A 72,089-nucleotide genomic window follows, 5' to 3' on the forward strand; every position below is an offset into this window, starting at 1 on the left:
AGTGCACAGGGGCCGGAGAAGCTTGCAAAGTCGCGGTTCCCAGCAATGCAGCCCAGCGAGGTGAGGCAAGGACTTACCTCCACCAAACTTGGGCTGAAGAGTCACTGGACTGTGGGGGTCACTTGGACGGTGTCGCTGGATTCGAGGGACCTCGCTCGTCGTGCTGAGAGGAGACCCAAGGGACCGGAGATGCAGCTTTTTGGTGCCTGCGGTTGCAGGGGGAAGATTCCGTCGACCCACGGGAGATTTCTTCGGAGCTTCTGGTGCAGAGAGGAGGCAGACTACCCCCACAGCATGCACAAGCAGGACAACAGTCGAGAAGGCGGCAGGATCAGCGTTACAGAGTTGCAGTAGTCGTCTTTGCTACTATGTTGCAGGTTTGCAGGCTTTCAGCGCGGTCAGCGGTCGATTCCTTATCAGAAGGTGAAGAGGGAGATGCAGAGGAACTCGGCTGAGCTCATGCATTCGTTATCTAAAGTTTCCCCAGAGACAGAGACCCTAAATAGCCAGAAAAGAGGGTTTGGCTACCTAGGAGAGAGGAAAGGCTACTAACACCTGAAGGAGCCTATCACAAGGAGTCTCTGACGTCACCTGGTGGCACTGGCCACTCAGAGCAGTCCAGTGTGCCAGCAGCACCTCTGTTTCCAAGATGGCAGAGGTCTGGAGCACACTGGAGGAGCTCTGGACACCTCCCAGGGGAGGTGCAGGTCAGGGGAGTGGTCACTCCCCTTTCCTTTGTCCAGTTTCGCGCCAGAGCAGGGGCTAAGGGGTCCCTGAACCGGTGTAGACTGGCTTATGCAGAATTGGGCACACCTGTGCCCAACAAAGCATTTCCAGAGACTGGGGGAGGCTACTCCTCCCCTGCCTTCACACCATTTTCCAAAGGGAGAGGGTGTCACACCCTCTCTCAGAGGAAGTTCTTTGTTCTGCCATCCTGGGCCAGGCCTGGCTGGACCCCAGGAGGGCAGCTGCCTGTCTGAGGGGTTGGCAGCAGCAGCAGCTGCAGAGAAACCCCAGGAAGGGCAGTCTGGCAGTACCAGGGTCTGTGCTACAGACCACTGGGATCATGGAATTGTACCAACAATGCCAGGATGGCATAGAGGGGGCAATTCCATGATCATAGACATGTTACATGGCCATATTCGGAGTTACCATGGTGAAGCTACATATAGGTAGTGACCTATATGTAGTGCACGCGTGTAATGGTGTCCCCGCACTCACAAAGTTCAGTGAATTGGCTCTGAACAATGTGGGGGCACCTTGGCTAGTGCCAGGGTGCCCTCACACTAAGTAACTTTGCACCTAACCTTTACCAGGTAAAGGTTAGACATATAGGTGACTTATAAGTTACTTAAGTGCAGTGTAAAATGGCTGTGAAATAACGTGGACGTTATTTCACTCAGGCTGCAGTGGCAGGCCTGTGTAAGAATTGTCAGAGCTCCCTATGGGTGGCAAAAGAAATGCTGCAGCCCATAGGGATCTCCTGGAACCCCAATACCCTGGGTACCTCAGTACCATATACTAGGGAATTATAAGGGTGTTCCAGTAAGCCAATGTAAATTGGTAAAAATGGTCACTAGCCTGTCAGTGACAATTTGGAAAGAAATGAGAGAGCATAACCACTGAGGTTCTGGTTAGCAGAGCCTCAGTGAGACAGTTAGGCACCACACAGGGAACATACACATGCACACCTATGAGCACTGGGGCCCTGTGTGACAGGGTCCCAGTGACACATACATATAGGCCACAAACCTATGAGCACTGGGGTCCTGACCAGCAGGATCCCAGTGACACATAACAACCATACTGAAAACATGGTGTTTTCACTATGAGCACTGAGGCCTGGCTATCAGGATCCCAGTGAGACAGTGAAAACAGTGACAAACACCCTGACATACACTCACAAACAGGCCAAAAGTGGGGGTAACAAGGCTAGAAAGAGGCTACCTTCTCACACAACCCCCCCCCAAACGAAGGACAATAAGGCTAACCTTGGCCAGTTGAGACTTTATTGTCTAAGTGGTGATAAGTAGAGAGTAGCTCTGCAATAGACTGGTTACTCCCTTTATCATCCACTATATGGTTACTTCCCTGTGGGGATGTAAACCACCCTGTTTGAAGTTTTTTAGCTAAGCAACAATGTGAAGATGTATTTTCAGAGTTTCTATCAGTAAGTTTTAGTTTAGAGCAGTGGGAATTGTCCACTGAACCTATTTGTAGTGATGGAAATGCCAGACAGGGATGCTGTCTCAGAAAAGCCATAGCTGGGCAAAAACTTTGTCCATCTGGCTGGAAGAGAGAACAGGGATGCTGTTTCTCTTGAGTTGGAGCAGGGCAGGGATGCTGTCCTATGAGCTCCACACTAGGGCAGGGATGCTGTCCTAAGTGTTGTGAGGTAGTGCAGGGTTTCTGCACTAAAGTTTCTCTGGAAGGGTTGGAGGGATGCTCCATGTTAACTAAAATGGTGCTGTTTTTCTCACCAATGTTAGTTATCCCACAGAGAGGTACTTCCACCTCAGGGAGTCCAGCTTTGCCAGCTGATGATTCCCTTAGAACAGGTGCCACCCCAGGAGAGGTTTCTCCCACCACAGGAATAGTATCCTGAATGGTAGGGTGGTTAGGGGATACTGTGATACCCTTTTTACCTGTTGATGGAGAGGGATCCTGAGTTTTCAGGCCTTCTCTCCTTTGCTTTTTCATTTCACTTGAAATGAGAGGGAACAATTCCTCAGGGATGCCCAGCATGGCTGCATGGGCATAAAACTCTACATCAGCCCAACCTGAGGCCTCTAGGTCATTACCTAAGAGACAGTCTACAGGTAAGCTAGGTGATACCACCACCTGCTTAGGGCCAGTAACTCCACCCCAACTAAACTGAATTATAGCTAAGGGAAGAAACTTAGTGGAGTTATGGACATCAATAATCTTATACTGTTGTCCAATGATGTGTTGTTCAGGAGGCACTAGGTTTTCAGTCACCAAAGTGAAACTGGCACCTGTGTCCCTGTAGGCCAAGGCCTCAACACCATTTATTGAAACTGTCTGCCTGTACTTATCCATTGTAAGGGGACAAGCAGCCAGTGTGGCAAGGCCAATGCCACTAGGTGTGACAGAAACTGTCTTGGGACTGATTACATCAGTTTCCACTATGGACCCATAAGTGAACCCAACTACACCCTTTGCTTGACTGTTGCCAGCAGTCCCACCACTAGTACCACTACTGCTAGGGGCACTAGAGCTTGATGTATTAGTGGTGGTAGGCTCAGGGGGTTTACCTGGACAGGACTTATCCCCTGGCCTATGGCCTCTGTTTTTACACACAAAGCACCAAGGCTTTTTAATGTGTGCAGGTTGGGAAGAAGAGGAAGAATTTGTTTTATCCCCACCCTCTGAAGAGTGTTTAAGATTTGAAGTGGGATCTTTGGTTTTACCCTTATCCCCATGCTTATCTTGAGATTTTTCACCATCTTTCTTCTTATTGCCATCTTTGTCACCCCCTGTATGAACTTTTCTGTTCACCCTTGTTCTGACCCATTTGTCTGCCTTCTTTCCCAATTCTTGGGGAGAGGTCAGATCAGAGTCTACCAGGTACTGGTGCAACAAATCAGACACACAATTATTAAGTATATGCTCTCTCAGGATTGTGTTATACAGGCTTTCATAATCAGTAACTTTACTGCCATGTAACCACCCCTCCAAGGCCTTCACTGAATGGTCAATGAAATCAACCCAGTCTTGTGAAGACTCCTTTTTGGTCTCTCTGAACTTTATCCTGTACTGTTCAGTGGTTAAGCCATAACCATCCAGGAGTGCATTCTTAAGAACTGTAAAATTATTGGCATCACTTTCTTTCACAGTAAGGAGTCTATCCCTACCCTTTCCACTAAATGATAGCCATAGGATAGCAGCCCACTGCTTTTGAGGGACATCCTGTACAGCACAGGCCCTCTCAAGTGCAGCAAACCACTTGTTAATGTCATCCCCCTCCTTATAAGGGGGAACTATCTTGTGCAGATTCCTGGAATCATGCTCTTTTGCAGGATGACTATGGGGAATACTGCTGCTGCCACCATGGGTATCTAAACCCAACTTCTGTCTTTCCCTCTCTATTTCTAAAGACTGTCTATCCAAATCCAGCTGTTGCTTCTTGAGCTTCAGTCTGGTTTGTTCCACTCTCAATCTATTGAGCTCCCTTTCTAACAATCTGTCATCAGGGTGGGTGGGAGGGACATTTCTAGATACAGAGGTATGATGGGAATGAACAGAAGGAGACCTGTCCCTTACAGAGGGCACCCTAACAGCTTGGCTACCAGCATAATGTGAGAGCACACCATCAGTATGGTGTGATTCAACCTCTGTACCAACTATGCTAGACTGTCTAGTAATGGGCAGGCTGAGAAGTTTCTTTCCTGAACCTTTTCCTGGGGGAGTCCCTGGATCAGATTGAGAACCATTAGCTACTTTTTCTACAGATTGGGCACTTATGGCCTTATCCTGTACTCTAAGCATATTAATTAACAGTTCTAAGGAAGGATTCTTCCCTACACTCAAACCTCTCTCTATGCAGAGACTCCTTGCTCCTTTCCAGCTAAGGTGATCATATGCAAGTTTGGACAGTTCAACTTTTTGGCCTGTGCCAGACATTTTTAGAGAGAGTTAAAGTGATAGACAAAGAGAAAAAAGTTTTCAGAACTTTTTGGAAAGACAGAAAAAACTTTTTAAACTTTTAAGAACTTTTTGTAAGTTTAGAAGTACTTTTCAGCACTTAGAAAAGAGTGAAAAGAGGAAATGCAAAACTTTTTGGCTATGTGTATATACACTGACCTTGTTTTGTATATTTTTCTCTTATGAAAAGTACAATGACAAGAGTGGTAAGTAGTCTCAAGCACTTATCCCACCGCTGCACAACCAATGTAGGAGGCTGGACTGGCTTGTAGTGAGTACCAAGGGGTACTTGCACCTTGCACCAGGCCCAGTTATCCCTTATTAGTGTATAGGGTGTCTAGCAGCTTAGGCTGATAGATAATGGTAGCTTAGCAAAGCAGCTTAGGCTGAACTAGGAGACGTGTGAAGCTACCACAGTACCACTTAGTGTCATATGCACAATATCATAAGAAAACACAATACACAGTTATACTAAAAATAAAGGTACTTTATTTTTATGACAATATGCCAAAGTATCTTAGAGTGTACCCTCAGTGAGAGGATAGGAAATATACACAAGATATATATACACAATAGCAAAAATATGCAGTATAGTCTTAGAAAACAGTGCAAACAATGTATAGTTACAATAGGATGCAATGGGGAAACATAGGGATAGGGGCAACACAAACCATATACTCCAGAAGTGGAATGCGAACCACGAATGGACCCCAAACCTATGTGACCTTGTAGAGGGTCGCTGGGACTATCAGAAAACAGTGAGAGTTAGAAAAATAACCCTCCCCAAGACCCTGAAAAGTGAGTGCAAAGTGCACTAAAGTTCCCCTAAGGACAAAATAGTCGTGTTAGAGGGAGAATGCAAGGAAAACACAAATCAGCAATGCAACAACGATGGATTCCTGTCTGAGGGTACCTGTGGAACAAGGGGACCAAGTCCAAAAGTCACAAGCAGCTCGTAGCTGGGCAGATGCCCAAGAAATGCCAGCGGTTGGTGCAAAGAAGCTCTTACTAGGCTGAAGAACTGTGAATACTACAGGAACGACAAGGGCTAGAGACTTCCCCTTTGGAGGATGGATCCCCCACGCCTCGGAGAATCGTGCAGAAGTGTTTTCCCGCCGAATGGACGCCAACAAGCCTTGCTACACGCAAATCGTGCGTTTGGCGTTTTTGGACGCTGCTGGGGCCCAGGAGGGACCAGAAGGTCGCAAATTGGACCTGCAGAGAGAGGGGACGTCGAGCAAGACAAAGAGCCCTCACTGAAGCAGGTAGCACCCGGAGAAGTGCCAGAAACAGGCACTACGAGGATGCGTGAAACGGTGCTCGCCGAAGTTGCACAAAGGAGTCCCACGTCGCCGGAGACCAACTTAGAAAGTCGTGCAATGCAGGTTAGAGTGCCGTGGACCCAGGCTTGGCTGTGCACACAGGATTTCCGCCGGAAGTGCACAGGGGCCGGAGAAGCTTGCAAAGTCGCGGTTCCCAGCAATGCAGCCCAGCGAGGTGAGGCAAGGACTTACCTCCACCAAACTTGGGCTGAAGAGTCACTGGACTGTGGGGGTCACTTGGACGGTGTCGCTGGATTCGAGGGACCTCGCTCGTCGTGCTGAGAGGAGACCCAAGGGACCGGAGATGCAGCTTTTTGGTGCCTGCGGTTGCAGGGGGAAGATTCCGTCGACCCACGGGAGATTTCTTCGGAGCTTCTGGTGCAGAGAGGAGGCAGACTACCCCCACAGCATGCACAAGCAGGACAACAGTCGAGAAGGCGGTAGGATCAGCGTTACAGAGTTGCAGTAGTCGTCTTTGCTACTATGTTGCAGGTTTGCAGGCTTCCAGCGCGGTCAGCGGTCGATTCCTTATCAGAAGGTGAAGAGGGAGATGCAGAGGAACTCGGCTGAGCTCATGCATTCGTTATCTAAAGTTTCCCCAGAGACAGAGACCCTAAATAGCCAGAAAAGAGGGTTTGGCTACCTAGGAGAGAGGAAAGGCTACTAACACCTGAAGGAGCCTATCACAAGGAGTCTCTGACGTCACCTGGTGGCACTGGCCACTCAGAGCAGTCCAGTGTGCCAGCAGCACCTCTGTTTCCAAGATGGCAGAGGTCTGGAGCACACTGGAGGAGCTCTGGACACCTCCCAGGGGAGGTGCAGGTCAGGGGAGTGGTCACTCCCCTTTCCTTTGTCCAGTTTCGCGCCAGAGCAGGGGCTAAGGGGTCCCTGAACCGGTGTAGACTGGCTTATGCAGAATTGGGCACACCTGTGCCCAACAAAGCATTTCCAGAGGCTGGGGGAGGCTACTCCTCCCCTGCCTTCACACCATTTTCCAAAGGGAGAGGGTGTCACACCCTCTCTCAGAGGAAGTTCTTTGTTCTGCCATCCTGGGCCAGGCCTGGCTGGACCCCAGGAGGGCAGCTGCCTGTCTGAGGGGTTGGCAGCAGCAGCAGCTGCAGAGAAACCCCAGGAAGGGCAGTCTGGCAGTACCAGGGTCTGTGCTACAGACCACTGGGATCATGGAATTGTACCAACAATGCCAGGATGGCATAGAGGGGGCAATTCCATGATCATAGACATGTTACATGGCCATATTCGGAGTTACCATGGTGAAGCTACATATAGGTAGTGACCTATATGTAGTGCACGCGTGTAATGGTGTCCCCGCACTCACAAAGTTCAGTGAATTGGCTCTGAACAATGTGGGGGCACCTTGGCTAGTGCCAGGGTGCCCTCACACTAAGTAACTTTGCACCTAACCTTTACCAGGTAAAGGTTAGACATATAGGTGACTTATAAGTTACTTAAGTGCAGTGTAAAATGGCTGTGAAATAACGTGGACGTTATTTCACTCAGGCTGCAGTGGCAGGCCTGTGTAAGAATTGTCAGAGCTCCCTATGGGTGGCAAAAGAAATGCTGCAGCCCATAGGGATCTCCTGGAACCCCAATACCCTGGGTACCTCAGTACCATATACTAGGGAATTATAAGGGTGTTCCAGTAAGCCAATGTAAATTGGTAAAAATGGTCACTAGCCTGTCAGTGACAATTTGGAAAGAAATGAGAGAGCATAACCACTGAGGTTCTGGTTAGCAGAGCCTCAGTGAGACAGTTAGGCACCACACAGGGAACATACACATGCACACCTATGAGCACTGGGGCCCTGTGTGACAGGGTCCCAGTGACACATACATATAGGCCACAAACCTATGAGCACTGGGGTCCTGACCAGCAGGATCCCAGTGACACATAACAACCATACTGAAAACATGGTGTTTTCACTATGAGCACTGAGGCCTGGCTATCAGGATCCCAGTGAGACAGTGAAAACAGTGACAAACACCCTGACATACACTCACAAACAGGCCAAAAGTGGGGGTAACAAGGCTAGAAAGAGGCTACCTTCTCACACCCACCCCTAATTATAATTTGTTTTCACTGTGGTATTACTTTATTGTCTGTATTTTACTGTATAGAATCTCATGTGAAATGCTCTGATTCTACAGGAACTTGTATGCCTTATCCAAATAATAAATAAATAAGTGGTTTAGACAGAAGACATCTTCCTCACGTCCGGCACGACAGAACCACATAATTGATTTTATCCCCAACTCCACACAACCCTGTAGTTGACAGAATGGTGGTGGTACCCGATGAAGAGGAGGTAACATTCTACCTCTGACAAGTTATGGATTGAGCCCCATATATTCATTATATCAATATCTATATCCATGTATATCTATATCAATATATGCATAAATGTTTATTGCCTAGTGGCGGTTGCCACCAGGTAGTAATAGTAAGGAATATGCTTCCATTAAAAAAAGTGTTTTTTGACTTGATTTTATCTTTGGCACCATTTGGCGAATCTTCATAAAATTTTCCAAAAAAAGCACCCCAGTAATTCTTGTCATGTCTGGTAAGTTTGGGTATGATCCATCAAGTGGGGGCCGAGAAAAATTGGGTGTAAAAAAGTTGAGTTTCACATGTTAATTCCCATTGGACCTTTAGCTACGACTAAGGCTCAAACCACTGGATGCAATTGCACTAAATTTGGCAAAAAGCTAGCTTTAGGTATGCAGATTGTGCTTTTACTTATTTGGTGCAAATCAGTTCAGTAGTTTTTGCGGTATTAAAGGGAAAACAAATTTGTATATGTATGGCAACTGCGACTTAGTAAAGATGAAGAGCCTGTGCATGCCCCCCCAACAGCCCTAAGAACCACCACCTCTCTGAGCCTTCAAACAATCATACCAGGGTGCCACCTTGCCCCCCCCCCACAGCCATGGGGACTAACACCTTCCCAGGGCTTTAAATTAATATAACGAGAGAACAACGAGGCCCCTCGCAGCCCCAGGGACCATCACCTCCCCGGGGCATTGCTCAAATTGTATGCATGGGTCCATGTAGCCCCTTCATCATCCCCAGGGTCCACCACCTCCCCTGGGTGTTCCTCTAACTATGAGCAGGTGGGACGTGTGGCTCCCCTCGCTGCCACAGGGACTACCACCTCCCCCAGGCATTCCTGTAGCTATGAGCGGGGAACTGCACAGCCCCCCTGCAGCTCCAGTGACCATCATCTCCAAAGGGCATCTTAAATTGTATGCAGGGGCTGCACACCCAGCCCCAGGTCCACCGCCTCCCTAGGGCACGTCTGTATCTATGCACTCCTAATTACCACAGATATTACAGAAGTCACAAGAATGTCTACAACGTCCTCAAAAGTATAAATGAAACATTAGCAGCCAAAAACCTGTGCATGGAGGGGGTAAAAGTTATTGTTACCTTAGGACAAATGTAATAGTTACTTGAATGAACTCTGACTATAACTGCTGAATTTCTATGGTTTTGTACGAGTAAAGTCAGAACCTAACTATAACATCCCTGTAACATTTGTTTTTCAGTGAATTGTTAAGTTTTTTTAATTTCTATTTCCTAACTATAACTTAGCTGTAACCTTTGTTTTTTCAGTGAATATATATATATATATATATATATATATATATATATATATATAAAATAACAACTGTGGCACCACTTCTCAGACCGTCACAAAATGTTAAAAACATAACTCAGTGGGATCAGCTGCTGTCTTGAAAGTTTTTGGGTCATCAATCAAGCAGGGGCCGAGAAAAACAGGGGATCCCAAAACACATTTTACCCATGCATTTTCCCATAGGGATTGTGAACATGACTACAGCCTGAACCGCTGGATGGAATTACACCAAATTTGGCAGAAAGCTAGGTCATGGTCCAGAAAGCATGCTTTTTGTGATTTGCTGTAAATCTGTTTGGGAAAATGTCCGGAACAATGAGTCCAGAACAACACTGTTGTTTGGAACACAAGCGTCACCACGCTTTCCAGAACTACTCCCTTTTTCTCTGCCTTAACCACGTTAGCACGTGCTGAACAACGCACATGTTGTGGTTAAGGCAGAGAAAAAGGGAGAGTGCATCGGGAGAGGATACAGTCAGGTAAGTGGGGTTGGGGCAAGGTTGGGGTAGTTTTTATGGGTGGGTGGGGGGAGGTAGAGTCATTTTTTTTAAGAGCAGGGGGTGGGGGTTCGGGGTAGTTATGTTTTTTAGGGCAGGTGGGGGCTTGAGTAGTTATGTTTTTAGGGTGGTGGTAGGGGGTCAGGGTAGTTATTATTTTAGGGTGGTTGTAGGGGGATCAGAGTAGTTATGTTTTTAGGGCGAGTGGTGGGAGGTCGAGGTAGTTATATTTTTTGGGCAGGTGGGGGGACAGGGTATTTAGGGCGGGTGGAGAGAGGTCAGGGTAGTAGTGTTTTTAGGACGGGTGGGGAGTAGTTGGGGTAGTAGTGTTTATAGGGCGGGTGGTGGGGTTTGGGGTAATTGTGTTTTTAGGGTGGGTGAGGGGAAATGGTAGATATGTTTTTAGGGCAGGTGAGGGGGTGGGATGGATATGTTTTTAGGGCAGGTGGGGGCAGGGTGGTTATGTGTTTAGGATGGGTGGGTGGGATAGTAATGTTTTTAGGGGTGGGTGTTGGGTTACCTATGTTTTTAAGGTGGGTGGGGGTCGGGGTACTTTTGTTTTTATGGTGGGTGGGGGGGGCAGGGTAGTTATGTTTTTAGGGTGGGTGGTCAGGGTACTTGTGTTTTTAGGGCACGTGGAGAGGGGTCGGTGTAGTAGTGTTTTTATGGTGGGTGGTGGGAGTCAAGGTACTTGCGTTTTTAGGGCAGTTGGGGGCAGAGTAGTAATGTTTTTAGGGTGGGTGGTAGGGGTCTGGTACTTGTGTTTTCAGGGCAGGTGGGGGCGGGTTAGATTTTGTTTAGGGAATGTGGGAGGGGTCGAATAGTTATGTTTTTAGAGGGGTATAGGGGTGGCATGTTAGAACCACGCAAGCCATTCCCACACGTGCCTTTACTAGGCATGCTTTTACAATGAAAAAATCGCTGCAATGCCATGTGTGGTAAAGGCATGCATAGAAACAGCGGTCATTGTTCCAACCGCATTATTCAGGCATGCGTGGTTTACGCATGCGTTGTTCCATCATACAACCATCTGTTCAGTATTGTTTAAGGTATTAGAGTTTAAAAATTCTAGATATCTAGGGACACAAATCCTCCATGGATCCAGCTGTCCTCGTGATGATATCAGATTGGTTGGCAGCCATATTGGGACTCAGCTTCAGCTGAGTCCCATAAAAAAGGAAAAAAAAAAAAGGGGTCAAGGTAGTGTCACCCTGAGCCCCTACACTTGGTCTGGATGTCCCGCATATACTCCACAAGGGCTACAAAGCATTTATTTTTATTTCTTAAAACATCTGGGGGAAAAAACTTATCCGGATCCATGGATTTTTCCAAGATTTTGTATTTAAAAAAAGGCGGTGTCCTACCCTTTTCTTTTCTTTTGTCCCTGTGTGGGCCAGGTCCCAGTGGCATTGGGGGATTGAAAAAGGAGGGGGGGTGCATGCCCCCCTCCTAGGGCATATATTAGCCCCAGGGCAAAATGTTTATTCGCAAATGGGGAGTGTAAGAGGCTAGCTCTCTATATAGTTTACACAAATACTGTGCAGAGAGTCCAAGCTACCCCACCTTGGTATCCAGAGGTATTAATTGGACTACCTAATGCTCTCTTTTTAGTGGTAGCTTGGTCGAGCAGTTAGGCTAATCTTGGAGAAGTGTTAAGCATTTGTTGTGCTCACACTATCAATAAACGTGGACACACACTCAAAAGAATAACTCAAAACTAATATACAAAAATACTTCAAATTTGTGTACCATTTTTAAGACCAAGATCATCAAAAGCAGTTAAGTACTTTTTAAGTAAGGATTTTTCAAAGTTTAGCAAAAATAGGCCCTCAATACAACCCTGGCGGTCGGTGTTAAAGCAGTGGTAATACCGTCAACAGGTGGTAAAAAAATGGGATCATGACCACGGCGGAAAGCGCCAACACAGACAGCCACTTTAAGACACAAACCAGCTTCCCTGTTGTCCTGTGCCTCTCTCCCCTGAACCATGTGCCCACTGCCACTGACCCCAGGTCCCTGATCATCCTGGGTTTGTGGGGTTGTCTTGAGTCCCTGAAGTGGTGGACACACTGCTGATTGATGTGTCCTAGGGACAGTGGCGTGGGCCCACTGGGTGGGTGCTGTTTCCTGAGGGGTGAGGCTCTGTGGTGGGTTGGGACTGTGCCTGGGTTACCGACTGTCCAGAGGTCCCTAATGAGACAGGTTGGTCATCCTGATCCAGGCGTGCAGAGCTGCTGTCGTCACTGTGGGCCTCTTCAGGGGGGGACTAGATGTAGCCGGCACCTCCTCTCTGGTGACGGATGAAAATGCAGTGTTATTGTGTCTGAGTGTGCCATCTTGTGCATGGTTGTGTTCTCCTGTATGGTTGTGATTTCCCTGTCAGTTTGGCCTTGTGTGAGTGGTGATTTTGTGGGCTGGGTGAGTTTCTCTACTGGGCATGCTGTGGTGATGGGTGTCCATGCAGGTCTGTGTTGGGGGTCCATGCTTTGGTGTTGCATGCAGGGCTTGGTATTGGGATAGGTAGGTTGTGATAGTGTGGTATATGTGAGGTGATGGAGTGATGGGGTGAGGGTAGGGGTAGGAGTTTGTGATGGCATGCAGGTAGTGGGGGATAAAGTAGTAAAGATGTGACTTACCAAAGTCCAGTCCTCCTGCTACTCCTGCAAGGCCCTCAGGATGCATTATTGCCAAGACTTGCTCATCCTATGTTGTTAGTTGTGGGGGAGGAGGTGAGGGTCCTTTGCCAATCCTCTGTACAGCTACCTGGTGTCTTGCAACCACGGAACACACCTTCCCCCGTAGGTCGTTCCACCTCTTCCTGATGGCATCCCTTGTTCTGGGGTGCTGTCCCACTGCATTGACCCTGTCCAAGATTCTCCGCCATAGCTCCATCTTCCTAGCAGTGGACGTCTGCTGCACCTGTGATCCGAATAGCTGTGGCTCTTCCTGGATGATTTCCTCCACCATGACCCCTTAGCTCCTCCTCAGGAAACCAAGGGTATCTTTGGGGTGCCATGGATGTGGTGTGCGTGATATGTGTGAGGATGTGTGGGGTGGTGTGTGGGGTGATGTGTTGGGGTGAATGCTGTGATGTGCGTGGATGGTGTATGGGTGATCTTTTTCTATGGCTCTGATTGAGTGGGTGCTCCTGGCTTGTGTCTCTCTGTGTAGGCAACCTTTTTGTTAATTGAGAGGGTTGTGGGTAATGTGGGTGTGTGTTTTATAGTGGTGTGAGTGTGTGGGTGTGGTGTGTGTATGTGTGTCAGGTGTGTGTATTTTGAATTATCCAATGTGGTGGTGTTTTGTGAATGTGTATGTATTTTGAGCGTGGCGGTATGTACCACCAATAGTTTACAGCGATTGAAAGACCGCCGTAGTGATTCGTGGGTCATGATACTGTGGGTATATTCCTGTTTGCATAACGGTGTGGGTTTGGCTATCGCCAGTTTATCACTGACCTTTGGTCTGGTGGACTTGTGTGGGTGTCTGTATAGTGGTCGATTTCTCAGTGTGGGTCATAATACCCGTAGCGGAATACTGCTGAGGTCACAGTATGTTTGCGGCCATCAGCACGGCGGTAGGCGGCATTTACCGCCACGGTTGTAATGAGGGCCATAATCTTTTTGTGTGTAATTATGCACCATAGGAACCAATGCGTGAATGCTTTAAAAATGCATTTTATAATATCAGGCAATGCTCGCACAAGTGTCACCTACTGTTTATAGGTCAAGGTCATTGAGATGTCCTGTGAGCCAGCTGGAGAAGTTCGGGTGGTTCCCGTTTCAAGCGAGAGCAGAAGCTGAAAGTCTTGGAGCTGGGGCAGAACAGAAATGGGGACCACTTGGAAACACACTGCATAGGAGGACTTAAAGGTAAGTCTGAAGGGTTCCCAGGGAGCGTAGAGGTCGCAAGGGGTTGGGGACCACTAGAGCCCAGCTGGTTTTCTGAAGCAGGGATCAGGAAGGCCAGGTGCAGTGCAAATAGGTCAGCCAAGGGCTGTGCATAAAGGAGCCTTTTAAGCCAGGTATAAGTCACTTGAAGGGTAGTTTACAGGTCAGCAGGGCCAACTCTGGGGGGGTGGTTCTTGCGTGTCGTAAAGTCCCTTGATTTGTGCTTGCTTCTAGTCCTCGGAGAGTCCAAAGTAGATTTTTCTTTTTGGTGTCCAATGTTGGGGGTCCAGTATCCTGGGCTATGGCACATCTCAGTCACTGGAGGCACAGTGCCACCAAACCTGGCACACTGGCAGGATTTGTCCTCCGAATCCGTAAAGTGGAATTTAGTCCAGCTGCTGTGTTCAGTTCATTGGTCAGCAGCCAGTCAATGAACTGGACTTCACTGACTCTTGCTTACAGGGTGCAGGGAATGATGCCTCCACTCTGGAAAAAAGTTCTTGGCAATTTTTAGAAGGTTGGAGGTTCTCTGGGGTTTCTTAGAGTCCATCTGATGTCCAGTCAACCCCTCAGTCGCAATTGTTGAGTTCTGGTTGCAGGAGGCATGGTTTTGCACCTTTTTCTTCTTGTAGCAGGACTTATGTTCTTGAGCCTTAGGTCTTTTTAGTCACCAGCCTTCTTGTGTCCATCAAATCTGATCTGCATGTCAAGGGAAGCGCACTGAATAGTGGGCATTTAAGGGAGTACCTGGTATTGGCCAATGGGCCACTTACCTTAGGATGGCTACACCCACTATGTGACCACTTCCTGTGGGAAGAGGTCATATCCCTAACCCTGATAGGCTATTTTCTTGTCATTCAAGATGGAGGAAAATTAAACAGAGTGGTCACCTCACCTGCTACACCTGGGGGCTGGTGCATGCTGAGGGGGTCACTCCTCCTACTGTGATTGTGTTTTCCCGCTGGTTTTCCCACTCAAAGTCAGTCAGAGGTCAGATTTAAAAGACGTGAAAGCCATTGCAGCTGACCACTGGGCCTGGGTGCCTGCCTGGGTGGAGGAGGTGTAACACCTCCACCCAGGAAAGGCTTTGTGTTCTGGCTCCTGAGAGCAGAGACTCTCACCCCAGGAGTCCAGATCTGTTTCTGGAGGGGGCAGGCTGGTAAACCACTTCAGCAAGCATGCCAGGCCTGGTGGATGTTGCAGGGGACACCTCTAAGTTGCCCTCAGAGTACATGTTATAATAAATCTAACACTGACATCAGTGTGGGTTTATTATTATTAGTTGTTTGATACCACACAACTCATAATTCAGAAAGTGTATCATGTAGCAGGGGAACTTGTAATGACGAGTGTCCAGCACATGTACTTGCTATGGCCTACCTATACACTTACTATGTGTTAAGGGGTTGTAAAGACACAGTAGGGGCATATCTACTCATTCAAACATATGCCCTCACATGCATTATAGTGTACCCTGTCCTAGGGCTGCAAGGTCTGACAGAGGGGTGACTTACCTATAGTGCATGTATTGTTAGTAAACATGGCACTCTTCGAACTTTTAAATACACCCTGCCATGCACTTTCAATGGCAGTCTGCATGTGATTGGTGTGGGGCCTCTCAGGGTGGCACAATTAGTGCTACAGCTCTGGGGGGGGCCTTGAGTACCCATGCCCTGGGTGCCAGGGGTACAGTTTACTAGGGAATTACAAGGGTAGCTGAAGTGTCAATACATGGTACAGTTTTGAGGAAAGAGATCTTGCCCTGGGAACCTGTAGAGCAGAGGCCCAGGGTACTTGTAATTTTAAAACACATAATTATCCATGCAGCAAGTGGGGGCTAACCTTGAGAAAAGAGGTCCTTTCTCACATGGAGGCTATACGCCTCCCTTGCAGCCCCGGGGACCGCCACCTCCCCAGGGCTAAATATGAAATTTATGTGGGGGGACCTGCGTGGCCTCCCCACAGCACTAAGGCACAGTCACTTCCCTGGTGCTAAAATAATATAATGAATGAGGTCCGTTGCAGACCCCCGGCCCTGGGGACCAACACCCCCAAGGGCTGGCTTCTGCTATTTCTCAGGGTGCCTACCCACTGGATTTAGCTATTTGCTCTGACTTGGCAGGAGTTTTGACAGTTCCTGCCAAGTCAGAGCTAACTATCTGTTTCCAGCAGGTGAGAGCTCTCAAAGTAGTCTCACCGAATGGAAGCAGAGGTTTCATCTCTTTTCCTGCCCACAGAGATGGGGGCAGGGAAAGAAATGAAACTATTGCTCTTGCACACAGTGAGCCAGATGTTTATCAGCTCCCTGTGTGCAAAGGCAATGTCTGCTTGCGCAGGAGGCAGGGAGCCAGCAAGGACCACAGGGGCCTTCAGGATCCCCTTTAGGTCCAGTTGTACACTGGGTGCCCGGCCCCAGGTGATGGGGTCCTAGGGCCAAAAGTGTCTTGGGGAGGGGGGGACATGCCCCCGCCTCCATTTATTTATGGCCAGGCCCCGGGGATGGAGTCCCCAGGCCAAATTGTCCCCAGGATGGGGCCACACAGCCTAACACAGCCCCCCTCCCCCAGAGTCCATGGGTCCCCCTTTAAATTGCTACAAGTATGAAAATGTGCAAAACACCTGAAGGCTTTGCCCACTTTGCTCCGCACTGTCCACCGTAGTAATATGCAAAGATCTTACTGCCTTTAACTAGGATGATGTACAGCTTACCAAGAGGCATCCATGCATTTCCAGATGATTTTGGTGGCACGTTTTGATGACGAGTAATATGAGGAGTTCTCCACAAAACAAAGAAGCATTTACGTCAAATAGATGAGAGGAAGGGCTCCAATTATGGAGAAAGATTCTTGAGGAACAAACACATTGCTAAATGTACACAGAGTCACCTGGAGATATTTCCTTGTGGTCCATTACGTGCTGTAGTGTAGAATACACGCTGGACATTTACCCAACGAGTTAGCATTTACTAACTAACCAATGTAAAGTACTTCAGTTGGGTAGACATTTTGTGCAAAACCAAAGGTTACAGTGGTTTTATAGTTAGGTCCTGAATTTACTTGTACAAAACTTTAGAAATTCAGAAGTTAAAACTATTTCAAGTAACTATATCTCACGCCCTAAGGTAACAACTTGTGCCCTCGCCATACACTGCTAATTACCATAGATATTACAGCACTCATGACAACTTTTATAACATTAATAAATGATCAATGAAACATTAGCAGTTAAATTATTCAAGAAAAAAATGTGCATGGTGGGGGCACGATTTATAGTTAAAAAATGTTCAAAACTGGTGCCCTCTGGTAACCAGAACTCACGCCTTTGCCATACGCAGTTTTTTCAGCAAAGAGTTTACTGCAAATATCACATTGAGATTATCAATAATGTTATCATGAGTGTGGTAATTTGTGGGGCATTTAGCAGCGCATGGTAATATATTTTCCTTAGGGCACGAGTTATAGTTAGTTGAGATTGCTCTAATTAAAGAGGCGCATTTCTATGGCTTTGTACATTTAAAATGTGAGCCTAACTATAATTTCCCTGCAACCTTTGGTTTTTTTAAGTGAATTTCTTTTTTTTTAATTCTATTTCCTCACTGTAACGTCCCTGTAACCTTTGCTTTTTTCATTGAATTCCTATGGTTTTTTTTAACGTAAAGTTATTTTTCATTACAAAACAATAATCCAACCACCAGTGCACACATTCTTTGGCCATGCATGGTGGTGATGGCCTCAGGGCCTGGCTCTGGCCAGATGCTGTGGCAAACCCCCCTAACCACCCAACCCCATGCTGCACATGCCCTTTGTCTGTGTGGGGCAGGAGTTGGCCACGGCCTGTCTTTCTGGGTGTGAGAATAGCTATGACAGGGTGTACCTGGTTGTGAGAGTGGCTGTGAAAGTGTCTGCCTGGGTGTGAGAGTGGGTGCATCAGTGTCTTATTGGGTCTGTGAGTGAATGTGTCAGTGTCTGTGAGTTGGTGTGTGAGGGTTTCAGTGGGTGTATAAGAGTCTGAGTTGGTCTCTGAGTGGGTTGATCAGTGTCTGTGTGCGTATGTGAGCTGGTGCATTATGGTTCCAGTGGTCTGTGAGTAGGTGTGTGAGAGTCTGAGTGGGTCTGTGAGTGGGAGAGGGAGGGCCTGAGTGCAGCTGTGAGTAGGTACATGAAGGTCTGAGTGGTTCTGTGATAGGGTGTGTGAGTGTCTGAGTGGGTCTGTGAGTGGGTACATAAAAGTTTGAGTGGGTGTGTGGTTGGGAGAAAGAGATTTTAGAGAAAGAGAAAGTGAAAAGTGAGTGAGAGGGAGAGAGATAGAAAGTATTTTAGGCTTTGATAAATTATATACATAAAATAAGATATTTCTGGATGAATTGAAAAAGAAAAATGCATTTGTCAGTTAAAAAGAGTGATCACCTTTCAGTATGAAATTTAAATATTTGAAATTGAAAAGAAATTAAAGCAGGTAAATGATCAGCGACACACCTAGGCTGGAACCTTCAAACTTAGGTATCTGGATCTAAGATCTTAACCACTAGGCCACAGGCGACTCAATTTTTATGAGAATCCGGACATTGATATTGAACCCAAATAATTTGAATGCAAAAGGACATAAATGTCCCATCACAAAGAGTGGTTAAAACTCAAAACACTAGCAAATAAACCAAGACAATACCATGTAACACCAGGGCTTGAACCTTCAAACTACTGTGAAGCTGTCCGAGAGCTCTACCAGTATGCCAGAAGAGACACTGTTCTAGAATGGATCAAAACTCACTTATAATCTAGGTATCAAACATCTTGCTAGTGTAGCTCTTTGAAGTCATTGCATGGAGAGACCATACAATGAAAATGTCTCTCTTTCTATCTCTCATCGCATTATGGGATGGAAGCGAGAGAGAGAGTGACAGGACTGAGGGGGATCCCGAAGGCACCCTGGGACATAGCAGGAGACGACAACGGGGGGTGGCGGTCCCCAGGGCCATCTGTGGCTCATCAAGGGGGGAGCAAGGCCCCTCTCCAAATGTGAATTTAGCCCCAGGGAGGTAGCGGTCAACAGGGCTACTGGGGTCCAAAACAGATCCCTTTTCTTTTTTTTTTATGCTTGCCCCGGGATGTGGTGGTCCCCGGGGCTGTGGGAGGGCTGTTTGAACCACCATCCTTAATAAAATCAAGCCTCGGGTCAGTGGCAGGCCCAAATTAAATGCTAAAATAAGCCCCAGGTATGTGGCGATTCCCCAGGGCACTGAAACGTCCAAGAGGGGGTTCCTGTGCATCCCTCTCCTTATTTTTTTACGTTGCGCCTGGGACCTGGCCCACCAGGAGGCTTTAAAAAAAACAACCCCTTTTTTACAAAAAACAATTTTGTGTATTCACAAATTTTGCACGTTTGTGGCAAAACATGTTTCTTTAAATGCTTTTTTTGCCCTGCCAGGTTTCCTCCGGGACTCCAGCACCAGAGCGAAGGGGTCAGGAGGGCTCTACCTGGACCCTTTTCTTTATTTTCTTTTATTTTCAAGCTGAGTCCCAAAATGGCTGCCAACACATCCTGGTTGAAGTATGGGCAGCAATTCAGAGCTGTTCATTTCTCTGCACAAGTTTGTCATTATTCACAAAGTCATCACTGATTTCCATAAATTTCTCAAAAACTGCTGAACAGATTCACACCAAATAAGCGAAAGCACAATCTGTGTACCGGAAGCTAGTTTTCTGCCAAATTTGGTGTAATTCTGGGCTGTTGTCGTGTCTAAAGGTCCAAAGGGAATAAACTTTTTTTACCTCCCCCCTTTTATCTCAGCCCCGTTTGTCACCCCGAACCTTTCTGTGCGCAAGAAGAATCATGGGTACCCTTTTTTTCAGAAAGTTTTGTGACCATTTGTTAAAAAGTGCCAAAGATATAGGCAAGTCAGAAAACGCTTTTTGTATGGAAACTTGGTCCTAACTATAACTACCTACTCGTCCAAAACAATAGAAATTCATGCAGTTACAGTTAGAGTTATTTCAATTAACTATAACGTACACCCTAAGCTAGCTATAAATTGCACCCTTGCTTAGCAATAATTTGCAAATGTTGCAGTGATAATATCAAAGATGCAATAGAAGATGTCATCAATGATAAAATATGTGTAGTAATTAGCTGTGGATGGTGAAGGTGCAAGCTATAGTTACCATAGGGTGCTGGTTATAGTTACTTGAAATAATTCTAACTATATCTGCTAAATTTCTATGGTTTTGTATGAGTAATTTCAGAACCTAACTATACCATCCCTGTAACCTTTGTTTTTTTCTTAAATGTGATTGCTTTTTTTTAACCTACAGTAACTTTAATTACTATATGTTAATCGAACCACATCCTCCGGCGGTACACAGCAGGGTTTGGCCACAGGGCATGTTACTCTTAGTGGATGTGTGAGTGGGTGCGTCAGTGTCTGAGTGGGTCTGAAAGTGGGTGTGTGACTATGTATGTGAGTCTGAGCGGGTGTATGAGGGTCTGAGTGGGTTGTTAATAGTAGCATGAGTCTCTGAGTGCATGTATGAGTGAATTAGTGTATAAATGAGTCTGAGAACGTTTTTTCAAAATGTTTTTGCATATCCTTGAATATTCTCAAATATCCTCGAATATTCAAGGTTATTTGAGGCTATTGGATAATATTTGCTAATATCACGCATGGTGAAGAAAAATAATTTTAAACCTATAATTTGACCCTAAAACACACTTTAATCACACCCCTGGCATTGGGTACCTCCAACCTGACCCCTTAAACCACTTATTTCTATTTTCAGCCCTGGGGACCATTTCCCATAACATAAAAATTTCTATTCAGGTTTTGACCAGCCAATTATAGGCTTCTAATTGGACTTTTCATCATTTCTGGTAAACTACTGAATGGATTTCCACCAAATAACCAAAAGCGTAATCTGCATACGGACAGCTAGCTTTTTGCCAAATTTGGCGTAATTTTAATTCCATCCAGTGGTTTTGGATGTAGTCGTGTCTAAAGGTTATAATGGAATCAACATGGGAAATGCAACTTTTTTGACCCAATCTTTTAGTCAGTCCCCAATTGATGGATCACCCCCGACTTTTCAGTGAGCAACAAGAATCACCAGCACACTTTTTTGGGGAAAATTTCGGGAAGATTTGTCAAACAGTGCTAAGGATATAGGCAAGTCAAAAAACACTTTTTCCATGGTAACATGGTCCTAAGTATAACTACCTAATTATCCATCATTTTGTGAGTAGTACTTGTTATGGTTACACAAATATGTATGTCAATGCTATGCATTCAAAATCATTTTTATTGAATAATTGCTACCACATTTCCTAAAGAATGTTTACCTCTGAAGACACGTAATATTCGTGGGAACCTTTTGTGCCCTTGTACCTCAGCACATAAACGATCTAATATCACATTGAAACACCTTGAAGAGATACCAAATTGTTAAGAGCACAGTAAATAATACTGATGACGTTGTGTTTAACCTTAAAGTTTGAAACGGTAGAGACTAGTCCAAGAATTATGGTAACTTCATAATTAGGTAAAATCGAGAGTTGTTCAAAGACATCCATTGCATTAAAATGCAACTGCATTTGTAATAGGGAAAACATAAATATGTAAATTAAACCTACGGATACGTAGTGAAGCTTCTTGCGTTTTTGTATTGCAAGGAATTCCATAGGACGCTTCAATTTGCAGTGCTTTAGGTATAAAATGGAAAGCAGCTGAAACTTAATTAAAGACAGCAATGCCAATACAGCTCATGAAGCCTATGTTACCAGATGATCACACTCATATTTTAATCTATGAAAGGTGTTTATTTAATAATGGCCTTGGTAAAACATGATAAGGGGAATTCAAATGGGTAATCACTGAATGTATTGATACTATTAGAATGGCTTCACAATTCAACCCATGTTCTTAGTGAGGCTGGTTTGTCTTCTGTTTTCGTGTAGAATTAGACACACTTAAGAAAGTCAAATATATATGGATATGCGCCATTTTTCACTGCCATCGCGTCAAAAAGTGACGCAAACTGAGCGAACAGTGCTAAGGAGCCCCAAAATTGATCCCAGAAGCCAGGAGAGACCCCAGACAACCAGAAACCAGCCAGGAGGACACAGGCAAGACCCATGGGAGAGACAAGAAGAAGAGGAAGTGCCGCTTCAGCGCAGAGAAGCATGAAATTCTGGTGAGAGAGGTGACGGAGCACCAGAATCAACTCTTCATCACCTCTAAATTGCCAATTTAACAACAGATTGTGGACAAGATTAACAGTGTGGCAGAGGTCAAGAGAACTGTCACTGAGTGCAAGAAACGCTGGCATGACTGCAAGCGCAGGACAAAGGAAAAAATGTAAAGTAACAGGAAGGCAGCACTGCAGACCGGAGGTGGGAGTCCAGCACCAAGAGGACTTGGCTGAGATGGAGGAGATGGTTGCAGCCGTCATCCCGGAGGAAATCGTTACTGGTATCGCAGGACAGGACAGTGCATACTACCAGGAAACAATACATATGCAGGGTAAGTTGCATGGGGACAAAAATGCTTAAATGTCAAGTGCGAGAAGGGGGAGGCACATATTACTACACAATGCATGTCAGCCCTGAAAATCAGGCAGTGGAAAGGGAATAGAGGCACAGCACAGGACTCCCTGCACTGCCCATGCCAGGTGCCAAGGCTGCTGGAAATGCTGAAGCAGACCAGGAGGGTAGGGTAGAACGTAAAACTGGTCTGGTGACACAGGACAGCTGGTGTCAGAATGTAAACTAGAGGACAATGCCCATTCTCAGGCCATTGGCTCAAGTGGCATTTGCCATTGACAACAGTTGCCACTACTACCTGTGCTGTGTGTGCTAGTCAATTAGGAAATGGCATTTAGGTGCCCATGGCACAAACACACTCCAAATGAGGGTTAAGTATGGCTTCGTGATCAATCCCCATTAATCCCTATCCAAGTGCAACTCCTGTCAACTGCTCATGTCCATAGACTCAATAACCATCAGGCACTGTCACATACATAATGATGTACACAGCAGTAATCTCATACCTATGCTGCCCATTCCTGGGTTTACCCCTGTGCCTGTGTCACAATAGCTGCAATGCCAGCATGCAACATCTCATGTGTCATAGTGCTAAGACAACTGCATTGAGGGGGAGGACATATGTGTGTAGGAAGGCAAACACACCCGCACAGTCACAAGAGGAAATGGAACTCTGCCAGGCCAATGAGAGCAATGCAATGTAGCACACATACACAAACATCAACATGAGAAACTCCCAATTGTGACACCTGTATTGTCCCATGGAAATGCCATATATGGTATGGTGCTAGGTCTCAGCACTGCATAGGTGTATGTGAAAAATGATAGACTCGGACAGGGCCATATTGTTATGTGTGGTGCTCTGGCATCAGCACACCAACAATCATTGCAAGGCCTCACCATGCTAATGGAAGTAGAGGGAGGGTTGATGAGGGCAAGAAGGTGGCAAGCCACAATTTGGACAGAACCCACACCTAGAAGATGTGACACAGACAATTGCCCAAACTGCCCACACTACATGTGACATGCAGGTGGGGCACAGGGCTGAGAGACAGCACACATTAATTAAATGAACAATGCATGGGAACCAAGATTACAATGTACCACAAATTGGAAGTCAGTGAGGTCACATGGCACAACACAGACACACTCATTGTAGAATATCTCATTGCAGGGGACGATGGTTCTCCTGTGGATCTGTCTGTCCTATACTACAGTGATGACCTGGATGACCAGCTGACAACCATCAGCCAGGAAACCCTCCAAGATATCCTGGGAACCCTACAGACACCACCTCCAGTCGCAAGGAGGAGCATACATGTAGCAGCCATCCCAGAGGACCCATCTACCACCCCAATAGTACGACCTGCCAGCTCAAACACAGCTGAGGACTCTGATGACACAGGGACAACCTTTGAGAGGACAGTAGTGGGAGTACAGCGGAGCTGGCAAAGGAGGTGCTGGTGGGGATGCAAACTATGGCAGCCAGCCTTGAGGGGATGCGCATGTGCGTGATGAAATCTGCAAAACAGTCAGCAGCCATACAAGTCACACAGGGGGTCATTCTAATCTTGGCGGGCCCCACGACACCCGTTCCCGCCAGCCAGGTTCTGGCGGTCAAAACCGCCAGAACCAGGCTGGCGGGAAGGGGGTCGGAATCCCCATGGCAGCGCTGCCTGCAGCGCCGCCATGGAGGATTCTTCAGGCCAGGGGAAAACCGGTGGGAAACCGCCGGTTTCCCTTTTCTGACCGCGGCTTTACCGCCGGGGTCAGAATTGGCCTGGATGCACCGCCAGCCTGTTGGCGATGCATCTGCGGTCCCCGGCCTGGCGGTCTATGACCGCCAGGGTCGGAATGACCCCCACAATCCCTACTGCAAGGAGTCCAACAGTGTGTGAGGGACCTAACCACTGCTATGAGGGAGTTGCCTCAACACCTGCCCTTCCAATCTTGCTGCTGCATGCATGACAACAAGCTGCACTCCATGCACCGGGAATTGGCCTCCCTCAGGCCAGACGTGGCTGTCTACCACAGGGATGTTGCTGCCATACTCAATAATCAGCAGCTCATCCTTGTTGCAGTTATGCCATATGTAGTCCCACAGATGGCAGCTGCTGGGAATTTGATCTCCACTTCTCCAACCACTGAAGTGTATGTTGCCCCCTCAAGCCCACCACCACCACCATCAAGGACAGAGAAGACGACACACACATCAGAGGATGAAGATGTGGAACAGATCATATTCACCCGTAAGAGTACCCGGTAGTGCCAGCCCATGTCACATGGGCACTGATTTTCCTTTGTACTGTGCTTTACAACATGCCAGTGTTGCTACAGTTAGTGACATGCACTCTTCACCGACACACTGTTAAAGTTTCCACTATGGACTGCAATTGTCTGTCACTACTCCATTGGCAATTCTTGTTCTTCTTCACTGAACAACACTTCATCTCAGCATGTCCAATGACATGTTCCTCAGCTTTTGCACTTGTGTTGCGTCACAATAGAATGCTTTACACTAATGGAGTCACAGACCTGGACTATGTAAATATTGCACCACAGCACTTTTAAATAAACAGCACCTACACAACCACTTTGTCTCTGTGTAATGTGACACATCTACTTTGCTGGAGATTTGTGATCCATGTAATATGTCTATGGTCACAAAGTGTCAATACCAGGGTTCAGAAGTAATTTGGGCAGATATCTAGGCACAAAGGCCCTGATTTAAACTTATTTTGCGCAGTGTCATTAGTGTCATTTTTGATGCAAAAGTGGTGCAAACTAACAAAATATCATTGTATTTTGTAAGAATGCGCTGCTTTTGCCTAAAAAATATGACACAAATGAAGTGGTAAATAAGTATAAATCAGGGCCAATGTATCTACAAGATGAAAGTCAATGCTGACCACATCTCCCACAAGCAAGTCATTGTGTATGTGACATTTGCTTTAAAACATACATGCCTCACCCACAACATACAGCAGGAATGTCTGTATAAGAGTGTTTGGCTAATAAAGTCAGCTGGGAGTACAAGTAAAACACATAGGCGTGAAATTTATATACTTGACAGTTTAGCAGTGTTGACATGAACTTCAGAACTACAGGCTGCAGGCAGACGTCCCACAGTACCCAACATCACAACACAGGATCAAAACTATTACAGCTTAATAGGCACACCTACCTGTCTAATACATGGGAACCATAGTCACCTTGAGTGGTGGGTACAATGGATGGCAGATGCATTGAGATTTAGATTTGTTGTAGTTGGCATTGTGACAGCTCAGTTAGAAGTGGGAATTAACGTGTTAAGAGAAGAATGTGGGTGCAGTACGGAATACACAGGCAAATAGACAATTGGCACTGTACACGCATGCAAAGACCCTGAGCCCCAAGCATATGACATATCAAGTAAGGGAGTACCTAAATCTTTAATAACTATGTACGAAACAGAACTTAAAATATGTAACACACCTATACTAACCTAATCTATCCTAACTATACATTACCCAAAACTGGCCCTAACTATCCTATGCTAAGCTTATTTACCACATCTAACAAAACACTCTAAACATTTGCCCCCCACCCCTCTTATATGACGAGACACATGTAGGAAAACATATACTAACCTAAACAAATATATATTTTTTTGTATGTTTTTTTAAATGTTTTTTTTTTAAATACACAAAAGCCCCAACATTAACCCCCACACACCCACAAACTAACATGTAATAATATGAACCTCCAACCTACTTAACCTATCTAAACTACTACCTTACTCTAACCTATCACTAAACTCCCTAAACCCACTACAAAACAGTATGAGGAGTGAGGTGAGAGGGGACTGAATTTGGGGTGAGGGTAGGCAAGAGTTCACAGGTTTGCTCTCCTCGGTGTCTCTTTTATTGCATTGAGTATCCAGATATTTGTGTCCCCATCCCTCTGTATTGTGTCATGCTTTTTCAACACTTCCTCATGTCCATCTGGGGCTCAGCAATTGCGGCCATGTCCATTGCAGAAGATGTGATGGTCTGTGTTGCCGTGGTTGATGGTCCACCAGGTGGGGTGGTTGGTGGTGCTGATGTTGAAGGTGCAGCAGGTGTGGTGGTTGGTGGTGAAGAGGTTGATGGTGCAGCAGGTGGGGCTGATATGACAGTGGCTGCTGTGGTACTGGCTGCAGTTGTGATGTTGGCTACAACCTTTGAGGCCAATGCCGGTCCCCCTTGACTGAAAGCCCACCATTTTCCTGTGAATCCCTCTCTCTGATAGCATCTTGCCATCCTTCGGTACCCAGACTCAACATCCAATAAGTGTCTGTATCTCACTGCCCGCTTCTGGAAAGACCTGATCTCCACTACATCTATGCTGGCAGCTGTAAAAATTAGAAAGGCAACCATCAGTGTCATCATTGTGTGATGCATGTACAGTTGATAATCTAACACTCTGCCTCAATTTGCACATGCAGACCCAAACACAGTCCAGTTGATACAATGTCCCTGATGAATGAAATGGCAACACTGCCTACCCATCATGTCTTTTACTCCACAGCAAAGCACAACAAGAGTTGGACCACATAAAGTTATCTGTGCATTGATGTAGTGCAATGTGTCACAATGCAAAGGCAGCAACTACTTCACATGGGCCAGGCCAACTAATCTTTATCATCTGAGTCAACTTCAAGGCACCCAAGACCAGTGATTTGTAGATGTAATTGGCAGGATGGTATGTAGTTGCTAATAATAAGGGGTCAGTGTTGTTTGGGACACATGCATGCTTGAATGACATGACTGTCATCTACCCTGTGACCATCTCATCTACCTACATATGTTGTTCTCCTACCCCTGTGCCTCAGGGGAAATGGGCATGCAATGTATCATCACAACTGTCAAGGACAACCACGAAGGCATGTCCACTTTGACATGGATTTAGTGAGTGGAACACATGTTAGGAGGGCTGCCACCTAGGAATAAGGTATTCATAGGTCATTCACATCTACATTCATGTGTCCAGTTGTGGACAACCATCAAAACCTGATCTGCCAACACAATTCCCAAAAGACCCATATTGACGCCAGCACACATCTGGCCTTAACATGCATGCACGCTTATTGAATACCACATAAGTGTCGCGCAAATGGAGTACAACTAATGGAGCTAGATGCTGGGGGACAGTTACTCATACAGTCCAACATGTACACTAGAATACAGGGATGCGCAATTTTGTGTGGAAAACTGATGCATCACTGTCTTGTGAGAATGAGGGTATGACTTAGGGACAATATACTGACACTGGAGCACTTCCAAGTCACATGTGGGCCTACATGTGGCTACTAATCACCTTGTTCACACGCTGCTGCCTATTGCACAGCACAAGACTCCCAAAATATGACTCTCTGCCTCTGAATGCCTAACACTTGCACAGAACACTATGTCAACATCCAGTCAAGGAATATATCAGATCACGTGCCAGCTCATCATATCTTGCAATGAGTGCAAAAGACAAGAGGCACTCACACAAGAGCTGAAATCACTACACAGGGTCTGCCATCACACTTACTGGATACGTCTGGGTCCTGCAGTCAAGCCACTTCCCCGATGATATAGAGGGCAGGTCCACCTGTAAGACATGGAAAGGAAATATATGCTCAATGTCAGATCACTGTACAAACGTGTGGACAACATATCACAGTGTGTAACATTTTACATGAGTGAGATGGTGATCCTGCATGTAGACACTCCACCAGACATACCACTGCAAACTCACACTGACACTCCAGTGAGTAATAGCCACACATCTGCACACGTGCACTGGGCCTAAACATCATGTGGTGCTAAATCCGACAACAAACATTTGTGGCTCATCCATTTCAGATGGTACTCCATGTCATGATTTGTAATTGGGTGACAATTTCAATGGCAAGTTTGTGGTGCACTGCAGTATGAGTGACTCAGGTATTGTGGCGTGTGCATCACGGGACACTGACTTACTGTGTGATGGACATGTTGCTCAATTTTCAGTCTGTAATTATCATGCATTCAGTGGTCCACAACAGATGTGGCACAGCTGTATGTAGGTAACAAATGCCACATTGGCAACATAATGGCAGGGATCATGTGTGTGTAATGATGACAATGTAGCGCTAAACATGGATTGGCCACTTTGCTGTCCTGATAAAGTGAAAAGTGGTATGCTGACAGTGTCTTACCTGATCATCATTGACAGAATGCACGGGCACTGGTGTTGTCATTGCACCTGAAATGTGTTACTAAGGGCCAGATGTACGAAGATAAGGTTTTGTGAGAAACACATTGCGAGACTTAGCAACTCACAATTTACAACTAGGATGATCTGAGGTACAACACTGTCAATAGCACTGTTTGCAAATCACAGTTGGGGTAACAAATGACCTACCTCATGAATGTTAATGAGGTAGGTCTCATTTTGCAAACCACTTGGGAATGGCGGCACTCACAGGGATGCTGGTGTGCTGGGCTCAGCAGACCATCATGTCTGTGATTGCTTTCAACTAGAGATGTATCTTTTTTTAACAAGTGCAGCCTTATTTCATCAGAGGTAAACAGAAAGCATTTCAAAAACAAATATTATGACTTTAATATGTTTTTTAAAGCAGCCAGTGGTCCGTGGGACCACTTCCTGCTCTGAATTTTTTTTTGGGCATGCATTCACAAAGGGGAAGGGATCCCATGGGGATCCCTTCATTTTTGCAAATGGGTTAGCACCAACTTGAAACTAGTGGTAAATGCTATTGTTTAGTGCCAGCATTCGCGGTCACCAAACAATCAATCAGCGAATTGTGACTCACTAATAGGAAGGGAACGCCCCTTCCTAAATGCCACTAGCAAACTCTGTTTTGTGATTCGGCAATGTGATTGCAGAATGACAAAATTGGGGATGTGCATTGGAATAAACAATTTTTTTTACTTAAACACGCAAAATCTGAAAAGTAGGCCGTTTGTGACAATTAAAAAGAGCTTGGTACATGTGGACCTGAGTGATAGTCGTACATGACTCAACAAACCTCGGGACTGCATTGTTAACATGTATAGACATGTGGACTACATCCCAGTACTGGGACTCTAACATTTTGTTCTTCTTGCATTCAACATAATCAAATCAAATCAAATCATTAATATTTATAAAGCGCGCTACTCACCCGTGCGGGTCTCAAGGTGCTAGGGGAAAAAAGGGGGTGGGGGGTTACTGCTGCTCGAAGAGCCAGGTTTTTAGGAGTCTCCGGAATGCGGAGTGGTCCTGGGTGGTCCTGAGGCTGGTGGGGAGGGAGTTCCAGGTCTTGGCTGCCAGGAAGGAGAAGGACCACCCACCCGCCGTGGAGCGGCGGATGCAAGGGACGGCAGCGAGCGCGAGGCCCGAGGAACGGAGGAGACGGGTGGGGGCGTAGAAGCTGAGGCGACGGTTGAGGTAATCTGGTCCCTTGTTGTGGAGGGCTTTGTGTGCGTGGGTGAGAATTCGGAAGGTGATCCTTTTGCTGACTGGGAGCCAATGCAGGTGTCTCAGGTGTGTGGAGATGTGGCTGTTGCGGGGTACATCTAGGATGAGGCGGGCCGAGGCGTTTTGAATACGTTGCAGGCGTTTTTGGAGCTTGGCGGTGGTCCCAGCATAGAGGGTGTTGCCGTAGTCCAGGCGGCTCGTGACGAGGGCGTGGGTCACGGTTTTTCTAGTGTCAGCGGGGATCCAGCGGAAGATCTTGCGGAGCATGCGGAGGGTGAGGAAGCAGGCGGAGAACACGGCATTGACTTGCTTGGTCATGGTGAGAAGAGGGTCCAAGATGAAGCCGAGGTTGCGGGCGTGGTTTGTGGGGGTCGGTGCGGTGCCGAGGGCCGTGGGCCATCAGGAGTCGTCCCAAGTGGATGGGGTGTTGCCGAGGATGAGGACTTCCGTTTTGTCAGAGTTCAGCTTTAGGCGGCTGAGCCTCATCCAATCTGCGATGTCCTTCATGCCCTCTTGTAGGTTGGTCTTGGCGCTGGCGGGGTCCTTGGTGAGGGAGAGTATAATTTGGGTGTCGTCGGCGTAGGAGGTGATGATGATGTCGTGCTTGCGTACGATGTCGGCGAGGGGGCTCATGTAGACACTGAAGAGTGTCGGGCTGAGTGATGAGCCTTGAGGTACGCCGCAGATGATCTCGGTGGGGTCTGAGCGAAACGAAGGGAGGTAGACTCTTTGGGATCGGTTTGAGAGGAAGGAGGCGATCCAGTCCAGGGCCTGGCCTTGGATCCCGGTGGAGCGGAAAGTGAAAGTGGGAGTGAAAGAACACCCACTGTACCATGCCTGTAAACAGGATTTCCTATTGCATCACTCTCTGTCCCCTTTACGTTTTCCGTCATGCGTTTATTTTTTGACACATACGATGTTTGTGTGTATATTTTCGACGCATAACCTACATATGAAGCAAAATCCCACGCATTACCTCTAAACTTAAATTTCAATGGATATCTGCATGCGTGTGGTGCGCAGGTGGAATTTACGCTAAGGTCCCATGTATGTTTAGTTAGCGTTTGCGTGATTTTTTGACACATTTGTGTCAACATTTTTTACTCAAACTGTGATTGCATGATTTTCAATTATTTAACATGCATGCACCCTGTATCAAGATGAAGATAGGATGGTATGGCCTGCAGTGTGTGGCATAGTGGTTGGCCACATGTGGTAGAGCATGCAACTGTGTGCTTTGTGTGTGAATTATCTGTAACAACAATATGTGTGTTTCTGAAGGACTTGACTCGTTTGATATGTGTAGTTGGTTGACTTTGGGGACATTACATTTCACACGACAAACAATACTCAGGGATGATTGAGGATGGCTGATGAGTGCTATGTCGGATATGTTATCCCTCATATGTCATTAATAGTTGGTTACGATTTCATGGTGACTTGTGTGTGAACTACCCATATGTCGGCCATGTGTACATGTATGGTACGTACAGTGTTTGAGACACTGTGCCTTAATTCCACCCACAAAAGGTTAGGTACATGTTAGTTTGACTCATAAGAATTACCTATATTACTTATGTTACTGAGGTGGACCTGCTGCCCTGGCTGCATGTGTTCACATATTTTCAGATGTGCATTCCACAGAAGTGTCCAGTTCAAGTGTGTGGGCATGTGTACCCTGTGTCGGGATTGGACTCCATGGTGTTAGGTTTTCGTGCGGGTCTAGTCAGGAGTCTGTTGGGGGCACCCCTTGAATTCAGAGAGTATCTCGCAAGGAAGTAGTGTACCAAAGCAGAAGAGCAGCTGAACACATACAAGGGGAAAGGCCAGCTATGGTAAGGCAGAGAAAACAGAAATGTGAAGGCAGAGCAACCTTAGTGTGAACAAATATGGAACGTCAGTAATGGACAAATACGCAGGGCTTATCACTAATATTGTACACAGGGTAGGGCTCAGAACTTCCCACGGCAACAGGGAACGTCAGTCCCTCTGTGCAGATTAATCTTACAGCTAGTCACCATTCAAGCCCCATAGAAAGGAGGCAGCAGAAGTGATTCTAGTCTGGACCCTTAGGTCACAAACAAGGATTGTACTTACATACACAAGACTAGCCCTTGTGGGTCCGGCTGGAGACACAGTGGCAATTCCTGGAAAACAGCCATAGCACACTGTCACTGTTGACTACATGCAACACTAGACAAAAGATGGGGACTGGATTTGCCTACTGGAAACCAGGTGCCAGACCAAATATAAAGGAAAACACTTCTAGAAATGTGAGGACTGATAAGACACTTACCAGACACGATAACCCAGGAGAAAACAGAAAGCGAGGGAACCAACTAGGAGGCAAAGCCAGGCACAGGGGACAGGCTCAGGTTGAGGCAAAGCATGGAACACGTCTGGGAAACAGAGAGAAAGGCTCTGGCATAAACAAACATGAACAAGGCTGAGAAGCACGGAGCAGACTCTGACTGGAACAAGCAGGAACAGGACTGGGTAAACAGAGAGCAGGTTCCGGTGTAATCAGGACTGTAACACAATCCAACAAGGGGTCTGGAACACAAAGGAATCGTACTCCAATGCATGACAAAGAGCTTCAGGGAATGGTAGCTTCTAAGCAGTTCTAGGCAGCAGCAAGGCCAGGGCAGGGTCACATGACTGGGTTGCACAAGAGAGGTCGCTAATGTGGGCAGCTTTAATCTCTCACAAGTCATGGAGGAGAGAATCCAGTATAAAGGGACAACCGGACTTTTCACATAGGAAGCAGTGGGCAGAAGATTACAGGTCTTACTGACTACCAGGCTTTGCATTATGGGACCTGAAGTCCATGCGAGCTAATGTAGTTCTATAGCATGCCATATGGAAAAGGTAAGCAAACAGGAGTCAGAAAGGGACTCTGGGTGAGTGTTAATGACGATTCTCAGGATACAGATAGTCCATTTACAGCGCCCCTTAGTTATGGGAGGGAAGAGATTTAACACATGGCAGTGGCAGGACTTATTTCCATGGATGGACTATGCAGGGCATGTGTTGTGAACATTGCTCGTCATACCTGGTACACTCATGCTATCCATTTTCAGGAATGATGCCCCCATTGTCACACAAGCTCCTTGCACAGATTGCAAATTTCACACTTACTAATATCAGGGGTCTGTTCATACATTCCTGTTTCCACTGATATTTCACATCCGCTGCCTCATGTATGGGGCGCTTATTTACCTTATGGTTGGAGATGTCATCGTTGTGTGTCATGTGCTACAGTAGACCATGTTGGCAACGTGGATGTGTGTCACATGCTGTGGTCCATTGATTTTCTCCTTCATATGTGAAATTAAAAAGATGAGTATCTTTTATATGTGTGTGATGTTTGCTCTACAATCATACACATCACATGTGATGTTGCATTAGAAGTAGTCAGATTTATCTTTGTAACATGCTCCCTGAGGTGATACTCACATCCCTAAAGAACATGTGATGGAGAAAGAAGAAACCAGAGCAGGATTGTGTGATCAAGTAAGGTGTTTAATTACATATCTTAACAAGGTATGTGGAGTGACTATTGGTTGAAAACATTTTGAGCAATTTGCTGTCTGTTGCGCATTCCTGCAGCTGTGTTTTGATGTTCCTCCTCATTTTCCCTGGCACCATCCTCCTCCTCCCCCTCCTCCTTAGGCAGTTCTTGCTCGGGGTCCTATAGGGGGATGTTCCTCCTCACACAAATGTTGTGCAGGATAGCACATGTCAGTATGATTTTGCAAACAATGTGGGCAGCACATAGGACACTGCCTCCTGTGATGTCCAGGCACCTGAATCTGGCCTTCAGGATGCCAAAGGTCCTTTCTACAGTGGTGTGTGTCCTCCGATGTGCCTCATTATAGGCACAGTCTGCTGCTGTGCTTGGGTTGGGAATGGGGTCATGCTCCATGGCTGGATCCCGTAACCCTGATCCGCTGCAAAAGATAATAGCAGTGAGTATTTTGTTAGTGCTTGAAAGAGGAATGTCATGTAGCATGGCAGTTGATATCTTGTTTCGTCTGTGACTCATATGTGTTTGTGGTATTGTGTGAGATCCTGGGCTTCTATGAGGTTTTTTCTGCAGTGGGTTGTTTGTCTTGACAACTTGTGTTTGGGCCATTGGCCAGGGATCTATGATTTTGTTTCCAAACTGCTGATCATTATGTATGTACCATGAGTTGTGTAGTGTCCAACATGTTTTAGTGTGCTTTCACTGGAGGGGACATGATACTTCCACACACACAATAGATTCCGATGTGGGTGTACCATGGTTGCACTACATGGCCTGGACCTCAAATCCAATTAGACATATGTAATTGCAGATGAAATGAAACAGTGAGGCCCTTTGATTTGGCTTGGTGACAATGTACAACACATCTCCATAAGTTGGTAGCACTGAGGTGTTCAGTATTGACAATGCACAACTGTCCCATGTGTGATTTGGTTGTGGGCAAACCTTTGTTGTTCCCTCAGCCAGAGGCTCATGTGCAACCATGCACCTACACTACCAATTTGATCCAAGTAACCTGGCTAACTGCCTTGTGGAGGTGGATGTATCTGTGCAGGAAAGGCCATCTCCGTGTATATATATGTTATTTTGATGGACAATTGGCTCTTTCAGTGTGTGCAGCAGTGTGCAGTTTGCATTCGTGGCACATTGGCACCCCAGGAGCGATGTATGATGTTGGGACTGCCTCAGTATTTCTGTGTCCCCTACATGTGAGTGAGCATCATTTTGCTATGTGTCTCATAGTGTTAGACCTGGAGCAACACATTTCACACCCCTTCCACACTACATATTGCTTGATAGGGTGTCGGATTGACTATGTGGCCTAATGTAATTGTAAATGGTTCATCTTCCAAATTGTACTTCCAGTGCAAGTCATGTCATTGTCACTGTGTGCTTTGACATTGGTTCCTTGTAGCTCTAGAGTGGCAGCTAATGTTTGTGTCAGCTGTCATTTGTCCATAGGTGTGTATCCCATTGTGTCAGTGTGTACAACATAACTACCGGTGTCACACCTCAGTGTCTTCCTGCCCACGTGCCAATGTAGTGGTGTATGTATTGTGTGTCCTACAGAGTTGCTGTGTATATATTGCTAGGTTTATGGACTTACTGACAAGAAGGCCATTGCCATATTGTCCATCCTGGAAGTGCTGATTGATAGTGCTGTGGCAGAATATGATGGAATAATGTACACTTCCAGGATACTTGGCCAAGATGTTGGTGAACAATCGATGGTGGTCAACTATGGCCTGCACATTGATTGAGTATGTGTGCTTTTTGTTCCGTAATAGATGCTCTGTTGCTGCAGGTGGTACGATCCGGACATGGGTGCAGTCATTTACACCAAAAATATAGGGGAAGCCATGGATTTGATAAAATCCCTGTTTTATCTCCCGCTGCTTCTGCTGGGTGTTGAGGAAGCTGATGTGGCAAGGTGTGAGGGAGATGATGGCATCTAAGTCCTTGGGCGGGAAGGTGGAAAAGAAGGGCTGTGATACCCCAGCGACCAGAGCACCCGTTGTTTGGAAGGAGCCACTTGCCAACATAAGCAGTACAACTAACAGATTGGTCACCGGTTGTATACTGTGTAGTGTCTAAAGGTTGGCTGTTATTTGTGGCTCAATTTGGCGCAGCAGCTGCTGTATGGCTTCCCAGTTGAGTCTATACCTTTAGATTATGGGGGTCATTCTGACCCTGGCGGTCCATGACCGCCATGGCGGAGGGCGGCGGAAGCACCGCCAACAGGCTGGCGGTGCTTCCTGGGCTACTCTGACCGCGGCGGTAAAGGCGCGGTCAGAAAAGGGGAACCGGCGGTTTCCCGCCGGTTTTCCCCTGGCCCAGGGAATCCACCATGGCGGCGCTGCTTGCAGCACCGCCATGGGGATTCCGACCCCCTTCCCGCCAGCCTGTTTCTGGCGGTGTCCACCGCCAGAACCAGGATGGCGGGAACGGGTGCCGTGGGGCCCCTGGGGGCCCCTGCACTGCCCATGCCACTGGCATGGGCAGTGCAGGGGCCCCCTAACAGGGCCCCACAAAGATTTTCACTGTCTGCTCTGCAGACAGTGAAAATCGCGACGGGTGCCACTGCACCCGTCGCACCCCTGCAACTCCGCCGGCTCCATTCGGAGCCGGCTTCATTGTTGAAGGGGCTTTCCCGCTGGGCCGGCCGGCGGTCTTCTGGCGGTCGCCCGCCGGCCCAGCGGGAAAGCCAGAATGGCCGCTGCGGTCTTTTAACCGCGGAGCGGTCTTTCGGCGGGAACCTCTTGGCGGGCGGCGGGCGGCGACCGCCGCGGTCAGACTGACCTCCTATGTCCTGTTCCCTGAGGCAATGGAGAGTTGTCCTGGTCCTGAAGACCCTCTCCTTGCTTATGCATTGCCTTTGGAGACCACATTGGGGTGGTGGCTGCTACTGTTGGTCCTGTGCTCTGCGTCGTCTAGCAAGCTGCATCAGTAGCAGCACAACCATGTTGTCCTGTTGGGCTAAGATGATGCATGTGTGTGTTTTCCTTAAGTAGTGGTCTCATGTCAACGCCTGCCCTGACCCAGGTGTTCAAATTTGATGCAAATTGGGCTTAGAGTCATTTTTCTGGTACGCCTCCCATCTTTGCGTCTTTTTTGCCATGTTGGATAAATATGGCGCTAAGGTGTTTGAGTCATTTTTTAAACGGAACGCCTACCTTGCATCTCATTGACGCAAGGCGGTTTCACATATCCTTAAAATGACGCTGAGTCCATATTTTTTACGCTAGATGGGTCTAACATCCAAATATAAATAAGGAGTTAAGTTTGCCCCGGATTTGCGTTAAAAAAAATGATGCAAATCTGGTGCAAACAGAGTATAAGTATGGGCTTTAGTCTGCCTAATTTAGAGGTTTGGCTAGCACTGGGTTTCCAGCAGAGATTCCTCAAATAGTTGTGCCAGTGAAAACCCTTAATTTAGCTTAATTTACGTTCTGAACTTTAGTAACTACATGAAGTGAATGCCATATTTGGTGCTACTTCGTGCTTGAGGTCAAATAAAAAAAAGATACATCTGTAGAAAAATAAACTGAATCATAACAAGCAAACGGGGACCGTCTCTTACAAGCATCAAATAATTTATGAAAAAAATAATTGGGAACCCTTTATATGTAGCACAGCTCCAGTAACACATACCTGTGACACTTCATTGTCAAGGCATTAAGGGGGTCATTCCGACCCTGGCGGTCCATGACCGCCAGGGCCGGGGACCGCGGAAGCACCGCCAACAGGCTGGCGATGCTTCCTGGGCCATTCTGACCGCGGCGGTAAAGCCGCGGTCAGAAAAGGGCAACTGGCGGTTTCCCACCGGTTTACCCCTGGCCCAAGGAATCCGCCATGGCGGCGCTGCTTGCAGCACCGCCATGGGGATTCCGACCCCCTTCCCGCCATCCTGGTCCTGGCGGTAACTACCGCCAGGAACAGGATGGCGGGAACGGGTGTCGTGGGGCCCCTGGGGGCCCCTGCACTGCCCATGCCACTGGCATGGGCAGTGCAGGGGCCCCCTCACAGGGCCCCGCGACGGGTGCCACTGCACCCGTCGCACCCCTTCAACTCCGCCGGCTCCATTCGGAGCCGGCTTCATTGTTGAAGGGGCTTTACCGCTGGGCCGGTGGGCGGCCTTCTGGCGGTCGCCCGCTGGCCCAGCGGGAAAGTCAGAATGACCACCGCGGTCATTTGACCGCGGTACGGTCTTTTGGCGGTTTCCGCCAGGCGGGCGCCTTCTGCCGCCCGCCGGGGTCGGAATGACCCCCTAAGTCTGTTCATCACCTCCTTTATAGTTGTTCAATTCATACTAGCTGAAAATCATGATTCAAATATTTGTTTACAGTTTTAGTGAATTATTAATAATGCTGGCATCACGTTTTAGTGGTATTTACAAAGACATTCAATTTGTTAACCCTTATTCCATCATTGTTAGAATTTGGGATGTTAATGAATGAGGGGGTGAATGTGCACCTCAAGTAATTTCTACAACCCTTGTCAGGATGAACCCTCAAAGTGACTAAATCAAACTGAGCCCAACGCCCTGGTAGCTATGGCACAGAGCAGGCAGGCTTCATTTAGTGGCAACGTGTAAAGTATGTCAGTAGACCCAACAGTGTAATAAAGTCAATATACAACACAAGACAATTCCCATACCAATTTAGAAAAGTAAAGTAAACTTTAGTAAATAAATCACACCAAACAGCAAACATCCAATAAACATATCCAGACATCCTCATCCAAGGTTGTGGTGAATTTTGGATGGTAAGTGGGTAACTCCCATTTCCTGAATACTCTTTCATTTACAATGCTCAGACAAAGTTCATCCATGAACTGCTGTACTTTCATGGACAGTCTAACTGGATGACCAGACAGGGACAGGGCTAATAATGGTTTCTCAGAAGTTAATGACAACTCAGAGGCTTGCTCTTTCAGCTCATCTGGCTGCCATCAACCAATCAGAACAGGCTTCTGTTGTTAGACCCTTCCTCCTCTCTCATACGTATCACAAATCTTTTTGACTACTTTGAACTCCCAAATATCCTTTTCAGTCTTCTCCCCTCCTTTTAGCCAATTAACACAACTAACATGAGCACATGTCCATTACTCTTGATAACAATGTACACCTTCTTTTTTCTAATCCACGCATCATTCTATCCATATGGAGACATTACCAATCACATGAGATTGCAAGAGAACAAACTTACCACAACTAATTCACAAGGGAAAAGGAAAGAAAGTATGTTTCACTAATGTAATAACAATGTAACTGATAAACTGTAATCTTGGGTTCTGGAGTACCATGCTATTGTCTGCATGCATAAATACAATTTACAATTACAAAATAAACTTACAGATTTTTTAAAGTTTAAATGTGAAAATAGCACCATAAAGTGATAAGGACCAACCACAGTCACCTTAAGTAGTACCCAGACACACTTTAAGGCCGATGTTCAGATACAAAAATCACATTAGACCCATTGGACGTGTGCCTTTAGACTTAGGGGCTAATTTATATTTTGAATGGTGGAGGATAAGGTGGTGGAGTAAATTGCTCTGTTGCCCAGATGGAGTTCCCTCCCACTGAAATTAGAAATGACCACCAAGCTATTAGTAATTTCTAAAGCATTGACAGGAACCGTTCTCTCTTTGGTTCATGTTAACATGTTGTTAGTTTGATGCACAGCTCAATCAACACGATGGAGCCATCCATCAAAGTTATTTTTTTATTTTTATTTTCGAAAGGAAAATCCTAAAGTGGGATTTTCTTTAGAAAAATAAAAATAAAATGCCACCTTGCTGTGGGAAATAACTCTCATAGTGACGGTGGGGATTTTTAGGTTTTACTGCCTCTTACTACCAGTGTTTTCCTGGCAATGACAGACAGTACAAAATGAACTTTATATTTGTGCATCTAAATTTGGTAAGCAGACATGTAGCCATTTCTTCAACTGCCCTTATTCAGATGGGCTGTCAGAGAAGAGTGGCCACAGCAGAAATGGTGTTCTTTGCCATTCCCAAACTATGGTCAAACTGCATATGAATTCAGTAAGTGGACCATTATATTGGTGGCAAAAATAGTCTGTCTCCGTTACTATGGAGTATGTTTACTTCCAATATATGAATCAGCCTGTTAGTCTCTGAAATGGAAGTCAAAAATCCTCAGCGACGCTAGGTGAATCTGGTAACGTTTGTCAGAAAGGCACAGAGCAGGTGAAATTTTAATTTTGTGCCCAAGGAAGGTCTCTCTTCCGAAGGATACTTTTTGATTCTTTGCTTGGTGAAGATTTGTACCTTCGGGTTTTGTGACTTTTTTTGAGCTCGGATTCTTCCAATGGGGCAAGGCTGTAGCCAAAGAGGACTCCATGAGCCCAGACACCTTTTCCACAATATCCTGCTATATCCTGCTGAATCTGATTTCCTGCTGTGTAAGAGCTCCATGCTAGAGCAACTTGAATCTTTAGCCCAGCAGCAACATACCTTGATCGGATCCACTGGGCAGGTTGGTTCATGTCCTCTGGATGTTTTTGTAGCAAGACAGTTTCTCAGTCTGAGGGTTGCAGGAGAAGTTAGGAGGAGTTGTTGGACCTGGCCCTCTGTGCAGGGGGGTGATGCAACCTTCACCTCTCCTATTTTCTGAATATGTTTTTGTTGGATTTTAGAACTCACTGCACTTCAGCACTATTATTCAGGCTAGAGTGCTTGCTCTCTCTCAGTTAAATGAGAGAAAATTGTCTTACAACCAATAAGCACATTTCATTTACTTTTACATCCTTAGTAATGTGGTACTACAGGTGTCCCAAGCCTGTAAATTAAATGACACTGGTGGGCATGCAGCACTTATTGTGAAGTCCACTTAAGTAGCCTTTTTAAAGACACCTCACATCTTCCTATACAGCCTGTTAACAGTTGTAAACCTCCATTTAATAAATGTTTGCTAGGCCTAACCCTTCCTTTTTCATACATATGACACCTCTAAGTTAGCTTCAGAGGGCAGCATGTATATTATTTAAAAAGTGGGACATGTACTTTTGAGTTTTATATGTCCTGTAGTGAAAAACTCCTCCCCATACGATAACATTGGATTACCTCATTACATTTAATAAGGGATAACTTTTGATTGGGAGCAGATTGAAATGTTATATTTACAGTCAAATTAATTGTACTTTCAAACACTTGTCAGTAAGGATTTTAAGTCACAAATCTAAAAATGCCACTTTTAGAAAGTTTCTGTTCCCTTGTCCCAATCATTTGAAGCCTGCAGCCTGTTCCTGTCTCACATGAATAAGTGTAGTTGGCAGTTGGTCTTTTTGTATTACTCCCAGACAGTGAGATAAAGGGAGGACAGGTCTTGGTAGGATGGTCCACTCTGAGTTTACGAGCTGGGAGGAGCTGTCACCTACCACACTTGCACATCACAAAGGCTCTGCCTGAGTACTCTCATAAAGGACTTGATGCTGGTCCATTGAGACCACAGACAACCTGGGGCCAGGATAGGGAGAAGGGGAATGTCTGATACCTCAGGAGGTGGAAATCTCTAGAAGCTTCTTCCACTTCAAAGCGTGCACCAGGTTTAAATTTTGGACCTTAGATACAACTCTTCAGTACACTTCTGGACCGCATCACCAATCATAGCCCATCAGAACCAACACATCACCATGTAAGTACATCTCCTAGCCCAAAACAGTGCATCAGAACTGCTGCTGGTCAGCACATATCCATGCAAGGAAATTGCTTGGCACTTCACATTACTCTGGAACCACCGATGTGTGACGCAGCTCCTCGGCAGGACCTCACATCCCCTTTGCTGTGTGACATATTCTCAACACGGGGCTTTGCATCTCTTTGAAACCAGATTTAAAGTATTCTTGTTCAGCGGGCCTAACTGCATTCCTGTAGCTGGTCCACACTTTATCATGGTCACCCTGAACTTGTGATTTTGCTCCAGTCCAGCGGGACCAGATAATCACAGTTGGCACTATTTTCACAGATTTTTTTTAAATTGCACATCTCGGTTCTACTGATTGGCTTTTTCTCATTTTGGTCTTGTTCAATCATTACAATTTACTCTATTTTTCTAATTTGCTGTGGATTCTTCTTGAGTTGTGTTTCACTTTATTGCTGTTTGAAGCACTACATAAATACTTTGCATTGCCTCTAATGTAAGCTTGACTGTTCTGTGCCAAGCTACTAGAGGGTTGAGTACATGTTAAATTGGACTGTGGTTGCTGCTTGATTAGAGTTTCACCCCTCTCATCCAGTATCCCAATTTCTTACAGAAGTTTAATTACACAATGGGGTATCATTGCATGTTTTCTGAAAGTTTGTGTAACACAATATTTCTGAAAATATGCCTACATAAATACATTTCACAAAGGTGTAGCTACAATGGCAACACTATGGTCTGGGATAGCGGGCCCTTTGTTTCTATTAAGACCTTTTGGAAACATCACAAACAGGTATCCATAGGAAAGGATAGCTACAAAACAAGTGGAGGAATTGACTTAGTTGTAGTCATGCAATCCTGACTTGGTGAGACAGTGAAACTAGTACGTAGTCTGGTGGTCATACAATACTATTCCCATACCACTGTTACTTCTCTTTTATGTTTTTACTACAGACAGCTTTAGCTGCCTTGCAACCCTCTTGCTGAAACTACACAACATAAGGATATCACACAAAAACACACACACAACATAAAAAGGGACTTTGGGCCTGATTTAGATCTTGGTGGAGGGGAATACTCTATCACAAATGTGATGGATATCCTGTCCCTCTTATTACGATCCCACGATACCCTATGGAGACCCCATTATATCCTATGGGAGATCCCTCACGTTTGTGACCAGTATTTCATCCGCAAAGATCTAAATCAAGCCCTTTGTGTCTATCATCTTCAACCATTGAGTCAACTGCACATATTGCTATGCTGGGCTGTTAATGTAATTTTGGACCAAACACATGGCACATCATGGATACCTGTATATTTAGAACATATATTTAAAATATTGCTGCAGAAGGAGGTCTGTTATATTGCCCCCAACATCTCCCTCCTCCACCAAATCCCTGGTCCTGGCTCCTAAGCCCCTTAAACCACCATCAAGGAGCCTTTGGCTGCTGGAACTAGCCCTGCCTCCTCCTCCTCCATTGCCAGCACCTACCATCATAAAGTATCTGGTTACTGGTGACATCACCCATCCTGTTTAGAAATGCACTCACTGTGAATTCATCAATATACTTGCCTGATGGCCATGTTTGAATCAGCTGGCCCATATTGCTCTTCCCATTTGTGAGCTCAAGTTTCGATTTCTCGCATTCCTGTGCATTCCTTTTCATTTCCATTCTTGCCCATTCCATTCTATTCTATTCCATTCCAATCCTTCCTTTCCTGGCCTTTCTATCCATTCGTGGCCTGGCCCTATGTTCTCTCTCACAGTCTCTACCGTATTAAGATGAAGGCTGAATTCCTGCCTCTCCTCTGCCCAGTTAGCAACAGTTTGACTTCTGCATCCATCCAGTTCCTATGCACCTGTACAGGTGCATAATTCTGTGTTCCTTCTCAATGCTGGACTGTCCGTAACTAGTATCAGGTAATCTCCTGGTGGCTGGAGGTATAGTTGTTGGTTTTTAATATATCTGCTGGTGGTTGTTGTTACTCTCTGCAATCCCTTGAATGATGGTCTTCAGGCCAGGGCTATTCTTTTTATGGTTCCCACTGCTCTCTCTAGCAATGGAGTGCATCCCCAACTGTCTCCCTGATCTTCCCTCATAAGTTGGTGCACTAGCCCCCAGAGGCAGGAAGGGGACAGAGTGCATGGCTATTCACAAGGGGGGGCCCAGTCAGCTCTCAGTTCCCCTTGTGCACAGAGAGCACACATCAATTCAGAAGCGCAAAGGGCTGGTACCACTTTCAAATGTTATGTAAACGTCTTGTTTTAAATTTGTGCTGGCCCTGCCTCTGCTCAGAAATGCATCCAGGGTAGCCGAGCCTGGAGAAAAAGCTTCTTTGTGGGGCTACTCTCCATTATACCTCCCATGTACGTCAGTAAGTGTAGAATGTGGTGATTTTTATGCATGTACATTCACTGTAGGAATTGCAAATAGTTTGCAATTTTTTCTTCTAATCATTTAGATGTGGCATTTAGTACCAAATGAAAAATATGCACCATTTCCCAATTTTATGTTTTTTTCCATGGGTGAGTTCCTATCTTTTGTGGTGGTTCCTTCACTCGACACTCCACTCAGAACGGAGGCTGATATGACACATTTTCAAAGGCTGTCTTTAGATTCCATTCCAGTCCTTTGAGAGGGCCATGTGCCATTTCTGAGATATCTTTGAGGCCCACATTTCCACAAAGCAAAAGCATTTAAGGCCAAAGTGTGATCTGTTATGCAGCGGGTGAAGATATGAGTGTGACTATGAGACAGAGGAGACCAGCATTCAATGAATGTTACTGTGAGAAACTGGGGCTGATTGCAGAGGCCCCCTAACTTTTGGCCCCCATTTTCCACTTTATGCTGGTGTTTTCCTGACTCTGATGGTGCCCTGGGTACTGCTAACCAGTCCCAGGGCCTGTGCTCTGTGTAAAATGGATATGCAAATTAGGCTAATTATAATTGGCTAAGTTAACCTACCTATAAGTCCCTAGTATATGGTAGGGCATGTAGGTTTAGGGACCACAGCATAGGTGGTGCACACCTAGGTGCATTGCTGAGGTGCCCAGTGTCATTTTAAAAGCAAGCCTGCCTTGCTGGCTGCTTTTAAATTAAAGTTATATGCAAATTCGACTTTGGAATTAAAGGTACTTCCAAAGTCTTAAACTACCTTATTTTTACATATAAGTCACCCCTAAGGTGTGCCCTATGTGCCCCTAGGGCTGGGTGCCATGTAACTATAAGCAGGGACTTTATAAAAATAGATTTATAAGCCCTGGTGAGGTAAAAACAGCCACATTCGTTTTTCCCCCATTGAAGTAAATGGCCTTCATAGGCTAGAATGGGCAGACTTTATTTTAAATTTTAAAGTCTCCTTAAATGTTACATACCAAGAATTTGGTATCAAATTGATTGTTAAAATAAATCCCACAACTTCCAGTTGTTGGATATAATATAACTAGTGCAGGTAAAAAGTTTAGACTTTACCTAAAAAGTTGCCAATTTCAGCTCTGCATTGTTTTTGCTGCTGTGCTCTGATTGGCCAGCCTGCAGCAGCTTCTGCCAGGCTACTTTAATGAGGTGTGAAGTGGCCTGACTTCACACAAAGGAATGTGCTTGGGGGAGAGAATCTCCCCTCAGCAGATGGTGAGGCAGGAAGGGGGAGGGCTGCCAAACTGGTCTTCAAAGGCAGAGAAGGACATTTGCAGCACCCAGCAACACCCCCACATCCTGCAACCCCAGACAGCTAGGTGCCCCCTTGATTAGATTAGGAGAGGGCAGGAGAGGGGTGTGTTTATGATTTTTAGCCACACCAGTGGGTGGGCTCAGCCAGATCTCTCCTCCAAAAATCAGATTCATCCATTTTGGATTTTTGGAGACTGTTGCCTTCTGGGATGGATTTTTGCCACACTTCCCAGGAAGTGGTCATCACAGGGGGACGACCCTGTCCCTGATTGGAGAACCAGGGCCCCCCTGCTTTTCACCCAGGAGCAAGGATAAAACTGGCAGACCTGCACCCACGCCTCAGATCCCCACCAAATTTCAAGAAGAAAGAACTACAAGAAGAAGAAGGACTGCCCTGCTGGACCCCTGGCCTGCACCTGGACCCTGCACTCAGAAAGACTGCACCAGCTGCACACTTGGGCTTCACCACAAGAAGGACTTTGCCTGGCTTCCACTGGTTCAAGGAGGGACTCCCTGTTTGCTACAGGTGAAAAATTGCTAACCAGAGTCCCCTGCACCAACTCCTGAAAAAGTGACCAGATGACCACTGTCCAGTGGCCAAAAAGGAGTTTGCGCCAGGTGCATTCTGGGAGTTGAAGTCCGCACTTCCCAAGGACCATCACAGAACTTCTGGACCCTTGGGGTGAGCTGTGGACCCCAAAAGAACCTTAAAAGAACATCTGGGTGAAGCCCCAGAAGTTTGGAAAAGATTGGAGAAATTTTGGAAAAAAGCTCCATAAAGTGACCGACCCGACGCGGAAATTCTAGCCGGCTTGCCTCAACCGCGACCCGGCCTGACTTCGTGGTTCGTCCCGGTAAAGAAAAACATCCAAAAAAGAGACTAAGTCCGAACGTAAAAAGTTGACCGGGACCTTCCAGCCATCGTATCCGAGAAGGGCTCCACGGACGTCGGATCAAGATCCAGGTTTACCCCGGTCGAAGGATTTTCATCTCGAAAAAACGACTAAGTCCGAAGGTAAAAATCACCACCGAGGAAACCGACTTCGCGTATCCGGACAAGGGCTCCAGGAGGTCGGATCCAACTGGCAGGTTCGTCCCGGTGAAGAAAAACTTCAAAATAAAGACTAAGTCAGAAGGTAACTTTTTAACCGAGGCTTCCCGCGACCTGTAGCCGAGCAGGGCTCCATCGCGGTCGGCCTGAAAGTTTGACTTTGTCCCGGTCCTGGTGCAACCAGATGACCCGATTGGCGCTTTTTGTTTCTATGCGCTAGAAAATAATAATACTTTAAAAATTCATATCTCCGGTTCCCCTGAACCGATTTTAATCGTTTTTGTGTCATTTTAAAGATAAAAATATAAGCTATTTTTATAAATTGGTTTTGGATTTTTAAACTGTTTCCTGTGTTTTATTTAATTACTGTTGTGTGATATTTGAATGCTTTACACTTTGTCTCCTAAGTTAAGCCTTGACGCTCGATGCCAAGCTACCATGGGTAGAGTTGGGATAAATTTACTAAGACCTAACTGTACTTTTGTGGAGGTTTGTGGCTTGTTGCTAGGTGTAGGTACCTACCTGCCCTACCAGTAACCCATTTTCCAACATAATTGGAAGCAGCGACGGGATCCTGTACTTGTGTTCAATATCACGTTACAGTTTTAGATAAAACAAATTAAAAATCCTTTAAATTGTCCTAGTGCAAAAATTGTTTTTAATTTTTAATTTTAAATTTTTTTTTTAAATTAATTTGGATTAATTTCAATTATTGAATTTTTGTAATTTTTCTAAATTCTTGTTTCCAATTTTTGCAAAAAGTTTTTGTTGACACAAAACTAGGGAACCATGGAGCTTGATCTGGCTAGCCTACCCACACTGACAGTAGTCCAGCTTAGGGGGTTGTGTATTGAGAGGGGGTTGCCTGCAACCCCTGATCTCAGGAAGCAAATCCTGATTAAATCCCTGACAGCATGGGCTGAGGCCCAAGAGGTAGAGACAGAGGAAGCTCCAGAGGGGGAAGAAAAAGAGGAAGATGCTAACTCTAACCACTCAGGGGAGGGAAGGCATCAGACCCCAAGTGAGGAAGAGGAGGAACGGTCCTCACTGGATACAGTCACTAGGGGCAGACCCAAAGCTAGTGGTAGGAAGAGGGTCCTTTCAGGAGGAGAGAACCCATCCATCAGGGAAAGAGAGCTGGAAGCCCAGCTAGCCTACATAGCTTTGGAAGCAGAGAAGCTGGCCCTAGAAAAGAAAAAGTGGGCATACAAAGAGAAAAGAGATGGAAGCAGCGATAAAGAAGCTGAGGTGTCCATGGGTGGGGGAGTTTGCCCCAGATTACCCAAGGGGGTGGTTCCTGCTTATGTAGAGGGGGATGACATAGATAAGTGGCTAGGGGCCTTTGAGAGGGCACTCCAAATGAGAAGGGTTAAGCCTCAATACTGGGGTTCCCTTTTGTGGGAGTTGGTCCCCAACTCAGGGAGGGATAGGCTTCTGACCTTAAGGGGGGAGGAGGCAGATTCATACCCTAGTATGAAGAGGTGCTTAGTCAAGAAGTTTGGTCTGACCCCAGAGCAATATAGAATGAAGTTCAGGGACACCCAGAAGGTCAGTACCCAGTCTTGGGTTGACTTTGTGGACACCTCACTAAAGGCACTAGAGGGCTGGATTATTGGCAACAAAGTAAATACTTATGAGGGGTTATACAATCTGATCATGAGAGAGCACATCTTGACCAATTGTATCCAAGAAAGGTTACGCCAGCATCTAGTGGACTCTAAGCAGACCAACCCTAGAGAGCTAGGGGAGGCAGCTGATGAGTGGTTGAGAACCAGGGTGGTTGTCAAGTCCCAGGGGGGAGACTCCAAGAAGGGGGGGTCAGGTCCCCAAAAACCTAAGGAGGGAGGTGGTAAGCCCACCACAGAGACTCCCTCTGTACCCCAGAACCCTAAAAAGGAGGAGAGTAAATCCCACTCCCACTCTGACCAGCAGAGACAGGGAGACCCAGGGTTAAAAAAACTCTTGGACAGTAGGGCTTGCTTTGACTGTCAGCAGACAGGTCACTTCAGAGGAGATGCAGCCTGTCCAAAGAAGGTGGTTAGCACTGGGCTGTCCAGTGTAGCCATAGAGGAGGATTCCTCAGATGATGAAGTCCTCCTAGCATTGTGCTGGGAGACAGGACCAGATGGTAAGCTGGTGATCCCTGAGGGTGGGAGTAGGCACTTCCACCACATTCAAGTGAATGGGATCCCTACCACTGGCCTGAGAGACACCTGTGCCAGTCACACTGTAGTGAGTGACCGGTTAGTGACCCCAGACATGTATGTCCCAGGAAAGACAAAGAAAGTCAGGATAGCCACAGGGGAGGTCACCTCCAAACCTGTAGCCATAGTGCCCCTAGATAGGGAGGGTATCCTTGACTGGATTAGGGTGGTAGTCAGTGCTGACCTTCCCCTAGATTGTATCCTGGGCAATGACCTCCCAGAGGTGAGTCTGGTCACAGATGGGGTGGTCGCCCAGGGCGCCCCCCCAACCCAAAGTCCTGGGGAGTCAGTCCCTACAGTTAGGAGACAGGGGTCCCCAAGAAAAGGAAAGAAGAAAAGGAAGGGTAGGCCACTCTTAAAGAGAGTTCCAGGGAGCCAAGGGCCCTCTGCCCCAGTAAGGGGGGAGCCCAGAGTTGGCACTGGTGAGGCCTCACCTGACCCCAAGGAAGTCCTGAGTAGTCAGGCAGCTGTCCAGATGCAGGGTGTTGCCCCTGCACTGACAGAAGGGAGAGTGGAAGGAGGGTGTCTGCCACAGGAGGTGGTAGCCCCCCACTCTAGACAGCAAGAGGGGTGCCGGGACCCCAAAGATGCCCCTAAAGCAGCTCAGCCACCTGTCAGTGGAGAGCTTAGGGTGTGGTTCTGGGTACTGACAGCTGTCAGTAGCCTCTGCTGGGTGCTAGCCTTCCTGGCAGCACTGTACTTGGCCTGGGAGGCAGACCCCAAGGCCAATAGCAAAGTAGGCCCCCTGACCCTGTTGGTCATGGTGGGGTTGCTCAAGTGTTGGGTGACCTCTTTGGGTAAGCTAGGTGTTGCCCTAGCAAAGTTAGGAGTAGGGGAGGTGGGCACCTCACTACCCAAGTTGACAGAGAGAGAGGAGGAAGACCCCCCTAGAGGGAAGTTTCAGTTTGAGTTGGGTCCTTTTACTGTTGGGATGGCTTCACTACCCAGAGGGAGTGACCCTGACAGGAGGATATAAGGCAGAGTAGGCCCTGCAAAGGGACAGCCAGTTTTCTTCACTGTCTTCCTCGCCTAACAAGCCAGGAAGACTCTCCCAGGGTTGGGCTGAGTCTCCTGGGCGTGTGGGCTGGGGGGGGGTTGTGTGAGAAACTGGGGCTGATTGCAGAGGCCCCCTAACTTTTTGCCCCCATTTTCCACTTTATGCTGGTGTTTTCCTGACTCTGATGGTGCCCTGGGTACTGCTAACCAGTCCCAGGGCCTGTGCTCTGTGTAAAATGGATATGCAAATTAGGCTAATTATAATTGGCTAAGTTAACCTACCTATAAGTCCCTAGTATATGGTAGGGCATGTAGGTTTAGGGACCACAGCATAGGTGGTGCACACCTAGGTGCATTGCTGAGGTGCCCAGTGTCATTTTAAAAGCAAGCCTGCCTTGCTGGCTGCTTTTAAATTAAAGTTATATGCAAATTCGACTTTGGAATTAAAGGTACTTCCAAAGTCTTAAACTACCTTATTTTTACATATAAGTCACCCCTAAGGTGTGCCCTATGTGCCCCTAGGGCTGGGTGCCATGTAACTATAAGCAGGGACTTTATAAAAATAGATTTATAAGCCCTGGTGAGGTAAAAACAGCCAAATTCGTTTTTCCCTCATTGAAGTAAATGGCCTTCATAGGCTAGAATGGGCAGACTTTATTTTAAATTTTAAAGTCTCCTTAAATGTTACATACCAAGAATTTGGTATCAAATTGATTGTTATAATAAATCCCACAACTTCCAGTTGTTGGATTTAATATAACTAGTGCAGGTAAAAAGTTTAGACTTTACCTAAAAAGTTGCCAATTTCAGCTCTGCATTGTTTTTGCTGCTGTGCTCTGATTGGCCAGCCTGCAGCAGCTTCTGCCAGGCTACTTTAATGAGGTGTGAAGTGGCCTGACTTCACACAAAGGAATGTGCTTGGGGGAGAGAATCTCCCCTCAGCAGATGGTGAGGCAGGAAGGGGGAGGGCTGCCAAACTGGTCTTCAAAGGCAGAGAAGGACATTTGCAGCACCCAGCAACACCCCCACATCCGGCAACCCCAGACAGCTAGGTGCCCCCTTGATTAGATTAGGAGAGGGCAGGAGAGGGGTGTGTTTATGATTTTTAGCCACACCAGTGGGTGGGCTCAGCCAGATCTCTCCTCCAAAAATCAGATTCATCCATTTTGGATTTTTGGAGACTGTTGCCTTCTGGGATGGATTTTTGCCACACTTCCCAGGAAGTGGTCATCACAGGGGGACGACCCTGTCCCTGATTGGAGAACCAGGGCCCCCCTGCTTTTCACCCAGGAGCAAGGATAAAACTGGCAGACCTGCATCCACGCCTCAGATCCCCACCAAATTTCAAGAAGAAAGAACTACAAGAAGAAGAAGGACTGCCCTGCTGGACCCCTGGCCTGCACCTGGACCCTGCACTCAGAAAGACTGCACCAGCTGCACACTTGGGCTTCACCACAAGAAGGACTTTGCCTGGCTTCCACTGGTTCAAGGAGGGACTCCCTGTTTGCTACAGGTGAAAAATTGCTAACCAGAGTCCCCTGCACCAACTCCTGAAAAAGTGACCAGCTGACCACTGTCCAGTGGCCAAAAAGGAGTTTGCGCCAGGTGCATTCTGGGAGTTGAAGTCCGCACTTCCCAAGGACCATCACAGAACTTCTGGACCCTTGGGGTGAGCTGTGGACCCCAAAAGAACCTTAAAAGAACATCTGGGTGAAGCCCCAGAAGTTTGGAAAAGATTGGAGAAATTTTGGAAAAAAGCTCCATAAAGTGACCGACCCGACGCGGAAATTCTAGCCGGCTTGCCTCAACCGCGACCCGGCCTGACTTCGTGGTTCGTCCCGGTAAAGAAAAACATCCAAAAAAGAGACTAAGTCCGAACGTAAAAAGTTGACCGGGACCTTCCAGCCATCGTATCCGAGAAGGGCTCCACGGACGTCGGATCAAGATCCAGGTTTACCCCGGTCGAAGGATTTTCATCTCGAAAAAACGACTAAGTCCGAAGGTAAAAATCACCACCGAGGAAACCGACTTCGCATATCCGGACAAGGGCTCCAGGAGGTCGGATCCAACTGGCAGGTTCGTCCCGGTGAAGAAAAACTTCAAAATAAAGACTAAGTCAGAAGGTAACTTTTTAACCGAGGCTTCCCGCGACCTGTAGCCGAGCAGGCTCCATCGCGGTCGGCCTGAAAGTTTGACTTTGTCCCGGTCCTGGTGCAACCAGATGACCCGATTGGCGCTTTTTGTTTCTATGCGCTAGAAAATAATAATACTTTAAAAATTCATATCTCCGGTTCCCCTGAAACGATTTTAATCGTTTTTGTGTCATTTTAAAGATAAAAATATAAGCTATTTTTATAAATTGGTTTTGGATTTTTAAACTGTTTCCTGTGTTTTATTTAATTACTGTTGTGTGATATTTGAATGCTTTACACTTTGTCTCCTAAGTTAAGCCTTGACGCTCGATGCCAAGCTACCAAGGGTAGAGTTGGGATTAATTTACTGAGACCTAACTGTACTTTTGTGGAGGTTTGTGGCTTGTTGCTAGGTGTAGGTACCTACCTGCCCTACCAGTAACCCATTTTCCAACAGTTACACAACCTGGTAATGGTGCACAGCTGACTACAAGACGTAAACCATCTAGGCTGCCAGCCAATCGAAATGTTCACTAATCCTCCTACCATCCGTCCTTGCACTCCACCTACCAAAACATGTGGCTAAGTAGTCCGATGGAATAAGGGCCTGATTTAGACCTTGGTGGTAATTGTCCCATCATCAATTTTTCAACTGAAAAACCACCTGCCGCTGCTGACGGTCCACCTACCGTATTTAGATGTTGGCAGTCCCATAGATGAAAGTCTGCATTTAAACTGTCGTTTCCAACGAAACACCGCCCTTGTCAACAGCGGGAGATGGAAAAGTGGATGCCGACAGAACCCCAGCTGCCCTCCCTGTGTGCAGATTTAGATGTGCTTTATCACCAAGAAAAAAGTGGTGGTATGACCTCTGTGTCTGAGTTGGCGGATGGCGAGGTTGAAGGAGTTTAAAACTAGCCTCTTTTCCTTCATTCCACCCCTGTCTTCAACTAGACACAACTGGACAACATCTACTGTCACTGCTGCCTCTGACCCACAGAGAAAACCCAATCCCCCCTCACTGGACTCAAACGTAAGGATGCCACACTGCCAGGGTACATCATATAGGCACTGCACAGGAGGGCAGGACCACTGCAGGCATAACATGCCACCGTAATATTTTTTTTATTACTGTGACATGTGTATGTGGGGTACACAATGGTATCACAAATGGCTGGTGACACACTGGCACAACATGCATATCGCACACATACACAACTCTCATTGTGGTGTCATTATTCATTGCAAAATAAATGCTGGCACCACAATGATGGTACACTCGCAATGAACAATTGTGTTCATGTGTGCACATTGCAGGGGAACCTGCTGTTGACGGTCCACCTACCATATTTAGATGTTGGCAGTCCCATAGATGAAAGTCTGCATTAAACCGTCATTTCCAATAAGAAACACCGCCCTTGTCAACAGCGGGTGATGAAAAAGTGGATGCCGACAGAACCCCAGCTGCCCTCCCTGCGTGCAGATTTAGATGTGCTTTATCACCAAGAAAAAAGTGGTGGTATAACCTCTGTGTCTGAGTTGGTGGATGGGAGGGGGAAGGAGTTTAAAACTAGCCTCCTTTCCCTCATTCCACCCCCGTCTTCGACTAGACACAACTGGATAACATCTACTGTCACTGCTGCCTCTGGCCCACAGAGAAAACCCAATCCCCCCTCACTGGACTCAAAGGAAAGGATGGCACATTGCCAGGGTACATCGTATAGGCACTGCACAGGAGGACAGGACCACTGCAGGCACAACATGCCACAGTAATTTGTTTTTAATTACTGTGACATGTGTATGTGGGGTACATAATGGTATCACAAATGGCTGGTGACACACTGGCACGCCATGTATATCGCACACATACACAAATCTCATTGTGGTGTCATTATTCATTGCAAAATAAATGCTGGCACCACAATGATGGTACACTCACAATGAACAATTGTGTTCATGTGTGCACATTGCAGGGGAACCTGTACGGGTAGGTTTGTATATGTGAGTCAGTACATTTATATGTGTGTGTATATTGGATGTTTGAGGTGGAGGGATTTGGAGTGGGTGGTGTGGTTGTGTCTGTCTGTTTGTCAATTGCTTGTGAGACTGATGTTGTTGTGTATGTTGTGTTGCCATGTGACACATTCAGGTGAGAATTGTTATGTGGTGGATGTTGTTATGATGTGTGTAGTTGTCCATGTGTATGAGTGTGTTTCTGTAGCTGAGAGTGTAGTTGCATTGGTTGTTGTGGTTGTGTCATGCGTGGGTGCAGTGTCAATGGTTTGTGTGTGTTGTGTCAGGGATGTATGGCACTGTGTGTTTTCTGTATGTACAGGTTCTGTTGTGTTGGAATTGCAATGGATGATGGTGTGTATGTGTTGTGTAGTGTGTAGTGCAGGGGGACACATATGGCTAAGGTAGAATGTGTCTGTGTCACTTATCTCTGTTACATCGCCCCTGCCATTTTCTGTGGTCCATTGGGTCCTGCCATAGTCTCCCTCTGTCAGCGATCCAGCACCAGTCCTACGCTTGCAAAACTATAACATCTAAACACAGTGGGCGGAACACTGTCAACTTGACTGTCTTCTCGTGTCTGCTGTTGACGCAGCTTGATGCTAACATCACCAAGATCTAAATCAAGCCCTTTATTTTTAAGGTCATAGATACACTGAAATGCTCCAGAGAGAAACGTAAGCAGCACAACACCTGTAGAGATGTTAGTGTCAGGTTGTACCTGATATCGGAAGAGCCCAGGACTGCTTGGGAAATTCAGCACTGTGTAGTTGATGAACTCCCCTCACTAACGACTCACAATAGAGCAGCACTGGTAAATTGGTAACTGGTAAAATGGACCAGCACTGCTAAAATATTAGCCCAGAGGTGATGCAATCTGAACTGGAGTGTACTGTCTCCAATAAATGTCATCTGGCTTAAATGTGATCACAGTGACATTTTGATGCATGCATAGCTGTATGAGGCGCATAACCATTGAAGTTCGCCGCGTACTTGCAGTGCATTTCGGCTTTAAACTATCTTTTTGCTTATATTTGCATTGATCTTTTCTGACATTGAAGTTGAATTCCCTAAAACACCCCAGCTTAGTGTACACAGGTGGATAATAAATCCACTTTTTTCCATTAAGCACTGGTGGGACAATTTCAACGTGTACATTTTCACCTACATGGTGAGCCCTGTTGCCTTGCTTCTGAATTCAAGACAAACCAATGCAATCATCTCTCAAGGCAGTGGAAATGTATGTATTATCTGCATAATAGGGTTGTTTTTATTGTTCAGGTGAGTACGTTTTGAGGCAGAACCTTTCCTTTTGTGCGTCTATTTACTGTCACAGAAAAGGTGAATGACACCCACATGCAAGATCTCACACTTCATTGTGCCTGTGTTGTGGGTGCTTCATACTGAAGACAGCTGAATGCTACCTGCCCTGTGAATCATTACTTTACACAAATTCTCTAGCATAGACTCTGTTATCCTACATCTTACCCTGATCACCAGATAGAGAAGGGAAGAGCACCTCAAGCACAAACATTTCAAATACATCATTCCTGATTCGTATTGTCCTTCCATCTGAGCTATGTGAAAATTAAAGCATACATGTGTAAATCTATTTACCTGCAGGTGATGGTGGTTTATGTGTACTGGTGTTCTCATGACCTTCAATGATATTGTAGTACATCCAAATAATGTTGCTTCATATTACGGCTTTGCGTCCCTTCTCAAGACATCTTCATGGTATTTCTGAAAATCCTGAATGAAAACTGACTTTAACTTAAAACATCCGATTGTCAGCTCTTCTCTTTCTTTCAAATGACTCCTTTCTTATCAGTCTCTACATGCCTCCACTCTCTGAGCACAGTCTATTCTAAATCATATGCATGTTTGTCTAATTCTTAATATTGCATCTACAAATGTTGACCACACCTCATTTCAAAGTTTATAGCCTCTCCTTTAAAATTCATACCCCTACAACTTACCAATAAATAATTGCATGTACCTCATCTCTTCATACCACCAACCAATTCATGAATTTACATAGCCCCCTCTTCCACTGAAGATGACACCTAACTCCTATTAATGTAATCTACCACATAGAAAGTGGTAGAAAATGGATTAAATTATTTCATTAAGAGTGCACGATTAATCCCAATGACCAACGATCAGCCAAAAAAAAACTAAGAACCCTAGGTTTCTAAGCAGTGTGCTGCCTTATTTAAATCACTACAATACCTTTTCAAGGTTAGTAAGTGATATATAAATGCAAGAACAATACAATACAATACAGTACAATATATAACATACACTAAGGCCATAACACTCAGTTGTTGATCTGTCGATTGGAGTTATATAGAATGCATAGTAAATTTCATATTTAGCTTAACACTCTCACTCTCAAAAATGCCTATGGATCCTGTCAATCACCCACTACTGTACAAGTCCATAGCAATAAACCAACCATTAAAAACTGAACAAACACAGAAAAACTGAAGAAATATTTCCCATGTCGTTGTTCAACGGTGGACTTTAAGGGTTGACATTTCACAATGGAAATCAGTTATTGGATAAAAGTAACAAAATCCATCCCAGCAGATCTCTGATCCATATCTTCCTCCAACCTATGTCTGCTTGGGACCATAAACCTTAAACTAATTATCTCAAAATGGACCACACAGTGCAGTAGCCATTTAAGAGGATTATAAAAATAAGGAGTTTCATAAAAGGCCTTCAGAGCTGCACAAAGCAGTAAGCTTACTAAAAAATAAAATAAACTTTGTGCTGTCTCTCATATTTCCTCATCAATCACAGTGCTAAGCACTGTGTCTCATAACACGATAGCCACATCTCGGTGGTCCTCATGCATCAAATGAAAACACTTCTCACATAGAAAAGAAAGACAGCACCCTTCCAACTACAGACCCCACATAGACATGCATTTTGGCACTGTACATAGGGTTAGTAAGTTCAATGTAAATGTTGCAGTAAAGTACAAGACCATACAGACCTTTTGATCCAAAGAACTTAACTAACATTATTCTATGGTGCAGTGTGCAGTGGACTAAAGAACCTATAAACTTATAAAACAATGTAACACTCCATTGGATCTACTGGACAAAGGCAGAGAGAAGAAATATGTGACACTATAGTAGGCTGTTATGATGTCTACATTTTGGAAAGAGAATAAACTGATTCTCCATATGGCAAGAGTAAATATATATGCAAAACAGTTGAGCTCCGTGTTGAAAGTTGCTGACACTGTCACGGGGTGATCATCTCCACTAGAAGGAGACATTATAGGATCCTAAACACAGATCAGACTGGGATATAAACTTCAATAGTAGGGGAGCAACCCGTGCTACTTGGGTTATGCATTTACAGATCAAAATAGTCTTACCTGAAATTTTGGTCCTTTTACTAAGGTGATCTTGCAGGATCTGGTGTAAATGTCAGTTGTAGCCGAGTATATTAACTTGGAGATATTTTAGTGGACAGAGTGTGGATTAGACACTGATGTCCCATTTGCTGGGTTAGGAAAGAACAACTGTGAACACAAAATGCGACGGAGCTGTGAGTGCAAGTATTTTACACTTGGTAAGGAATGTTTGAGAAGTAATTCTTATTTTGCTATGAGTGATAAGCAGAGCTGTTCTGAAAGGCATTTACTCCTATGGGTTACTCTTAACTGTTCACATTCTGCTGTAGCAACAAGAGGATGTAGCACATCTTTCTGATATCATACATCGTGGCGATATGTTGGTTCTGAAAGTGAAACACCGATGCTACAATGATTAGGTTCTGAAGCCGATGTGTCAAATTGCTCCATGCAGTGAAGGGATGCGTCGATCTTCTTTCAGGGGTGTTGGCGATGCAGTGGTTCTGAAGCACCAGGTTTTTCTACATAGTGAAGGATGCTGATCTTCTTTTAGCAGTGGCAGCGATGCATTGGTGATGGTGAAGCGCTGATTCCGAATGCAATACGCAGGTTCTACTCCCTTAACAGGGTCGATGCATCAGTTGCTGCTTCCAGTAATCAGGAAATGCATCACTTTTACTGGTGCAAGTATCTCGGTCTACTTCCAGTGAACCAGGCACAGGAGCAGGGATAGAGCAGGGATAGAGACTTTGAAATCCTTGAGTCTCTAGCAACAGGAGGAAGGCCAACAAGCCCTGGAGATCACTTTGAGGTGCATCATATGGTCCAAGTGTCCTTCAGCAAAGTTGAGAGCAGAAGAGAAAAACACCATAAAAATCAGTCTTTCCAGGTCAGCAGTCCAGCGGAGTGACAGTCCTTAATACCGCACAGCAGTTCTTTTGACAGAGTCAAGTTGTAGGTCCAGAAGTGTCTGATTTTGTGGCATCAGAGACCCAGTGCTTAAACCCAAATGTGCCTTCAAAGGGGGATGACTTCAAAGAAGGGTCTTTAAAGGACACAAGTATACTTTCTTCCGCATCCCTGGCTCCAGATTATCAATAGGGGGTAATCAGCCCTTTGTGTGGGGACAAGCACTGCCTATTTAGGTGTATATGTCGGCCCCTCCCACCCTTCCTGCCAGGAAGAGGCATTAGAGTGCAGATGACCACTCAGACACACCTAACCTTCCTGTGTTTGTGGCTGTCTAGAGTGAATGCACAAGGTGTAGCTGTCACCCACCCCAGACATGTATTGAAGACAGGCTGCAGGCACACAGAGCAGAGAAATACCCACTTTCTAAATGTGGCATTTCTAAAATAGTAAGGTTAAATCTGACTTTACCAGTAAAGTGGATTTATCATTATCATTCAAATTATATGAAACATGACCCAACTACTCCTTTCTAATGGGGAATTACAGCTTAAAAGTGTATTAAGTGATTCCCAATGTTTACTTACGAGAGCAGTAGGCCTCACAGTAGTAAAAAACAAATTTAGGTGTTTTTCACTAGCAGGACATGCAAAACCTAAAATGTCCTACCTTTTGCTAAAGCAGGACTCTGCCCTATGGGCTACCCAGGGTCTACCTTGGGGTGATGTATGCTTAATAAAAGGGGAGTTTAAGGCTTGGTAGGGGGTTTTAAATGGCAAATCATGGTGGCAGTAGAACTGCACACCCAGGCTCCGCAGTAGCAGGCCTGAAACATGTTTAAAAGTCTACATGTGTGGGTGGCACAAGCAGTAGCTCACTAGTAGCATTTCATTTACAGGCCTTAGGCACAGATAGTGCACTTTACTAAGGACTTATTAGTAAATTAGATATGTCAACCGTGGATAAGCAAATGTTACCACAATGTAAGGAGAGAGCACAAGTACTTTAGCACTGGTTAGCAGGGGTAAAGTGCACAGAGGCTTAAAGCCAACAATAACAAAGTAAAAAAAAGAGAAGGATGAAGGTAAATCGTTTGGGGGGCCCTTCAGGGAGGGCTATTTTCCACTATGCAGGTAAGATGCATTGATGGTTATTCTGTGTATTCCATACCAGCTCCTGGAAAGTAGATTATTGGTAAGGACAGGTAGGTAACCACATTTAGCAATAGGTCACAAACCTGCACTAGGTCCAGTCAAGGTCTCAGTAAATTAATCCTTGCTTAACCCTTGGTAGCTTGGCCCAGGAGCAGTTGGGCTTAACTTAGGAGACAGAGATGTAAAGCATTTAATAGCAAAAAAACAGTAAATAAGTAAAATACAATGCACAATAAAAGTTCAACACCAATTTATACAAATAGGAAATATTGTTATCTTTAAAATGACACCAAAATAACATAAATACAATGTACGGTACCGGAGATATAATTTTTTTAAGATTACATGAAAAAAATGCTTTATAGCGCTTAAAAGCCTAAAGCGTCAACTGGGGACATCTGGTAACGCTTGACCAGGGAAAGCCAAAAGTTGAGACTGACTGCAATGGAGCCCTGCTCGGGTACACCAAGTAAGAAGCATTGGTCAAAGTTCAAACTTCACACTTTGAAAATTTTCTGGAGCTTTTTCTCTCATCGTCGGGCTGTGATGCAACCACAGCTGCTTGCTTCAGCATGGGGTCCCAGTCAATTCCGGGAAATTTTTGTCGATGGGGAGAAGCTAAGGAGCTTCAGTGGGACGAACCTGAAATTCGGACGGGGTCACGTTTCGACGTCATGGGCTAGACTATAATCGAAGGGTCGTTCACCTTCTGCAGTTCTTTTCCAGAGTTACTCCAAACTTCTCCAAGCGTCTGGGTCGTCTTCCAGAAGTACCTTTGGGACCTCAAAGTGTCCACAAACTTGAACCAAGGTTCCAGAAGCTCTGAGTTGCTCCTTGGAAATTGAGACTACAGATCCCAGATGCACCTGTTCGGAATGCTCAAATGGCAACTGGCTGGGTACATTAGGGCAGTCCTTCTTCTTCCAGCAGGGATCTGAATTGTGGGGCAGCTCTCCCATATTCATCCTTGCTCCTGGGTGTGGGAAGCAAGGGGATGCTCCTGTCCAATAGAGTACAGGCCACCACTATCTTGGGTGACCACTCCCTGGGAAGTGTGGCAACAACCAATCCCAGGGAGCAACATTCTTCAAAAGTCCAAGATGTTAAAAAATCATTCTTAGAGTTTAGATCTGGCTGAGTCCACCAACGTGTGTGGCTTGCTTTCTCTTAACACACCCCTTCCAGTCCCTCGCCTAATCTCATCAGCAGGGCTGCCATCTGTCTGAGAATGCAGGAAATGGGGAGGTCCAGTTCCTGCCCAAAGTGGCTTTCCTTCCTTTGAAAACCAGTTTGGCTACCCTTCCCCCATCCTGCTCTGCCATCTGCTGTAGCAGCTCTCAATCCCCCAGAGGCTTCCTTTTTGTCAGCCCTGGCCACTTCGCACCTAATTAAGGTAGCCTGACTAAGACTGCCACAATCTGTCCTAACAGCAAAGGGAACTAATGGGCTGAATTTGGTAACTTTCAGAAAGAAGAAAACTTTCCCTGTTGCTAGTTATATTAAATTCAACATTGACAAGTTGTTGGATTTATTTCAACATTATATTGGTACCAAACGAGCCACATTTAGCTAATCTCTAGTGAAAAAAATACTTTATTATTTTAAAATAAAGTTTCTAATGTTAGCCGAAGGGGCCCTTTGACAGCAGAGAGGAAAAACAAATGTGGCTGTTTTTCCCTTGACAGGGCTTATAAAACATATTTTATCTCGTCCCTGATTATATTTACACTGTGCCCAACCCTTATATGAAAAAATAAGGTAGTTACAGACATTGACTGTACGTTTAACTCCAAGGTCTAATTTGGAGTTAACTTTAATGTTAAAGTAGCCAGCATTGCAGGCCTGCCTTTAAAATGACACTGGACACCACAGTAGTACCCTTATGAGGGCACTATCTACCCTGGGGGTCCCTAAACCTACATGCCCTACAATAAACTAGGGGCTTGCAGGTAGGTTGTCATAATTATGCCTAACTTGCATATACCATTTTACATAAAGCACTGGCCCTGGGCCTGGATAGCAATACTCAGGGCACAGTCAGAGCCAGTCGGCGATAAAGTGGTGGTAGTACCGGCAACAGGCTAGCGGTACTTACCGCCACATTATGACATTATGGCTGAAGCCATCCCACCAATGTACCACTCCATCCGCCATGGCGGTAGCAGCAACCGCGCTGGAGATAACCATCTCCAGCCCGGCAGCCGCCATTGTGCCGTCTGCAGGATTATGACGCCGCCTACCGCCATGGTTTTCGTGGCATTCGTAACACCACGAAAAGCATGGTGGTAGGCCCTATCAGTCACAGGGAATTCCTTCCATGTTACTTATAGGAGGCCCACAACTCCCTACCTCTCCAAACTTCCCCCAACCCGCCCTACATCCATGCCCCCCATTCACACACGCAGACACACACTCATTCACACATACATATATGCATGCATACATCCAATCACACACACATCCGCACACAATTCAAAACCTACATGCAGACACGCATTACAATTTCTATACATAAACACACTCACACTTCCATACATTCATGCACGCTATCAACACTCAACACACACCTGCAATCATGCACGCACATACATGCACACACCCCCACACACACACACAACACCCCTCTCCCTTGTCAGAGGCACCACTTACCTGGATCCAGGGGGTCTTCTGGCAGGAGACGGGACGGGGTGCTGTTACCGCCAGCAGCGCCCGCCAGCAGAACACCACCAGGCCGTATTATTTCTCATAATATATCTGGTGGTGGTATACTGGTGTGGCGCTGCTGGTGGTAGCAGTGCCACCTTACCGCCATCTGCCAGTATGGCCACAGACGGATTTCCGCCTTTCTTGTTGGATGTGAGTTCTGTTAGAGGGGCCACAATGGTCCCATAATCCTGGACAAACCTATAATACCCAGTCATGCCCAGAAAGTTCCTAACCTGAGTCTGGGATTTAGAAACCTCCCAATCCATGATGGTCTGGATTTTGAGCTGGAGTGGGTGTGCATGGCCCCCATCTAGAACGTGGCCCAGGTACACCACTGCCCTATTTGGCATTTGCTTGCCTTGATAGTCAGACCTGCCTGAAGCAGGGCCTCAAGCACTTCCCTCAGGCGGCCCAGGTGATCCTCCCAGGTGAAGCTGAATACAACTATATCATCAAGATAAGCTGCACTAAAGGATTCCAACTCAGACAAGACTCTGTTCATTAACCTTTAGGAGGTGACAGGAGCCTTTTTCAAACCATCACTTTGAATTGAAAGTGGCACTCTGGGGAAGAATATGCTGACATCTTCTTAGCTTCTGGACTTAGGGCAATCTGACAGTATCCTGAGGTCAGATCAAATGTGCTCAAGAACTTAGCAGCCCCCAACCTATCAATGAGCTCATCAGCTCTAGGTATGAGATGAGCATCAATCTTAGTGACTGCATTTAATCGCAACTCCTTCTTCCCACCTGGGGGGTTAGGTTTGGGTACCAGCACCAGTGGACTGGCCCAAGGACTATCAAAGGATTCAATCATCCTTAGCTCCAAAATATTAGCTACCTCAGTCTTGATATTGGTTTTGACCTGGTCTGACAACCAGTACAATGTGTTTTTGATAGGTATACTGTCACCAGTATTAATGTCATGGACACACCAAGTGGTGAGTCCAGGAGTCAGGGAGAACGGCCCAGCAAACTGTTCCAAAAATTGCTTGTGATCTTTTTGCTACTGTGCTGTCAGTTTGGGGGAGAGTACTACTCTCTCCACTGACCCGTCCTGCACATTGATAGAGAGGAGGTCTGGCTCAGGTTCACTCTCCTCCTCCTTTCCCTCATCTGTGACCATAAGCATGGTCATGCCTGCCCTGTCTTGTTGGGGTTTAAGTCTGTTGACATGCAGGACTCGGTGGAGATTCCTAGGGGTGCCAAGGTCCCCCAGGTAGCTGACCTCACCCTTTTTCCGTAAAATGGGGTAGAGCCCAGTCCACTTGGTCTAGAGGGCCCTGGTAGCCAGAGACTCCATAACCCACACCAAATGACCTGAATGGTACTCAGGCATAGTAGCCTTCTGGTCATGCCAGAGCTTCATGGGCTCTTGGCTGGCCTCAAGGTTGCAGCTTACCTTCTTCATGTACTCTGTCATGCGGGACCACAGGGCTAGCACATAGTCTAGCACATTCTGCTTAAACTCCTTGAGAGACTTCTCCCAAGACTCTCTCCCCAAGCACAATGGGCTTCTTATAGTGGGCCCAACCAGTAACTCAATGGGGCTGAAGCTAACACCCTTTTTGGGTACCTCTCTGTAAGAAAACAGCAGGCATGGGAGGATAACATGTCATCTCCTCCTGAGCTGTTCAGACAAACCCATAATCAAGCCCTTCAGGTTCTTGTTAAAACTTTCCACCAGATCATTAGTCTGGGGATGATATGGGGTGATTATAAGTAACACCACATTAGTTCCACATAGGCAGACATAAAGTTTGTGCCCCTATCTGAGACAACCTCCTTAGGGAAACCCTCTCTAGTGAACATACCAAGTAGGGTTCTAACTTCTGCGGGATCAGTGACTGTTCTGAGGGTATTGCCTCCGGATACCTGGTGGCATGGTGCACTACCAACAAAATTTATCTTTTGACTGAGGCATTTGGTGGGTCTACAGGACCAACAATAGCAATCCCCACCCTCTCAAACCGAGCCCCAACAACTGGCAGTGGTATTGAGAGAGCCTTTGGCTTGCAGCCTGTCTTGCCATTGGCCCGACAGGTGACCAAAGAGCTACAGAACTCCTTCACTTTTGCAGACATGTTGGGCCAATAGAAATGGTTGACCAGCCTATTCCATGTCTTGGTCTGCCTCAAATGTCCTGCCAAGGAGATGTCATGGCTTTAGATGAGGAGGAATTCCCTGGACGTCTGGGGGACCACCACTATCCTGGCAGCCTCTGATTTGGGGTCCCTTGCCTCAATATAGAGAACTCCATCCTCCCAGTACCATATTGGGTGCACTGGACTGACATTCGCCTCTCCTCTCCCATGGAAGCCTCCTCTGAACCTACCTTCTGGGCTTCTGCCCTGGGCCTAAAGGACTTAACCAGCCCAGCCATCCTACTGTTGGTGGCTACTAGCATCCCCCTTCCCGTACACAACTCCCTAAGCTGGACTACAGTGAGTGTGGGTAGGCTAGCCAGATCAAGCTCCATGGTATCCCTAGGTTTTGTGCAACTTAGAAAAACTGCAAAAATTGAATCAGGAACTTAGAAAAATCACAAAAATTTATTAATTGGAATAAGTCCAAATCAAAAATTAAAAACAATTTTTGCACTAGGACAATTAAGAGTATTTTTAAATTGCTTCACTTAACAATTTTGATGCCAGGCTTTTTCCCCCTCAGATGTCAGGCCATTTTTTGGGGGCTATTTGGGGCAGTTTGTGCTTAGGCCCTCATAACTTTTTGTCCACATAAGCTACTCACACCAAATTTGCGTCCTTTTTTCCAACATCCTAGGGATTCTAAAGGTATCCAGTTTGTGGGTTCCCCTGGAGAAGATTAGCCAAAATATAGTGAAAATGTTATTTTTTTTTTTTAAATGGGAAAAAAGGGCTGCAGAAGAACGTTTGTGTTGTTTTCAGTGAAAATGGCATCAGAAAAGGGTTTGCAGTGCTACAATCACCATCTTCCCAGCTTTCATTAACAGGCAGACTTGAATCAGAAAAACACATTTTTCAACACAATTTTGGCATTTTACTGAGACATACCCCATTTTTACTATATTTTGTGCTTTTTGCCTCCTTCCAGTTAGTGACAGAAATGGGTGTAAAATCAATGCTGGATCCCAGAAAGCTAAACATTTCTGAAATGTAGACAAAATTCTTAATTCACCAAGTGGTCATTTGTGTAGATCCTACAAGGCTTTTCTGCAGAAAATAACAGTTGAAATAAAGAAATATTGATATTGAGGTGAAAAAAACAGCCATTTTTCCCCACGTTTTACTCTGTACCTTTTTTTTGCAATGTCATATTATTTAAGCCAATACATGTTATGTCTGCTGGACTCTTCTGGTTGTGGGGATATATAGGGCTTTTAGGTTCATCAAGAACCCTAGGTACCCAGAGCCAATAAATGTGCTCGCCCTTGCAATGGGTTTTCATTCTATACAAGGTTCACAGCTATTCATTTATTAACACAATGGGAAGAAATTTCAAGGGGAAAGAGAAGCGCTCCCAACAGTCCCCTTATAGTGTAAACATAGGTGCTCCCGGCCCTGGAGGAATCTTCCCTACCCCCAAAATCTGTGAAAACACAGTTACAGAAAACTCTAGGAAAAAGGACCTAGGCACTCTTAAAAATAAAATACCACTATGTCAACGAGAATATACAGTCAATCATTAATTAAGCAGATTATTTATATATATAATTAAACAGTGATCCAGTAGATTTTGTACGTCATGAACATTCCATCTTTAATATGATGAAAGGCAGCATAAGGATTCCACCATTCAAAAAAAAGGGAAAACGAACAACAGCCACGGAGAACAGCCAACACGTGTTTCGTCATGGGGGGTATGTTCCCCTTGACTTTTTCAAGGCTACAATACATAACAAACATCAACAATTATATATTGAAACAAAAAGATTACAAGAAAGAAAATACATATGTCTTACAAAAATAGTATGATTCAATGTCTCACAAGTCTCGAAACTAAGTAACAGTCTCTATCAATTAGCGCATTTAAAATAATATATATGAGCCCTTTATAACTCCTTTACGTTTCATGCATATACAATTTAATTATTAAACCATCACATCCAAGGTGAAGAGTGAAAGTGACCAACCCCAGCGCAAACGTGCGGATGACTCAAAATAGTGACTACCAATATAATCATAATGTTAAAAAAAAGCTATGTGCATCAAACAGAGACCCATGTATTACCCTCAACAGCCACCGCTAGTAACTAACCAAATCAGAAAGAGCATACCTCACTGCAAATTCCAAAACAGCACTAGTGCACCAACCATAATTGATTAATAAGACTACTGTGAAGAAATAATAATACCGAAACAGTAATGAGAAAGACTTCCAAGCGACAAGCATAAGTGTCCACAAACTACACCAAAATGCAATAATATCAATCAAATACAGATCTAAAACTACTGCAAATTATAACACCAAGTAAAATAAACTGGCGCCCTATTGAAGATGGCACCCGTAAGCCGCCAGAACTGTAGCTTGACTGTTGAGATGTTTGCGGTCGCGCCTTGAATGATACGCGCGTACCGGATGTTTTATTTGTTCATTGATGGCGGCTGGTTAGAACGCTTATCGGGGCATTAGCCTTGGAGCCGAAAAGCCGAGCTCCATGCACACAAAGTGATTTTGTAATTTCGGGTGAGTATAGAGGGTGCATTAATCTTTAAATACGTTATTTTGGTGTTATAATTTGCAGTAGTTTTAGATCTGTATTTGATTGTTTTAGGTGCTGAATACACTTGTGGGTTATATATGCTGACTTAAGTAGATCTTTACAAACGGGTAGGTGATTGGATATTATTGCATTTTGGTGTAGTTTGTGGACACTTATGCTTGTCGCTTGGAAGTCTTTCTCGACACAGCTATTCATTTGCTAAAATATAAAGAATGAAAAATAGGTATCAAGGAAACCATTGTTTTTCCAAAATAGGCACAAAGTGATGAGAAGCAGTGATTATTTTCAAATCTCTGAATTCCGGGGACCCCATATTAGCATGTGAATTACAGTGCATTTCTCAAATAGAAGTCTTTTTCACACACTGTCTTCATTTGGAAGGAAACAAATGTTTAAAAAGACAAAGGGGAATAACACTTGCTCTTCTATTCCCATGTTCCCCCAAGTCTCCCAATAAAAATTGTACCTCACTTGTATGGGTAGGCCTAGTGCCTGCGACAGGAAACGCAACATGGGCATATCACATTTTTACATTGAAATCTGACTTGTTTTTTGCAAAGTGCCTAGCTGTGGATTTTGGCCTCTAGCTCAACCGGCACCTAGGGAAACCCACCAATCCTGTGAATTTTTGAAAACTAGACATCTAGGGAAAATAAAGATGGGGTGACTTGTGGGTCTCTCACCAGGTTCAGTTACCCAGAATCCTTTGCAAACCTCAACATTTGGCAAAAAAAAATACCTTTTTCCTCACATTTCAGTGACAAAAAGATCAGAATCAGAGAGGAGACGCAAATTTTCTTTCACCCAGCATTCCCCCAAATGGTACCTCACTTGTGTGGGTAGGCCTAGTGCCTTCAAAAGGAAATGCCTCAAAACACTAAATAGAAATATCAAACAAAAATACCTGTTTTTGCGGGAGGCCTGCGTTTTTGGTCCTGGGCTCAGCAGCCATATAGGAAAACCTACCAAACCCAAACATTTCTGAAAACTAGACACCTGAGGGGGTCCAGGGAGGTGTGACTTGTGTTGATTCCCCAGTGTTTCCTTACTCAGAATCCTCAGCAAAACTCAAATGTAGCTAAAAAATCAAATTGTTCCCAAATTTCTGTGTGGGATCACTGCACCGGGACACATTTCCTACCACCCAACGTTCCCCTCAGTCTCCCGGTAAAAATGATACCTCACTCGTGTAGGTGAGCCAAGTGCCTGTGACAGGGAAGAGCCAAAGATATGTCGAAGTTGAGGGGGAACCAAAGCGGGTCCAAAAGGGCAGTTTGAAAAAAATCATTTTTATGCTGACAAGTGGGGCAGAATTTTTATCGGTATAGATGCAACAATGCTGGGTGGAAGGGATTTTGTTGATTCCTGTAGAGTCCGGAAAGTTCATTCACAAAAATGTGGGAAAAATGTGGGATTTCCAGCAAAGTTGTAGGTTTGAAGGGCATTGTGGGTAAGAAAATGGTGCGGGGTGCATGTGAAGCACACCACGTGGACTCACCCAGATGTTTAGTTTTCAGATGTGTCTAGGTCTTGCGGATTTTTCTACATGGCTGCGTCCCAAAGTCCAAAAAGTGCAGCCCTCACCATTCCAAGTGGGACGATTTTGAGAGTTAGACAAGCTCTCATGCCCCAACTGCAAAACCAATACCCAAAATAATCTAATGTCCTCTTGCTTGCCATGGGATAAGATGTTTTAGTGTGCAAGGGAGAGCTGAAAGAATGTTACCCCCTTCAGTGGGGGCATAACCATGCCCATACTGGTTGGTAGCCACCACCCCACTATTTTTGTTAATTCCCTGGCATCTAGTAGGCTTTTTGCCTCCCTGGGGAGTGGATCGGCAGTAATTGCCCCATCTGCCCACCGGTGGGTAGAACTTTGGCCCCATTTATTTGGGGTAGGGATATGGCCATACCCCCACCCTCTTTTAAAAAAAAAAAACAATCTTCTCTGGTGTCTGGTGGGCTTTCTGCCCCCCTTGGGGGGAGATGGGCCTTCCAAAAATAGGCCAATCTGCCCCCAAGGGGGAAGGATATGGCCAACAGTAATGTGCTCCCATGGGGAGTGACCCTTGCCCAATGACTGCACCCCCAAACAAAACACACACATACATATACACCAATCCCTGGTGCCTAAGGGTCGCTCCCCTTGCGTGAAATTGATGCAAAAAAATAAAAATCCCTCGTGTCTAGTGGTTTCTGCCCCCCGTGGGCGCAGATTGGCCTAATAAAAATAGGCCTATCTGCACCCAAGGGGGATACAAATGACCTAAAATAAAATTGTCCACCAGGGGAGCGACCCTTGCCTAAGAGGTCGCTCAACACATCTAATAAAAGAAACCAAAAAAAAAAAAAAAGATCCCTTGTGCCTAGAGGTTTCTGCCACCCCAGAGGCAGATAGGCATCATTACAATAGGTGAATCTGCCCCCAAGGGGGCAGAAATGTCCTAAAACTAATTCCCCTACCCCAGGGGAGCGATCCTTGCCTACGGGGTGGCTCCCCTAAAGTGAAACTGGCCTAAGAAAACAAAATCCCTGGTGTCTAGAGGATTCTGCCCGCCTTGGGGGCAGATTGGCCTAATAAAAATAGACTGATCTGCCCCCAAGGGGGGCAGAAATGGCATAAAGTTAATTTTGCCCCCAGGCGAGTAACCCTTGCCAAAGGGATCGCTCCCCACACCTAAAAAACGTAATCAAAAAGTAATAATAATCCCTGATGTCTAGTGGTTTCTGCGCCCCCCCCTCCCATGGCAGATCAGATGAATTAGACTAGGCAGATTTGCCCCTTTGGGGGCAGAAATGGCCTTCAATTAATTTGGTCCTGCTAGCGCACCTTGTCCTTATTAAGTAAACTTACAAGGAGACGCATATAGGTCGATGAATCTTTTGGATCGCATCCTAGTTAGGCGGTAACCAGTGAAACATCAATGACCATCATAATCAACATACGATGCCATAAAACCTTATCTAACATTTAAAAACCCTTAACTCTCAAAAAGGTTAATCGTTTGTATTCCCTAGTTGTTACAATTCTAATCAAAAACCTTTATTTTGACTTTATTGTTGATCAAACTTTATTAGCATCATGAGCAACATTTTCACCAAGATTCATTAGAAAGCAATAATAAAACATCAAACCTAGTTCAGCAAATCAAACATTGAATAATTCAGCAATGCAAGTCAGTCAGTCTGTAGTCACCACAAGTTGCCCTTGTCAGCCTACCTATCTCAAATTAGCATCAGCATGTGGGTCTTCATGCGAAAACAATTTAGTCAAAAAATCATTCATTTGGAAAAAATCTATCTAAGAGAGAAAAACTTTTTAAAACAGCGCAGTTGGTACCTAGAAGAAAAAGTACACATTAGTCAGTCAGCATTTTATAGCTACCTATCCAAGATAGATCAGCAACAAGTCAGCCTTCGTCTCCAGGTCATCAATCATCAGCAAGTATCAGGCCCACAAAGAAGAAGCCCAATTATCAGCACTTCAGACAGCGTCTCCCAACGTCCTCAACTTTCGCCTCTCCGCTCTGAATTCCCTTCTTGTGTCATGACTTTTTATTAGAGTCTCTAAGTCCGTCCCACAATTTGCTAATTGGTCCACCTTATCTGGGGTCATGATTCTAACCTATACTTTTTGTTTACCACTTGTTTGCGTAGGTTCAAGCATCAAGTTCCATTAATATGATTGGTCCTTCTGTCGATGAGAACATCATCGGGCTCTTCAGGTAACGGAATTGTTGCCCACAGTCTCTTAGTCAGTGCTTCCATTGTTCGATTCCTGGGAAAGTACATTTAGCCTACTCTACACATAATTGTATAAATTTGTTCTAATCGTCGCCTGTCCGCTGGTACATTGCAGTCAATCCTAGCAGAGCTCGTCTGAACGCTGTACAGTTCAAGGTCCTTTTCTCCAGTTCCAGTCCTCAGCAGCTCATCGCGTCTCCACGTTTAAGCAAGCAAGGCCCAGCGCCGACCAGGCCTCTAGTTTGGCTAAGTTAAGGATAAGAAGCATCATAAAACATAGAATATATCAGCAATTATGACATATTAATACATACATTTTATATTTTCACATTATTTTAGTACTGTTAACACACATGGTGACCACTCCCCGTGGGCACATTTTACGCATTGCACGTTATTTTCAATTATTAGTTTTGTTTGTCATTATTTGTCATTAGTATGTATACGCAAATCATTAGAATATTCTTATATTAGCATATCTGCTCCAACAGCCCCCTGGGGAGCGACCCTTGCCCAAGGGGTCACTCCCTTCTTTACAATTAAGAAAAATACTCCCTGGTGTCTAGTGGGCATTTCTGCTGCCCGATCGCATCGCGATCGGGGATCAGAAATGCTGAGAGAGACATCAAAGGAAAGTAAAGGCCTTTTCTTTCCTTTGGTGGCTCTCTCGCCCCTCCACATGATCGGAGGAGAAATGCAAAAGCTGAGCTTCCAGCGGGGAGAAGGCAGCCTCTGATGAGCTCAGCGTGTGATCGTGCTGATGTCACCAGATGCCACAGGGGGTGGGGGGCGGGGTGGAAGTAGAAGCAATTCCCCTTCCACCTCTGCCCAGAGGGGGGAGGGGGCGCTTGGCCTTTGCTCCCCCGAGGGCCCATAGCTGGACATAAAGGTTACATCCTGGGCACCTGAGCGGTGCTGTCCAGTTGAGTCCTGGGCACCGAGTGGTGCTGCCCAGGACATACCCGTTTGGTCCGGGGCACCAGAGGGGTTAATACTGCAACGTGATATCAAACACAAGTACTGGACCCCACCACATCCTACCAAAATGTTAGAAAGTGGATTATTGATAAGGGCAAGTAGGTACCTACACTTAGTAATAGGACACAAACCCCTACTAAGTCCAGTCAAGGCCTCAGTAAATTAATCCTTGCTCATCCCTTGGTAGTTTGGCCCACGAGCAGTTAGGATTAATTTAGGAGACAAGTGTGTAAAGTATTTAATATCAACAAAACAGTAAATAAGCAAAACACAAAACACAATGAAAATCCATCACCATTTTATAAAAACAGCAATATTGTTATCTTTAAAATTACAAAAATCCAATATAGGGTACCAGAGATATGAATTTTTTAAGATTAAATGAAAAAAAAATGCTTTCTAGCGTCTAAAAACCAAAAGCGAACTCGACCAGGACAAAGTCAAAAGATGAGGCTGTCTGCGATGGAGCCCTGCTCGGATACACTGAATGGGAGGCCTTGATCAAAGTTTTACCTTCACACTTAGAAATCTTTCTGGAACTTTTTCTCTCATTGTCGGGTGAGGCTCCACTTCAGTTCATGCAGGGATGCAACAGTGGTGGCTTGCTTTAGTGCGGGGTCTTGGTCAACTCTTGGAAGTCTTGTTAATGGGGAGAAGCTCCGGAGCTTCAGTGAGATGAACCTGAAATTCAGGGCGTGTTGTGGTATGACATCGCCGACTTCACTCTCGTCGGCGGGTCGGTCACCTTAAGGAGCTTTTTTTCCAGAGTTGCTCCAAATGTCTCCAAACTTCTGGGTCTTCTTCCAGGAGTACTTTTTGTGTCCTCAAAGTGTCCACAAACATGATCCAAGATTCCAAAAGCTCTGAGTTGCTCCTTGGAAGTTGGGACTAGAGTTCCCAAAATGCATCTGGTCAGATTCCTCAAATGGCCACTGGACGCTGCTTAGCTGGGCTATTCTTACTCGACTTGATGCAGGGGAGACTAGTCAGCTCCTTTGTACCTGTTGCTTGCAGGGAGTCCACTCCTGGTGCTGTTGAATCAAAGCAAAGATGTTTTCTTGGTGAAGCCTAGAGTGTTCAACTGGTACATCCTTGTGGTTGCAGTCATTCAGGTGCAGACCACGGGTTGAGCAGGGCAGTCTTTCTTCTCCAGTATTTTCTCCCAGCAGGGATCTGAATTGCTGGGCAGCTCTGCCATATTTATCCTTGCTGCTGGGTTGGCAGCCATGA

Source organism: Pleurodeles waltl, chromosome 1_2 (assembly GCF_031143425.1).
Source record: "Pleurodeles waltl isolate 20211129_DDA chromosome 1_2, aPleWal1.hap1.20221129, whole genome shotgun sequence".
In the NCBI taxonomy this organism is placed as follows: Eukaryota; Metazoa; Chordata; class Amphibia; order Caudata; family Salamandridae; genus Pleurodeles; species Pleurodeles waltl.